The sequence below is a fragment of the Macrosteles quadrilineatus genome, unplaced genomic scaffold (assembly GCF_028750875.1).
Source record: "Macrosteles quadrilineatus isolate MER2022 unplaced genomic scaffold, UCM_ALF_1.0 Scaffold_4__1_contigs__length_99947679, whole genome shotgun sequence".
Taxonomy (NCBI): Eukaryota; Metazoa; Arthropoda; class Insecta; order Hemiptera; family Cicadellidae; genus Macrosteles; species Macrosteles quadrilineatus.
Window position 1 is genome coordinate 30,542,347 of NW_026542597.1, and position 59,685 is coordinate 30,602,031.

The window sequence follows — 59,685 nt, forward strand, 5'->3', positions numbered from 1 at the left end:
ATGACCAGTCAAAGCAATGTCTGTTTGATAGGTAATAAAGGGGATCCTCTTATTAGAGGGAGGTTATTGTATCTGATTATGTTTTAAAACACTATTAATTGTTTTAAAACACTATTAATTTTTTTTTTATTTAATAACCTAGGGATTATTTAGTGAACCTAATAAATAATTTGGTCAACATACCTTTTATATTAATATTTATTGAAAGGGTACAGAAACTAAATTAATTTAATGCAACAAGAAAATAACACTATGAACATGACACTAAAGATATCTATCTATGATAATAAACTGAAAAAAGCATGAATAAGTTAACCTAAAGGTTTTCAATCCTGTACAATGCATTAAACTACTGAACTAACCTCTTGTTTAAGTCAATTACTAGAAATCAAATTAATTATTTCTTTTAAATAAAAATTAATGTTTACAAAACGTTAAACTCTTTTGACACTATTACCAAGACTAAATTTTAAGTTTAACAAAAACAGTTAGCTATTTAATCCCCTGGTCACCATAATGCCTAATTGTAATTACCTAAAAGAAAATATCACTTAGAAAGAAGAGTAATTATCTAAAAGAAAATATCACTAAGAAAGAAGAGTAATTACCTAAAAGAAAATATCACTAAGAAAGAAGAGTAATTACCTAAAAGAAAATATCACTTAGGAAGAAGAGTAATTACCTAAAAGAAAATATCACTTAGGAAGAAGAGTAATTACCTAAAAGAAAATATCACTTAGGAAGAAAAGTAATAACATAAAAGAAAATATCACTTAGAAGTTAGAAAAACTAAACGAACAACAAAAAACCTAACTAAAAGGCTCTAGTTGCACCACTTCTTTTAATGTTGGTTTCTTGAACTTGTTTCCCTGAAAAAAATAACATTTTAATTAGAGCAGCTTTAAAAAGTTTTAAATTTGTTTCACTTTTGTAGTATGCACTGAACTTTAAATATTTAATCTTAATTATATTGACTGATTGACTCCTCAACTTAACCCTCAAGGAGGTGCTTCACCAGTAAAACAGAAGGGGGCGCATGCAGAGTTTTATTCCGCAACACTAAATAGCATAAGTTTTACCAATTTTACTTGTTGTTATAACGAAATATTATATGTAAATGTTGAATAACCTAATCAGACACATAATTTCTTTGTTAATAAGATTTTTTCTTTAACATTATATGAATAATGTTTCACAAATAGTCATATTGAGCAATTTTCTAGTATAAAGGTATGTTAAGAGAGAGAGCACGTGCGGAGTTTTGTCCCGCAATAATGCAATTATACAAATACATACAAACAAAATATATTTGATAGTAATTATAAATGAAATAATACTTTTAAACATGTTTATAATTTTGTATATATAAAATATACACACAGTTTGACAATAGGGCACGAGGAAATAAACTCTGCGCTAAGGACTTACGTGATAGGGCGCAAGCGGAGTAAACCTCCGCAAACTGACACCGCGTCACTGAATTGCAACTGACAACAAAATGAGGAGGAATTCGGGGGTAAAAATAGCTTAGGGGCATTCCCAGGATGATGTGCATGAAGTGTGGACACGACTGCCGACACCCATTATGCATATTTATATTAACAAAAACTACAAGTGCGGAGGAAAACTCCGCAAGCGCCCGCTCGAGGCTTAAGAACACAAAATACCTGGTTCGCTGTGCGCTGACAGACAGTAAGCTGAGTCTATTGAATGGAGGAGTGAGTCCCGGCCGATACATTTTCTGACTGCTTCTGCCACTGACACAGCTACTGTAACAAAACTTTGTACATTTAACACACAAATTCTGATAAAAGTTGTCCAGATAAGTGGGAAATCTTCCATAACTGCATTCTGATAAAATAGAATTAAGAGCCTACATCCTAGAATGTGAAGGTTGGACATAAATAAAAACATACCGGTAACTTTGATTGGAAGTCACAGAGATTGGTGAAGTACTTCCATCTGACATTGGTGTTGATGGGGTGTTGACATTTCTGTAACATAAATATTAGAAATAAAACTCCTCATATTGAACACTATTTTTATAAAACTTTCTGACTTAAAAAAAAAATTAAAAAGACAAATCTATATTTATGATAAATTGAAGGCATTCTTACTTGATTATAACAGGTTACGTACCTTGACGTCCACAATTCCTTAGTCGGTATCCGTTGACTATAGTTTCGACTACTACGTAGTCATTATCAAAAACGGAACGTTAAAATATTACATTCGTTGAATGTCGTCAAAACTTAAATATATCGAACACACAAACAAACATAACACGAACACGGTAGACATTTAACATAATTGGCCGGCCGGCACACGTCACTGAACTGGTCGACGACGATGACTGACTATTTACCCCACTCCATTTCGTTTATCAGCTGTGCCTCCAGGACTCGTGTTGCCAACATAATTGTTACCAAAGTGATCTAAGACTGTGTTGAATAGTTTGTTTGAACCATAATTAAGTTTTTCATTGAGCATGTTGTACGGGTAGGATTTAGTGGCTTTGTATATTTCGAATTCTTCGAGGGTGTCTAGCATGAAGCCTTTCTTACAAACATGTAAAATTTCTGCATTATCATTAAAACTACTAACAGTATGGTTTGAATTTAATAAATGTTCAGCGAACTTGGATTTTTGTTCTGTTTGTTTTGGTTTAGGTAAATGTTCAGAAAAACGTTTCTTAACACGTTCGCTACTGCAATAGTATGAAATTTTCCATTCACATGGACCAGCGACGCACATATGCGACGGCCGGTTTCCACCCATAGACTGCCGTCGCATATGTGCGACGGCTAGTCACATTAAAATAGACTGCCGACGCATATTTGCGTCGGGGTTCTAATGTTATTAAAATGCTTATATCTTTGTAACGGTCTATTTGAAGGCACTGAATTCCCTGCAGTGGTCTACAGAGATGTCTGACGCACAACTGCGTCGCTTGGTCTGTGGATATGATGATTGGTGACGTCATATAATAGTTGGAAAAACTGGTCTTTACTTTTCTGCATCACTGTATTATGTATGCAGTATGTATGCTGCATTGTCCTATGTAGCTTTTATATTTGTTCAGTTATAAACTGTTCTTGAATAATCTGTTTATTTCTTTACTTACTTTCACCTTAAAACACAAAAAAATGAACTGTCGCATATATGCGACGTTTAGTCTATTTCAAGAAAACGAAGAAAACTATGATAATTTTCACTATTATCTTCGCTGTAGACCGGGCGTCGCAAATATGCGACATTACAAAAGGTTATAAAAAATACAAATAAACAAGAATAATTTATTTACAAACACGATTGTAACGTATTACAATGTAAATGATCACTGTTTTACAGGTTTTCGCCCGTGGTCTGTGTGTACTGTTATCCAAGTGACAGTCGGTCTATGTGTAAGATTCAAATGTATACCTCGGTCTGTGGCAAAGACCGCGGCGTCGCATATATGCGACGCTCAGTAGCGAACGTGTTAAATGATCTGCCGGTCTGACCTATGTAATAGTTTGGACAGTCAGAACATTTAATTTTATAAGTTATAAGTTTTATTCTTACAAATAAATAAATTCTGAACAATATTGTACAAATCCCATTTGCGTATATTTACACTCACCACTTACACATGATAAAGGTTGTTGACAAACTTATGGGAGAAAGTATGTGTCAGAATGCTGATACCGTTTATTTAGGGAGAGAATTGAAACGTCTAAGAAATAAATTTCATACATTCAAACGCAGATTATTATTTTGTTTAACTTTTATATTAAATTATACTTAATCCATACTGTTATAAGTTTGATGACAAATGCAGAGATCTTTCCTTAAACACCTGGTACAGTTTTTTCTTCTCAAAAATTGTTTTTCAGTGTCTGTACTTTACCGCATTATCAAATAAAACGTCTAATGATTGGATTTAGTTCCGTTGAATATTTTTATTTGGTAAAAGAAAACTAGCTAATTTAACTATTTACCTGTATATCTGACTAGAAGATAAAGGTCTCGGCGGGGTGACAAAAAAAGGCGAACTTGGCGCTCGATTTTCTTTCTCCGATGTCCGAATGAACTAAAAACATGCAAACAATATGTTGTTATTTAATGTTATAAAATTCCTAAAAAGTGAAATTATATTATCACATTCATTGCTTTTTACTTTGACTAGTTTGAATTTGTTTGACTGCATGTCAGTTAGATAAGTTTTGCACATCTGTAAAATGAATTGTGAGCAAAAAAAATATTTAAATTTTAAATATTATCCAAAAAGCAGAGTTTTTACTTCAGGAAATAGTATATTACATAGTAGTCCGGAAAATAGCTGTTTACCTGACAAGTATAGTTGTTTCCGAGCGAACTGAAGTCTAGTGCAAGATAACCATACAAGTACGGTATTTTGGAAAAATATGATCAATATTTTTTGCCATACTACCCTAAACTAATCTAACAAATAAAAATCTGTCAAAATCTCTTAAATGTTCCCACTGGCCTAAGGACTTAACAACCACTTCTCCTAGCTTCTCTGAGAGGTTATGTTGTAGTTTATATCAAACTTATATGATGTAGGTTTAGTAACAAGCTTGTATTTTAATTTTATCTTCAGAATAAAGTTAAGTGTAAGTTTTATCACTTAATGATTGGTTATGCTTAAAAATATACAAGGTTTTCAATACCACTAAAACTAATTGTAATCAGTTGGTGTCCGGCAAAATTTATTGCCGCACAGTAGTGGCGGATCTAGAACAGCCACAAGGGGGGGGGGGGGGGCAAACCAGGGGGTCTGGGGGGTTCGAGTAAAAATTTGTGTAAAGTAAGTCTCCAAAATGGCAGTTTTTTTTAGTTCAAAATGGATTTCTTTGTCCAAAGTTAGTGTGACAAATTATTTTACACAATTTGTATACACTACTGTATCACATGTAGTAAAAGATATATGTATATGTATGTCCGAGGGGGGGGGGGGCGGTCGCCCCCCCTCTGGATCCGCCACTGAGGCACAGTAGTACATAAAGAAATTCCATACAATTTAACATACGGCAAACAGCAACTGACTAAATCCATCCACTAAAAGTCCACTAAAACAGAGTGTTATGGCGAACAATATTTGAAAAGAGAATATTTTTTTATGTTTTTACTGTAATTGTAAATCATTCTGGTCCAATTATTTACTGACGTATTTTGAATATAGGATGAGTCTGGATTTTGGTTTGTGCTTGGTTTAAATATTCCTGTAAATAAAAAATTACAAACATTTCTAAAAAACACAGGTAAATTCAAGACTACTTACCGGAGATTCTTGACTGTTTTGTCTGAACAGAGAGGAACCAGATGGAGGTGCATTTAGTCTTCTTCTGTACATCATATTCTCCCTGGAAAATAACAATAACTTTTAGCAGTTTGCAAATTATTTTATCTTTAAGCTTTTTATCAAACTCTCTTATGACTAATTTAGTCAGATTTCATGTTAATTACAACAGTACACTAAACCAGCCTCGATACTCCTCAAGGGTGCCCATCCCCCCTCCAAGGCTTACACCACCAAATCGGTCGTGCAGAGTTCTGCGTCCATTCTCCATTCTACTGTCCATCCCCGTAAATTTTGATGGTATACAAATGACGATGTTTGTTATGCATATTTTTATATTTGGTACTTATTTTACCATCAATATTAAAAGGCTACTCAACATCTTTGTCGCAAGAGTAGTATAAACTGTAAACCTTCTGCAGTTTTTACATTTGTTATTACACTTAGAAAATTATGATAGCTAATTTTGTCAACAGAAATTGTAATTCAACTATTAGCTGTACGGGGGCCTTGCAATGGGAGTGATCTTTCAATCTAGTATGAAATAGTTACACTTCCACCATTGATTTAAGAGATATAACTCAACTATACTGCATACAGTATTTATTATTTTGATGATATTATATCTCTTTCTTTTAATTCAGATAAGTGGTAAGAAAATATCAAGCTACATAGACCGGTGTAAGTGGCACTGATTTGTAATTCAATAATATAATTTAGTTTTTTTTTTAATATACAATACATTTGTATCCCTATAACTATAGTAAAAATCAATAGGCTAAAGAAGAATACAGCATGTAAAATGGTACCGGTACGGTAGCAAAGCCAATAAAATGTTATTGATGTTCAATTCACATAAAATATATATTTGTACAAAAATGCTTAGATTTTGGTCAGACCTCTTTACCTAAAGCTCATTAAAAAATACACAGTTAGGAAATACGAAAAACAAAATACTAAACTTCTACAACCTTTCATTAATAAAACACATTACCTAAATTCACCAAGTGAGTAAAACAACAAACACAAAGATATAAAGAACAGTTGGTTCCTTAGTAATACAGGAACATTAACATAGTGTCACTCTACCCGTTTTGTAGTTAATACATTCACAACGGAGAAATATTTCATGGCAATTGCAAAATTTGTTGATTTAAAATGAAGACATGTTGCTTACATCATTGCACCTTATAGATGGCCAATAGTTATCTTAAAATTGTAATTATATAGACTAACTTACCACTTCCTGAATGATAACCAAACGTATTTGCTTTTAGTGAAGTGTTCACAATGAATATTTGTTTAGTGTCCAAATGGCACACATGACTTAGGAACACAGTCATCATCTAATTACTGTAACTAGAAAAAATACACAACTTGAAATCTTACTCTTTCATCTGTCTGTGCTCTGCCTCCATCTTTTGATATAAACTCTTCAGCTTTTGGTATTCACCCTTTAGCTTTTGGTATTTTTCCACCTGTAAAAAAGATTGTGTACATCTTAATTATTTATTTAAAATAATTTACTCCAAAGTTTCCAAGTTTCATATAGCCTACATTGATGGTACTGTAGGCCTACTTGAATTGAAAAATACTTTGATAAAATTTATTAATTTGCCCTGGAAAACCTATGAAAACTAAATGGCGTTGTTGTGCTGTGTGTGTATATAGTGTATGTATAATATGTAAATAGAACTTCTCTACTTTCTGAAGATACCATAATTGTGGCTGTGGCCAAATATATTGGAGGAACCATCTGAAACCTGCAAGAACAAAGGCAAGGTAACGAATAATTCAATAAGTACTCGTAAAACCTAATGTTAAAATAGGGAATAAATCTCATATCTTTAAGGAAATATTTATGTGAAAATCCATTCAGGCAAACGGAAATTCCCTTAGTCTACAGGTTTGCTAGGGCAGTATTTTCTTATGTAGCCTACTGTATCTTATAGTTTTATAATAAGATACAGTAGGCTACATACCTTCAATTTATCGTTTTCAATTCAAGTTTTGAACTCACCACTGTTTTATGATACTGGTCCAGCCTCAATCTGTGGGACTTTTGAAACTCCATCACCTTCAATTTGAGTGCAAGCCCTGTCTCTGGCTCCTCGAAGTAGGCTTTGACTTGTTCAATCATCTGGTGATATATGAGTTACTATCAAGATTAGAAATTCAATCGGTCTGTTTAAATGTACCTAATTAGATCAATATAATCTACAACTGGGTACAAAGCAAGTTACAGAAATGTAAAATATGACCCACAACATTAATTAATACATCAAGTAAATCCTATATTCTAATACAAACTTTGTCCGATTGTCTGTCTGTCTGTCTGTAATATAAGATACCGAATTCCAGCAGAAGGATTTTGACTAAATTTTGGAATTAGGGACTTATAGGCCTTAAAACTTGATTGGTGACAGCCACTACCTCAGGAAAAATTGTATTTCGTTACACAACTCATTTGAAAATGTAAAAATTTAACATTGGCCTTATGGGCTGCCAAGTAACTATGTTGGTTGAACCAAATAACTTAGTAAAAAGTAAACAAGACTTGAAACATGTGTTTATAACAAGCCATCAACGGTATACCAGAAAATTATAAAATACAGTAGGTACAAAGTGATAATTATCATTGAGAAAATATTTCATTGAATATTACTCGATATAGGGTAAAAAAGAGCAAGTCAGTGTTGATAAGTAATGAGTGTTTCGTGTCTTATTTTAAAGGTGATTTTAAATATTTATGCACTCTTTTAGCGAATTTCCCATAGGAAATAAGCTATTACCGTAGGTCTCATGGTAAGACCTGGACCCGGGACCGATTTACTTTTTTGTTTTGAGGTCCCCAGAAGTCAAAAACACCATCCGTTCAAATTCATATATATATATATATGTTCGTGTGTCCATTAGCGCGATAACTCAAGCAAAAATTATCCGATTTCGATGTCATTTGGTACAAATGTGTAAACCTATGTTTATTCGAACGAGTTCGCGAACTAGCATAATCGGACCATGGGAACAGGGGGTTTTTAGGGGTTTTATGGGGTAATTGACCCAAAAAACAAATAATTCTGCAATTTCTTCCTAAAACATTTTGTAGAGCTTAAAAAAAAGAAATAATTTAGTATATTGAAGCACCATTGTATGTCTAACGGTCGCGGAGAAAATTCAAAAAAAGTGTAATTTTAAATTCCCATGTTATTCTTATGGAGAAAATGAAAACTGTTGTAGTTTACTTGTTTATGGATATATGTTGATAAAATTTGGTAAATTTATTTATTTCATCCTATACTATTGACGTATCGTCAAAAAACACGTTTTACCTTCCCCGTAGCAGCAAACCAAAGCACTCGTTAAATCTAATGTTATTTAAATTGGGAATAAATATGTCTTATTTATGGAAATATTTTAATACAAATTTAATCAGACAAGTTGAAATTAGCTTAGTCTGCTGGTTTGCGGCGGGGGTATTTTATATTTTACATAATTTGGACAGCTGTATTCATAATAAATTGAAACTCCACTGTAACTTAAATTTAAAAAACCAAAATTAGTTGTAAAAATGTGAATTTACTTTATATTGCTTTTACAACCAAAATAAAACTATTATCGAGCCATGGCACGGTCCCCCGGGACTAACTTCTTAATTTTAAATTAGCATGTTTTATTAATTTTAAATGTTTAAATAATTGTTGTAATGTTGTTATGTTTAAATAGTTTTTTTTGTTTTATTAACAAATACGTCTATAATAACACTTGAAACTTATTTACACTTATACTAAGTATACTGTTTTAACGAGTCGGTAAATATAGGTATCTATATAAAAGATAGTAGTGGACAGTGGTGATCGATTTTGGTTGGACACTCCAATCATCAGGAAAAAATGGCCACTCATTAGGAAAAATGGAGGATAATCTATGTATTTGGTTGTTGTTATGCAAGGAGGGTGATATTTCCCGCCCCGAGCCAGTGGTGCCGGTACAGCTGGACGAGAATTCCCCCCCCCCCGCACTCAACATGTTAAGCCTTAGATGCATGAGAGTCATTCTTAAAACAAATTTAACTCAATCCCTGAAGCTATTCCTAAGAGTCATCTAAATATAAATGGGTTGTTATTGTCTGTCTTGGAAATGATCTTAATAAAACAGAGCAGATAAAAATTACCAATTGCAAACTAATTTTTGGCAGTCAATGTTAGCATGTTTTGACAAAAGCATTTACACATTTTTAAATAAACTTTGTAAATGTAAATGTATGTAATGCAAATGTACAAACTAAACATAAAAGTTTATAAATTATTTTTGTTAAATTACAATGTTTACCTGCGATGATAATGCTGTTGTGTTGGCTCTTTCACCACAAATTTTACAATGCTCTATTTGTGCTGGAAATAAAAATATTTATGTAATTAACCTACTGTATAAGGTAAACTGTTTGTACCCCTACCAAATAACCAAAAATCTTCACTTTTATTCAAGTAAAGTTGATTCGCTACGTATGACTTACATAATAAATAAGCCAAGACCTATTTAATTTTAAGTAAATAGGTAGGTAGTGTTTTAGCGACATCTAAATAAAAGTAGCAAAGGATGATTTTACTGAATAAACATTTTACTGTTATGTGTCTACATAAAGTATTTTTTGTTTTCGGTGAATCCAAAAATACAATCCTTAGTCCTAAGTGTTTGAAAATAGTCAAAGTTTATGACTCTATGCACAATGGAATTGTTCCAAGACTGTAGATTTGGACGAGAAAATAGGATAGGCTTTGTGAGAGGCTAGGGGTAGAAAGGACAAAATACTCAAAAACCGATCATAGAATTCAGCGTAAAAAGAAAAACTGGGAAAGTAGACTTTAAAAAATAACATGGTCCTAGTAGACCTAGACGTCTTACCAAGCCATCCAAGTAACTCAGCTTCTTCCATTTAGGAAAAATCACAAAATATAATGAAATAGATGTCTAGGTGTACTTTGGGTTATTTTCAAACAATACGTACCAATCACAATATTAATTAATAGACCATTAACACAAACAAAATAATGTAATGAAATGAAAAATCCTTCATTTCAACAGGCAAAGTTAGGGCCACATGGCCCTTTCTTACACTTAACCTGCATCCATTATTATAAATAAATATAAAATAGAATACACAATTTAACACATTATTTAGACAAAGTCAATACTTTTTTGATAAAACTAAAACAAAATGTCTAACAAAAAGGTCTCACACACTCAGTCAGCAATTACGCAAATGCCAAAACAGTCCTAGGCACTAATGTAGGTATAAGCCAAAATTTATAATTAGGCCTAATTAACATTTGGTTGAATTTACCTGAACGTTCACAGCACTTGCAAAATATGTGACCACATGACGTTAAGATCATTTCTTTCTTTGGCTGATGACCTGGTCGGTAATAACAATTGTTGCAGTGAACCCAATCCATCTGTTAACAAAAAGGCATTTGAATACTAACTCCAAAGAGCAAATGGAAAAACTGGAATGTTGTAAAATTTATTAAAATTCTATAATCACGGATAATAAAAATTTTACGTAGGACTACAAGTATTCATTCGGAATTTAAAAAAAAAAATTAAAACACTGTTTCTTGGACTAATGTAAGTAACTTAGGCCTATCTTATGAGTTTACTTACTTAGATTACTTGTTGGTAGGCCTACAAATATTAATTTTTTGATAGCCTATTATTTCAAAACTCAGGATAAGCTCTAGCATGACCTCCTCTAAGTTAATTCAATACTGCAGGCCCGCAGTTTTTCATATAATGCCAAGAGATAATTGCGCCCCTTTCCCAAAGCATATTTTAAGGGATTTCCACTGGGCGACAGTGGCGTCGGGCTTACCGGGTATTCTACCGCCCAGCAAAAAGGGAGGTCTGGGCGTTTTTGTTGCAAATAAATAGAAGTGAAAATCACACATTTCTTTTAATGCATCTTTTAATGCATCTTTTAATGCATACCGCATAACATAACAGAGAATATTTTAAGGGATTCCTACTGGGCGACAGTGGCGTTGGGCTTACCGGGGTATTCTACCGCCCAGCAAAAAGGGGGATCCGAGTTTTTTTTTTGTTGCATGAATTTAAGTGACAATTGCACATTTCTACGTAAATTTTAATGCATATACCGCATCCTCTCCACCTACATTGTAGGAGAATTTTCCTCTTTCTTGCACCCAAGCCCATAAAAGTAGGCCTAGTCCTTCAAGGCCGTGGCAAAATCAAATTGACAACGCCAAAGTCCTGGCCTGGAATGAAACAGCTGTTACACTAATTCCTAATGGAGCGTCTGCACAATGTTTTTAATGTTGACACATTTTTTATTACTGTTAAATGGCAATTAATGGGCTGGTCGTGTGGTGTGAAACTTTGCCACACACTAACGCCATAATATGCCTGGATGATAAGTTTCAAGACCAAAATTGGTAGAGCCTATTATGGTATAAATGTTTGACGCTGTCTATCCGGCCCTGGCTGGTCAAAGAGGAAGAGGAAGTAATCATCAGGTAATTACTTGTCAAAGGAGTACTTTGAGGACAACTTTGGCGACAATATCTAGCCAACAAATCATTGACGCAATCAATCCAGCTATGCTGGTCAAAGATGAAGACTTCAAGTATCAAGTATCATAGCCTCGTTTTAGAGGAGGTTATGGCTCCAGTTGGGAAGTTAGTTGGGTCTAAATTTTTAACATGCCTTAAAATAACGTAGGCTACATGCACCAAATCTAGTTTTTAAATTATGCAATAAACCTAACTTAGAACCTGAGTACGGTAACTTAAAAAAATGTTTAACTTAATGGTGTTCAATGACAGAACAAAGACTCGTATTTATATGGTTGCGTATATGTTTGTACTTAGCCTGACAATTAACTTAGCCTATCTTCAGTTATTTTTTAGGTAGAATGCATAAAAATCATAGGCTACTCCACCAAAAGAGATGTAAATTTGCTAGCCTAAGTTATAAGTTTTTTTTTTTTATTCAGGTTTAGGCAGCAAATTAGTTCTACGTGATAGGCCCTAATCAGTGCTGAAATGTAATTTCATAAAAAAACTCCTAAAAAATCACGATATGCTAGGCTTACTCTAAATTACTTAACTTACACAATTCGAGTGCTTCAAAGTTTGTAACTTACAAATGAACTAATTATAAAAGAATTTAAATGCCCTAGACACTAAGTATAATATGAAACGTTAGGGTATACAGGATTTTTACCTGGTTCAATTGAAAAAAGTAAATTAAATGCTCCAAAATCTCAAATGAAAGTATATTTTTCAACTTCTACTCACTGACTACTGACTACTAGCCTACGACAACAATAATTGCTGTAATTTTCAAATAACTCTGTTGAGACAAGCTTGAGATGATAAGGGAAAGAAGAAAACCCATGCAATGTCGTTGCTACTTCCGGTGCAGTTGTTACTGTTCTTTTTTGTATTGTAAGGTACAATTTCAATTAATTTATCCCTTGTATAAAACCATAAAACGCAACAGATTTATGGTAAGACTAGCTGTACCCGCGGGCTTTGCCCCGTTTAACTTCACAAGTGAGCTCTTTCGCATGGCTCAATCACGTTCTGGTTGAAGTTCGTTCGCTACGCTCACTCATCTTTAGGTTGGAGCTCACTTGCCTTCAGGTTAGCTCGTTCGCTACGCTAACTCGCTTCCAGGTTGAAGTTCGTTCGCTACGCTCTCTCACCTTTTGGTTGCAAATTGGCTGTAGTCATAAATTAAAAAAAATAATAGTGCTTCACCCTGTTGGTAATCCTTGTAACTTTAATGCTATTGAACATCATAGAACAGAACCAACTTGTTTAATTGAAACAGCTGTTAATAAATTCCTTTTAAATATGAAAAATCGTAAGGTTAACATGGGAAACTCCAGAGCCACTGGGGCGGAGCCCGAAAGCCCGATTAGAATAAAAACTACTTAGTTTTCCTATTTAATGCCCAAAGAATCGGTGTACCGAATTTCAGCCTCCTAGGTAAAAGGGAAGAGGGAGAATTAGTGATGAGTGAGTGAGTGAGTCAGTCAGTGAGGGCTTTGCCTTTTACATTTAGATGCTTTTTCGAATATGACTAAACTATTATTCTGTCTTGTTTTTTTTTTTTTTTGCAATGCTGTTTTGTTCAATGGTTAGGCTATGTAACTTCTCTTGTTATTTCCAATGCAATTGTTATATTTTCATTCTGCTCACGTGTTAAAAACACATATTATTTTGTAAATGGTGTATCCGTTGAAATGAATTATTATATAAATAAATTTTTTTGAGGACAAATTTTCTGGATGAATTTTTACATCTTGAATATTGTACATAACTTTGACACAATTTATATTTTATGTAAATGGGCAATTTGTTAAAAAAATAAAGCTGTAACATTTCAAAGTGTTTAATCCATGGTCCTACCATATCTATGGTCCTATTTAATAGACCTATTACTCGAGTTTTACTCTATGGCGTATCCCGCCATAGAGTTATTTTTAGATCAAGAAAGAAGTGTTTAACCGTGATGCAGGTTTGAGGGTTTGAGGTTCAGGGTTCAGGGGCCCTATTTTTGAAATGGTTGACAGTTGAGTCAATCGTCAGCACTCAACTCAACCAACAACATGATATGGTATTTTTGAAACCCAACAGTTGGGAAGCGAGTTGGGAATCACTAGTTGAGAGACTCGTGGTGGAAATGTAGAGCATACGACCGTCAAAAATTCAGATGACGTCATTTTGATTTTGAACCAATCACAATGCAGAGTTCTTGCGGACTTCGATTTAACCTCTTCTTACTCTAAAATCTGGCAGCTAATCTCAATCTGCCATATTTCGAGACACTGAGGTAAACTGTCAACTCCGTTCTTGAGAGATTGAGGTTATAATGGGTTATGTCTTGCTTAATTTAATCTTAGTGATTGCAAAGTACCTTAACTTATATAGGCTAAACTTAAGTATTAAAAATAAAATTTACTATGGATGTTTGTTTTAGGGTGTAGCTAATTATAAGTTTAGGCATAGGCTGCACTTTACTTTAGGTCCTACACTAATCCTAAATACATTATTAATTAATTGCTTTCTTCGTCTCTATTTCGGAACACATCACCTTATTTTAGTTTCCTTCATCGGTTTGTTTTATGTTATTTTTAATTGTTTTTTATTTAGGTTAAAGCGGCTATTTGCCATTGCACTGGAAGCATATATCGTAACTTAAATTAATTTGATCCATTTATTAGGTGAATGGTATTGAAACAAACTATGATATTGTTTCTCTCTACCACAATCTTTAATACCTTAAATCATAGGTCTAATAACAATAATTATCTTATAATAAGTTCAATTAGTATGCCTAGTCTATTTCAAACATTCCAACAAGATTAAAACCCTTGATTAAATAGTCTAGTATTGACACAGTAAATAAAATTGAAATGCGATTATTCTACAGAAAACAATCGCATAATTGGGTGCTATTACATTGACAACAAATACATAACCTCTAAATCGCAATTAGTAAATTAAAGCAATAACAAAACAATATGGCGTCGTCTCAAAAAGAGTAATTTTTTGCCGAAAGAGAGGAAGAAGAAAGTGCAGTCAACCTCCACTCAACAGCTCGATAGGTGTTGAGTAGTTTTGGTTGTATAAGTCCACCGTCAACCGTTTCAAAAATACGAAACGATTGGAAATAGAATGACTCGACACTCAACTCAACAGTCAACCATTTCAAAAATAGGGCCCCAGGTTCAACTTTCAACTCCAATCTAACTGAACTGAACAACTGAACTGTAAAATTTACAACTGAACAAGTTACAAGTACAAGATGTCTGAACATTCCTCGGATGTGGATAAATGGATTGAAATTGCTAAACAGTGTAAATACTTGCCAGAAAACGACCTAAAAGTATGTCATTTAATATTTCTATTAATTTTTTCCACCAGCCTCTCAAGAATGTTCTTTTTAAGCTATAAGTGGTTATTGTTTGAGTGGTATAACCTAACTTTACTCATAGGTTTACTTGAAGGTAGGGTTATGGGGAAGCTAGATTTTTCTGTCCTATGGGGCTCAAAATTCAATGATTGTAGTCTCCTGCATTTAGGTTAAATAAATTACACACGATTAAATTTGGATTTTTAGTCTAGAGGCCTCCCTACAAGGGCTTTGTATAGCCCTTGTAAGGTAGGCCAGAGTGAAAACAAGTTACTTTGGGTACTAGGCCTAGGCTAGTTGTGTTAAGGGTGTGCTGGTGCTCAGCTTGGGCTTCAGTACAGTAGAACCTCTTTAATCCGAACCCCTATAATCCGAACGTCCACTAATCCGAATGCCTCGTTGCTGTACTCTATACACAGTACAGTAGGTAGTTCTATATTGTATGTATACTGCATTTATTGATATAAGCACCGTAGTTATTTCAATTGTAATGTATAGTAGGCCTTCTGATTCCTTATGTCTACTACTGTATTAAATAAACACTGTATTTTACTTAAAAAAGCATTTTTCACTTTTCCAGCTAACTTTGTTATGTAAAAACAACAATATGTTCTGTAATCCAGACTATTCAATAATCCTAACTACCCTCGGTTCCAATTAGTTCGGATTAAAGAGGTTCTACTATGTGACAAGCCCTTGCCTCAGATGTTTTATGTCCTCTCAAATTACTCAGTTAACTTTTAAAATTTGTTTCATCTGAAGGATATTCCTTACTCTTTAGATTGAAATTTATGACTAGGTTGATCGTTTTTATTCTCTTCTAAATATTAATATAGGTAATTATTTGATAGTCTATGTCTACAACGCGATATCATGTAATTTCTAGATATCTACTTAGAGTATTTTTTACGCTGAATCCAAAAATGCAATCAGTTTTTGTCAGAGACATTCCTAAGTGGCTGTATGTTTAAATAATTTATATTAAGCTTCAGTTTTGTTGAGTTGTTCACATATTTGTGGTTTGGACAAGTCCACGACGACATGAGAGCAAAATCATAATTACAATATGCAATAACTTAATTCGAATTGGAAAAGCAAATGGACTTTGGTGCCGTTTACAAAATACAATAAATCAACTGCGATACATAATTTACTAATCACTTCAACATAAATTATTTAAACAAATTGAATTTACTCTCGTAAAATACCAGTAATAGAAGCTAGGTCACTGCCGACATGATCGTCCTCATTCCAACCCTCAACGTCGTCTGTTAATAGACTTAGCATAGGCCTAGTGCATAATCCCATAATCCCATTGTGCGTAAATGTGGAAACATGCCACAGTGCATAAGTAATTTAATGTATTCAGCAACTAATTTGAATAATATTACACGTGTAATAAGGAAACCCCAACAATGAGAGATTCCATGCTTGGTAACAATGTTTTCTTTAGCCCTAAGACATACTGCAGTTAAAAAGTTATTATTGAAACCCATTTATTACAAAGCTCAGCTAATCTAATCTAATCTAACCTAACCCAACCCAATCCAACCTTAATATTAATTTTTAAATCACATTTTATGTCAGAAAAGGCATGTGAGGAAGATAGGTCGGACTTTGTGCGGATTCGTGACTGCATTAAGTCCTTTTAAGAGAGGTTAGATTAGGTAAGTTAAAGGTTAGGTTATAATAAACCGACTATTTAATTTATGCTACTTCCAGACTGTTTTTGCACAGTTTAATAGTGGGTGAAACGCAATGAAACAACGATATAAAAAATGCGTAAGCATTTTTGATCGTGTTATTTCATTGTGTTTCACTCACTATTTCAATTGTGCAAAAACAGTCTGGAGGTAGCCTAAATTAATGAGTCGGTTCATTATAACCTAACCATTACCTTCCTAATCTAACCTCACTTTAAAACACTTAATACAGTCACGAATCCGCTTAAAACCCGACCTACCTTCCTCACATGCCTAAATAAGAACTGATTATTTGGTTTCAAAACGAATTGATTTCATTCCGCAATAAGTTGAGTATAGACAGCTGTTTGCTCTCCTCCTCACTCAGTCCTCAGTCCACATACGGACCCGTCCAGACCACGCCATATTACCTTCAATTCCGCTCAATGAACCTTAGATTTGTAATTTTAACCTTCGTTTTAAGGCCACTTAGGAATCTCTCCGACAAAAACTGATCGCATTTTCGGATTCAGCGAGATAAAAACTGTAAGTAGACATCTAAAAATTAGAGGATATCGCGTTGATATATAAAATATTTGCCTTAATTTGTATGTGTAAAATGCTAGGGTTAGAAAAAAACTTAGCCTATTTAGAAGTATTTACCAGTCATTTCCCACTTAAAAGTTACTATTAGGCCTACAAAAAAATGACGATACAAGCCTACAAAAATAAGAAATGAATAAATTAACATTGACATTTTCAATTGGCTAAGTTAAGAACTTAGACAACATTGACGGAGATCCTAAACCCTTGCATTTGCATTGATTTTTAGAGGATATGAGAAGACAGGTGAACATGTGATTTTGTGCTCCCTTGAATTTCGTATATTTCAGTGGTAAATCCCAGTTTTTAAACCATCATTTTGGTATGTAAAGGTAGAGATAAACTTTTTCTTGAGTAATCTATAAACACCTTTGGGTGAAGAAGAATATTTTTATCTACAAATTGACATTTTAACGTTAAAATAATTAGGATTTTCATGAAAATTCTTCAACAGTGATAAGGTTGAGAGATAAGGAGGGACCAGGTCGAGGTACAGGTGAACTGAACTTTGTACTCACCTGTGATAAGCACATCTGTATCGGAGTGAAGCTCAATGTTTACAAACACTGCTATCGAGGAAGTTACCTATTAATATTCCTTCTCACAAATGTGTATATAATTATATATATATATAAAAAAAAAATTTATATAAACATCGAAATAAATTTTAACAAGTATTTTGTGAACTTGCATAGCTCTTGGGACTTAGATGTAGATATTCTACCTCCAACATCTATTCATGAGATCAGTTTTGGCTAATATTAGATTATATTTTTGTCTAAGATATTTTAATCAAATATAATTAATGAAATCGGCCAAGAACAATAACTATCCATGTGGTGTTTGTACAAAAGAAGTTAAAACTTCAGCTATACTATGTAGGGGTGATTGTGGTCTATGGTATCATCAAAAATGCACTACCCTTACTAAAATGGAGTTCAAACATATTTGTGATAGCAAAATAGTTGACTGGAAATGCCAAACGTGTATTTCTAATGAAAATGTATTGAATATTGAATCTGTAAAAGAACAAATTGCAAATTTGAGTTTACAAGAGGGAGACCTTGAAAAATCACTGACCATTGCAGCTGAAGCTGGTAACTTTCTCTTGGAGGAAAATGAAAAACTCAAACAAAATATACATGTTTTAAAAATGTCAAAAAGTAAAGAGCAGATAGAATTAGAATATAAAATCAAAGATCTTGAGGAAAAAATCAACAACCTAACCGAAGAGTTTGTTTTTAAGGAGAAAGCTGTATTACATCAGCTAGAAACTGTAACTACAAAAATGAAACAAGAAAGACAAACTTATGAAGAGTTTATTTTACAACTGGAAAATGAAAGGAGTAAGATAGTATCGGAAAAAGAACAACTAATAAAAGAAATGGGCCACCGTGATAAACTCAACAGCAAAAAAATCCCTAATTTAGAGATGGAACTGAAGAGCTACAATAAGCATGATGATAATTTTGAACATGAAACACACAAGTCTTCTGTGAATGACAGGACCAACTCAAAGCAAGATGCAATAACACAAACTGAATCAAGACTACACTTCATAGTTTCTTTATTGAATAATGAATGGGTTACTGATGATACGATTCAAAAATACTTTCAGATAATTACCAACACAGTCATACAACACCAAGATAATTGCTTTCTTCTTAGTCCAGTTGCCTCACAGGCCATAAAAGCTTTAGATGATTATAAGTGTATTGTAGAGCCACTCAAACTTCACGAGAAATCACACATTGTCATTCCAGTAAATGATGCTGGAGTTTCTGTCACCGTGTCAGGGTCGCACTGGAGTCTTTTGTATTATAATAAAGCAGCTAATACTTTTTATTACATCGATTCTATAAATCAACAGAATGTAGATTCAGCCAGGTTGATATTTACTAAACTATCACAAAGTTTGAGCCTAAACAATCCTATGTTTAAAGTGTTAAACTCTCCCCAGCAAAAGAACTCTTATGACTGTGGAATTTATATGCTCCTGATGGTAGATTGGATTATTACTTCTGTTCTTCTGGATAACAACTTCAAAGAAGACACAATGCCCAACATAGTCACTAAGGATGTAATACACAAAAGATCAGTACTGTCATACTTATGGCTAAGCTCTGATACAAATGATCTAGATTCAGCGCTCATAAAGGAACTAATGTTCAAGAACTACAATGAAGATAGTAGATGTAATGGACACCTATATGGCAAAAAAGAGGAAAGAATTAAAGGGAAAATAAATCTGAACTCCTGGCAAGCTGTTCACTCTGCTTCCAGAAAACACAGATGTTGCAAGCCAAAACGAAAAACAAGAGATAGTTCTATCACTTTATCCAATAGATATGGAATTCTCGAAGGCAAATCAGAAACAGATATAGCTAAAACAAACCACCCGGATAAAGGATTGAATAAACTAACAGGAGAAATTTCAAATAATACAAAGGAGACTGTTCTTAAGCAACAAACTCCACATCGACAAAAGATCCATAAAAAATGTTCCAAAAAAAATACATTTAAAGTTACAGCGTCTCAGAAATCTACCATTGAGCACAAGAAAACTATTCCAGTGGATCCAGCAAACTTAAAAGATAAAAATAAAAGTAAACTTACAAACAAACAATCAACCAAAAAGCCCACGCTGTATGTAACAGGTGACAGCCACGCTAGAGACTTTGTACAGCTCCTAACTCCACTGTTTCCACAACATAACGTCACATCAACTTATTATCCTGGAGCATCTTTTGATTATGTATTAACCCAATTAGAGAGACTCATAAACAAGTTTGATAAAAATGACCGAATAATACTTATAGGCGGAACTAATAAAACAGACTCTCAACATCAACATAATATTCTTATAAAACTAGATAAGATGATAAAAGCATTCAAGGCTGAGATTGTATTGACTGAACTGCCATATTTATATCATCAACCGTACGATGGCAGAAAGTTCTTTGAAATAGAAAAATGCAACTCAGAACTATTAGCGCTATCAATACACAGTAATGCTAAATTTCTCATTTTCAACCACCTACTAAATGAGAAGTATCATTATACAAAAAATGGACTACATCTAAACCTGAAAGGGAAAACTACAGTCTGCAACTCCATATTCTCTTGGCTAAGTAAAGGTACAAGAACAGAAAATGATAGTCAAGCTACAATTCAAAACTTAGTTAAAACTATATATACTTCACCTACGCAAGATGCCTTAAAGACCAAATGCAATCCACACAACATCCACGTTATTGAAGCAGACATGGCAGCTATGATAAACAAATACTGCAAGGATACATCAACGGCTTTTGCACACTGCATATCAGCTGACACTGATGATGTAAAAAATATGTCAAAGGGTGTTGCACTGGTATTTAAGAGCCACTTTGGAAAGCCAACACCATCAGACAGAATACACTCGTGCTTGGCTTACCAAAGAAGACAAGGGGAATCTGGGGTATATAGTCTAATCACAAAGAGCCAGTTTTTCAGAAAACCATCACAAGCTAACTATGATCGAGCATTTCATGCACTGACCCAGGATTTCAAGAAGAGGGGTCTCAAGCACCTCATATGTTCCCCTATGGGTTGCATAAGAGACCAAATAAAATTGGAGCATTTTGCTGAAAATATAATTAAATTCCAAGAATCAACTGGTGCCTGCATTGACATAGTACTACTACAAGAGGAGAATCCAACGAGAAATCTCTGGAGAGGCCAGCCCTACAGTCAATTTTTACAAAAATTAAAACTTTTAACTACAAAGCACACGTCAGGAAACTCTATGATGCTACTTCCCACCAACCAACATCAGATGGATGACGACTCATTAGACAAACCACAGCACGAGACTTCCCAGCCGACCCTCCACAACATCATGTGTGTGTCAAGTGAAGTGCAGGCTGTTATGCCCAGTCCAAGTGCAAGTCCCTCCCCACACCTTGCTCCTGGCCCACATTCCTATGTGGAAGCAGTGATACAGGGCAGTGCAAATGTCAGTGTAGTCAGTAATGTTAGTCAAGTTTACAATGGAGGTTCTGGTGATGGTGTTGCTTCATCAAATATTCCTTTTTTAGAAATTTGCCCAGAAAAAAAACAGAAACTGCAGATATAGCAAATAATTTGATTAACCAGCAAACACTATTAACAAAAGTAACATTGCCTCAAAAATACAACTGTTATAAGAAATTAGATGCAATTCTACATTGGAACCTCCAAGGAGTAAATAAAAAAGTTGAAGAACTAGAATTGTTTATTTTAAATTTAAAAGATTGTAATGTTAAAATTATATGTATGAATGAGCACTGTGTAAAAAAAGATAGTAGCTACTTGCTTAACAGAATGTTAAACTTTAGCTTGGCAGATGGTTATTTTAGGGAAAAATCGGAGGGAGGTTCTTGTATATTAGTCCACGACTCTTTGACTTATGTTGTAAGAAATGATTTAAAGATATTTAATGATGAATATGTATTTGAAGGATCATTTATTCAGATTAATTCACTAGCATTAATAATAGTGTCAATTTATAGAATACCTGGCAATAAAGTTACAAAGGAATTTCTAAGGAAGCTTAATAATTTGTTCAAACTACTATCAAAAGAAAAGAAATGTTTTAAAATTTTAATTGCTTCAGATATCAATATAAATTTATTGGTTAGGAATACAAATTCAGACCGATTTCAGAATATTGCTAGTAGATATGGTTATAATATACATTGTTTTGAAGCTACCAGAACAACAGTTAATACTACTTCCTGTATTGACAACTTTATATCAAGTCAGAATTATAATGGCTCTCTACTGTATAATATTAAGCACTGTCTTTCAGATCATAATGCCTTGGTTTTATCATTACCTGAGACTAAACAGTGTACTCCTAGCATTCCTAGAAGATTTTTTACTGATAGTGGTTGTGAGCAATTTTTATTTCTACTTAATAATAGGCTGCAAAACTTTTTTATTTTTGATTCATGTAATAGTAGCTATAACTGGTTCTTAAATGTATTTATTACTACCATGTATGAATGTTTTCCACTTAAAATATCAAGAAAAACCAAGAAAAACTCAAAATCAACTTGGGTGTCTAATGAAATAAAATTATTAGCTGACAAGAAAAAAGAATTGTATCAATTAGCTAAGCAAACAAATAATGTACAATGTAAATTAGACTATAAAAATTGTAAAAAAGATCTTAGAAACGCGATTCATAAAAGTAAACAGGTAGCTAATAATAAATTTATTCTAGACTCAAATAACAAAATGAAAGCTACCTGGACCATAGTCAGAGAGGAAATAGGACAAACTAGAGAAATGCCTACAGAAGAAATTCAATTAGAGATGGACGGCAATCTGATTAAAGATCCACAAAGCGTAGCTACCTGTTTTAATCATCATTATGTCAACACAGTTAATTATCTCAAAATCCCTAAAGTTCCGGTGACAGACACTAATGTAGCTTGTAATACATCTCTTAAAACATTAACTGAATTCAAACCCACAGACACATTAGAAATCATTAAAATAATACGAGGTCTAAACAATTCCCTTGCTGTTGGATGGGATGAAATTCCAATCAAACTCATTAAATTGTCAGAACACATCATAGCTCCAGTTTTAAGCAAAATAGTTAATCAAAGTTTTTTAAATGAAGAATTTCCCGATAAGCTCAAATTTTCAGAAGTGAAACCTATTTTCAAAAAAGGATCAAAAACAAATATACAAAACTATAGGCCTATTTCTCTACTTAGTAATCTTTCTAAAATATTTGAAAAATTGATTCACCATCGCATAACTGATTTTTTAGAAAATAATAATTTACTGTCGCCATCTCAATTTGGCTTTAGAAGAAATCATTCAACAACCTTGGCTCTCACTAAATTTATCAACTCAGTTTCGGAGGCTCTGGATGGATCACAGAGTGTTGCGGGGGTTTTCTGTGATCTGTCCAGGGCTTTTGATTGTGTGGACCATCAACTTTTAATCTACAAACTAAAAAACATTGGTATAAGAGAAAAGGTCTTAGGTCTTCTCTCAAACTACTTACTAAATAGAAAACAGCGCACAGTAGTTTACAAACAAAACAAACGGTTTCCGTCTAGATGGGATAGTGTCCATTATGGTGTACCTCAAGGTTCTATTCTGGGACCATTGCTATTTCTGATTTTCATTAATGACCTTGATTCAAATATAAGTGGTAGTTTATTTTTGTATGCTGATGATACTAATGTCGTGGTAAAAAACAATGATTTTCAGCAATTAGAAAAATCAATTAAAACAACTGTGGATGAACTAAAAAAATGGTTTTTCAAAAATGGTCTTTTAATGAATGATTCTAAAACCCACTTAATGCACTTTAAAATTAGAAATGGTGAGAAAAACAAGTTGGAGAATTTATCTTGTGGAGAGCTAAAATCAGTCAATACCCACAAGGTTCTAGGAATACACTTTGATTATAAACTAAAATGGGAAAATCATATTCAATATCTGTCCAAAAAGTTGAATTCGTTTAGGTTTGCACTCAGTGTAATTAGTAATACAACATCAATGGATGTATGTAAAATGGTATACCACGCCTACATCGAATCAATAATTAGGTATGGAATAGTACTTTGGGGATGTCAGCCCCAAACTAAAATCCTTTTTAACGCTCAAAAATCAATAGTGAGGACTATGGCCCGAGTTAAAAGAAGAAAAAGCTGCAGATCTTTATTTAAAGATATTGGTATCTTAACACTTACAAATCTTTACATAGTTGAAATTGTTAAACTAATGTTTAATGATATTAAAATTTTTGATGACTGTAAATTCAACCATACCTATCCAACACGACATCAGAACAAATTGAAATTTCCTCGGCATAGGCTTTCATTCTATGAAAACTCTCCAAAATACATGGCAGTAAAAGTTTATAATAAATTGTACAGCATTTTACAAAAAAATAATTCCAAAAACTTAGCCCTTACATCTGTACATAAACTTCTCTTACAAAAACCATACTACACTGTAGAAGAGTTTTTTAAGGATACTTTTTAAACTGATACGCTGAATGATAAGGTCTTTTCTAGTTATATGAGATATTTTACTTATGTTAACTTTATTATTTTTAGTTTAGTTTTAGTTTTAGTTTATATTCTGACGACACTCCAATCTTTTGTACCTTGTGCATTATAAGATGTGATGAGTAAATAAAGAATTTGAATTTGAATTTGAATTTGAATTTGCGCGGGGCGGACAGGTAAGTTTAGAGCTCACCCTTAAGCATAACTTATACGTTAGTTTTTGTTTATATCCTCAAGCAACCTATTTATTAATGCTAAAATTGTTTTGTTGTTTCAGCAACTTTGTGATATTGTTTGTGATTTGCTTCTGGAAGAATCCAACATCCAACCAGTATCAACCCCTGTTACAGTTTGTGGAGATATTCATGGTCAGGTTAGTTGACTATCTTTTGTATTAATCTATTTATACGTAAATATAATTTTTGTATTGTAGGCCTACATATTGGCCTAAATACTTAAGATGGTTGATAATGCGTGGTATGCACTTGGTAAATCAGACCTGTAAGTTATCCCCAGTAGTCGTAGTGCAGTTAGGTTGCTCCTCATAGACTACTATTTTTTTGAATGGTCTTCTTTTGCCTACTGTATTTTGTAGGCCTACGCTTGATCCAAAAAATGCCAACCAATTGTTTAATCCACAGGCTTTGAGCCCTTATTACTTGGCATTGCACTGTAGGCCTACAGACGAAAAGACATTGTAAAAGTCACTGGCTCACCGGATAAATCAAGTAGCCAGTAGCTTGGTAACACAATCTAACTTAACGGTTGTGTATTCAAAAACTTGTATAGCATATCACCTTTACAAAACTACCTATTTGGTAAACTTTGTATTTGGCCAACTTTCCTTAATAGCTTAGCTGTAAGGTAAACACTGTTTTGATCGTGCATCACTAAAATTATCAGGATTAAACTTCTCCACTTTTGAGGGATTTGATAATTTTGGCATCTAAGTTATGACAAGTGCCGCTGTAGCTGGTCACTGGGTACAAAAGCTCCCATAACAATGCAGAGCACATTGAGGACGCTTGTATTTGTGGTTTGTAGGGGCGCTGCGTGCTATTTAGCCTTGTTTTAAAAACTCAAATTTAACCCAACTTACTAAGCCGCCGGTCGCGTCTGGCTAGTGCCCCACTGTCAATCATAAAAAGCGACTTTAACTTAGTTTAAATATAAACTGAAATCAACGTTTTGAAATTAAATGAAAAATCATTTATTTACAGGCAAATTACTTTTATTAAAGTTTATGCGCCCTTGACTAATGGAATAGTTGTGATAACGGTTTGGACAAGACTAAGCTGTGCAAGGGAAAACGTGTGAAGAGGGCAAAATGCCGCTGATGAAAACTAAACTTTTTAACAACATAAAAACAATGATGCTGGATGATTGACATGACGTTAGAGATTTAGCAGCGAGTTTTAAGACATGCACAAGGAAACTAGAGCATGAGTAGTTTAAAAAATTCAGAATCAGTATTAAGCTATGAGCTAAGTCAGGCTAGAAAGGAAAATTTTAGATGAGAGCCAATTTATTCTTTAATTTTTATTTTCTCTAGCCTTATTATAACATGTTTACTCTACATTAAACACTAGTACCTAAACATTTTTGCATAACATCTAAAAATGATCATGATCTATTAGCTAGGTTTTGAAAGTGAAGTTAGGTACTGTTCCTTAGGGTCTAAAAAAATAAAAATAGCCTTATTATTAATTCTAAAACCAAAACATCTATTTATTTTAATGCCTAGTAGTAATTCACTGTATTTGTAATATTTTTCTTATTTATACTACTTTAAAGTTGCTTGGTCATAAAACTTTTCCTTATACACTAACGAAATGCTGTGATATGTTTTACAGTTTTATGATCTAGAAGAGTTATTTAGAAATGGAGGCCAAGTTCCTGATACAAATTACATATTCATGGGCGACTTTGTGGATCGTGGCTACTACAGCTTGGAAACCCTCACTAGGCTGCTTACTTTAAAAGCTCGGTGGCCGGACAGAATTACTTTACTGAGAGGAAATCATGAGTCGAGGCAGATCACCCAGGTTTACGGATTTTATGGTAAGCCCATTGCATTTCTGAGCTAAACGTTTTTGTAGTAAGTTAAAGTATTAACCCTTCCCGAACTATAGGCTGATATATCCGCTAGTATTTTGTGCATTGTTTTTGAGCTCCGTGTATGGCAGATATATCTTAAAAACGTCCTTTTATTCAATTATATCTTTAATCGATGTACTAATAATGTTTTTCTAGGAGAATAAGAAAATTAATTTAAAAAATGTAGGGTAGGCCTAATAAAAAATAATAAAATGAAAAAAAAATTAGAGACTAAAGCGCTGCATGGGTCAACTTTTTACAACATTCTATCAATTAATTATACTTCATTTTGTACTTTCACCAGTACACGTATAAATTATGGATATAAAAATATATTTTTTTGTTTCTATTTAAATACAATCATTTTGCAATCTCTATGTACATCCTAAAACCTATAGGCCGTCTGGGAAGGGATAACAATGACTTGTCATTGGAGTTAGTAAAATAAACACGTTTGATTTTGCACTGGTGTGGGTATATTGAAGACAGTAGGGTAATAAAGATTGATAATCTATCCTAATTGTATATTTTATACATACAATCCTACCGTATATGATATGAAGAATACTTTTTACTATTTATGAATCGAATAGGCCTAGTCTAAAGATTGTAAGAAGCTAAAATTAGTGTGAAGTACCGGTTCAGTAAAGCAGGAAACCCACTAGTTCGACGCTCTCCGATCTGACAAGTCTCCGACACCTTCCGCATTTTTTAAGGCGTTATCAGAATATGTTCAGAAAGGGATGCTCCCAAACTGCTTCGTTCAAAACGCTCGTTAATACTCATGTCACACACGAAGTTAGACAGTGACTAATCTAGGCCTGTTGCACGCAGACTGGAGAAAAATCAGATCTGACGTCCGACAAGGTATCGGATTGGAGAGCATCGGACTAGTGGGTTTCCTGCTCAAGCCCTTTAAGTCACATGGGCAAACCTGGGATGATAAGGTGATTGGATAGCCTAGTGCGGGCAGTTGGTAACCAAAACCAGCGGTGCCATTGAGTTAGGCCTATATTTATTTATTTACAGAATGCCATTACATCATAAAATGACAGGACAAATGTCAATGCATTATAAAACTTAAATCTAAATATTAAAAAATCTAAATAAAATAATTTCAAAACTTAACCATATAAGTATGGTGTTTGTTAACTTTATTTTTATTTTTCAGACGAGTGTCAAACCAAGTATGGAAATGCAAACGCATGGAGGTATTGCTGTAGAGTTTTCGATCTCCTCACCATAGCTGCAGTAAGATTTCATGGATATTTGTTCGTGTTTTTGTTAAAAGTGATTTTCTACAGGGTGTCCATGGACCTGGAAAATCGGGAATTGTGTGTGATTTTTTTTTTTACCGGGGAAAACCAAAGATTTTGTATTTTAACCAGAAATATTTCAATTTATCGTGGTCACGCATCACTGATGACGTTTCCGTGACCGCAGGAGACGATATGATGTCCAAATGGCCGCAGGATATGGATATTTCTGTTATTGAGGAGGATAAACCTCAACCAAGATTCTGCAGTGATCGTTGAAAATTATGATTTTGTCTCTCGACAAGTCTCGACAGTGGTAGATGATCACGATATTACCTCGAGTTTGGCTTGGCCAAAAAATTCAGGATGGCGCACCTTTAGTTATAACAAAGTTTTATTTAAATATTTTCATTATGTAATATCTACATTTACCTTTATAATGGTATTTATTGTGTTTGGAAGGGTTTAAAACTTAAATTTGCTATATAAAGACAGAGGTTGGTGTAGTAATCCTTACAAAACATTTGGTAAAATTAAAATTATCGGAATTGAAACCTATTTTTTAGGTATTAGTACTGGGAATTGATTAATTTTGGTATTTACATCACTATTTTTTAAGGAGTTATTAATAAATTGCAGGTTTAAGAATTAGTTTTGAATTTTCTGATTATTTAATCAGAGTAATATTTAAAAATTGCATACTTTTGTCAGACAATATCAGTAATCATAAATTTTGTTCCTTCAATTGAGAATACATTTCTTGACAACTAAAATAGCGAACTACGTTATCGTAAAACAGCATTGCGGGAGTTGATGCAATAACATGTTGGAAAGTTTGGTATGAAAAGTATGACCTAAACGACCAGGAATTACTCATATATTTTTTTTTTTTTTTTAGCCTGGTGGACACTCTGTTTTAGGATTTTTAGCTTGCACTGTTTTAATGTTAAATTATAATACTGGCACTAACAGTCTTAAATTTTGAAATTTTGTAAAAAACTTAATGATTTATTTTCTATATTGCAACAATTATGAGTTACATCCTTCTTTGCCTGTCCATACTGAGGGTACCTAGATTTCTAATGCATTGAACCAAGAGTCAAGATTGTTGTTATGATTTTAAGGTTTATAAAAAACATGTAATTGACAAGTTTATCACAATGTACATTTTAGGCACAACCTCTGTTTTAGTAAAAAAATAAATAGAAGACTTGTTCTTCAAAATTAATTATTTTTGGTTAAAAAAAGAAATTTAAAATTAATTTGGAGGCTAGAAGGTATTGAAGAAGCCAAGAAAGTGCATTGACAAGTTTAAGTTAAGTTTAAGTTTGTCTAATTTTAATTTATATTGTTAATTTTAGCTTGTAGATGAACAAGTCCTTTGCGTCCACGGCGGATTGTCTCCTGACATAAAAACTTTGGATGAGATAAGAACAATTGATAGGAATCAGGAAATACCATACAAAGGTGAGTAAGTTAATCACACGTTAATTCGGCGAGTCTTATATTTGTTGTTGTAATTGTTCATAAATGTTGGTCATTGGGTTGTTTATTTAGAGGTTTTTATAGTTTAGTTGTTCCAAAGCCTAATACTGCATGCAACATGACCTAGGGAAAATCATTGCCTTCTTCTCCATCTCATTTCTTGTCACACTCTTCACATAACAGCTGATCACATAATGCCTCTGCTATGCCATTAGTCGGTTGTCTCGGAGCTTGCACACTTGCCTCCCCCCCCCTTGCGCACCCTTGTTGAATACTGTTGACTAAATATTATTATTTGATATTATTATTGTGGGTTTTTGTGTGTCTGTGTAGCCATTGTTCAGACTTTTAAAATCAAATAGACTAAATAAATTATAAAATACTAGTGGCTTGTAGGGACATAAGTCCCTAAAAATCTCAAATTTAAAACAAATTATTGTAATATTTAAACTAACCCAGAATTGATTCATCTATGTGTAAGAATAGTTATCCCTATACACAATATCGTTTGTGTAAAAAAGTTTGTTGTTTGTCTGTCTTTACTTTTGTTGATGTTATTTTTAATAAATAATTTGTATCATTCCAGAGGTTTAACTCTCCTAAAGGCAGTAAACATATGATTGTTTGTGAATAAATACTGCTTTACCAAGGTAGCTGTGGTCGTGTGGTTAATGATGTTAAAAAAAGGCTTAGAAATGATTTAGAATAAAATTGTTCAGTCCTAAACCCGTTACTAATGAACTCATCTAACTTTTGTGTAATGGTTCCTCTGTTTAAGTTATCCAAGTTCTAATGAGTATAACTTTTTGGAGCTATTGTTTAGCGTATGGAACCAGTTATTGGCCATTTGTAATTAAAAATATATGTTTCCAATTCTTTGTATTGTAGTAAATTTAATGAAACTAAAAAATAGTTAAGCATTCATGAATGTTACACACTTTTTGGGAGCACAAGGACCTAAGATTGAATGTCTTTGTGATAATAGAACCTGTCTACCTGGATGGAAGTCTCTCCAACACTTCATGGAGGGTTTTCACAACAGAGTGATTAGTTGTGTTCCCTATGTTGTACAGGTGCGTTCTGTGACCTGGTCTGGTCGGACCCTGAGGATGTGGAGACTTGGAACATCTCACCTCGAGGCGCAGGCTGGCTGTTTGGATCTCGAGTCACCCACGAGTTCATGGATATCAACAAGCTCAAACTCATCTGTCGAGCTCACCAACTCGTCCATGAAGGTGTGTTACAGTGACACCTCTGCAAACTTTTACTACCTAATGTATATTTAGCTGAGTGGTTACAACTAAATTTTGCTCACCTAACAATTGGTCGCCAATTCAAACCTGAGAAGAGTCTTGCCATTTTTAGATCGTTCCAAACTGGACCATTATGTCCTTGAACATTGGGCTAAAACAAGTCAGCGAGCTTTATCAGTCACATAACTGTATAACTATCCCATTCGTCTTTAATTCATGTTTGGGTTTGAATACAACTTAGCTGCATCCTCATCTAGTAATGAAACATCTATCATGACTGGGACGGTGGCGTTGTCCTGTAATCCAGCTGCTAGGAGGTCACGAATTGTGGATATTTATCGGCATGCACTGTGGATCCGCAGTACTATCCTGATAATTAAACCAATTTGTTAATTACAAGGCAAAAATGTGGTTCGAATTCCATTATAAACTGTAGGTCCCTTAATTGCCATTGGCTGTATGGGCTATTAACTAACCGCTGTGTCAAAGGAACATTTCGGCCTTAGTCACTCACAACAGTATAAGATCTTGCCACTCATCCTATACTCATTTCCATTCATACTTGGCTTAATATACCTACATTCGTATGGTCGCCATTTCAAACTAAAGTATTAAAGTATCTTTTACAGCTTACATAATAAGTCATTCCGATCTTTTTTACAGGCTACAAATACATGTTTGACGACAAGCTGGTGACAGTGTGGTCGGCCCCCAACTATTGCTATCGTTGTGGCAACATCGCCTCCATCCTGGAGTTAAAGGACGTTGACAACAAGGAGTCCAAACTGTTCTACGCTGTGCCGGACTCAGATAGAGTTATACCCTCCAGGGTCACCACTCCATACTTCCTGTGATCCTACATATACATTACCAAATAATGGATATCGCTATCCAAGCTATTTTAATATTTTAGTGCCTAGGATAACAACTCGATGGATAATGAGGGATGCTCGACAGCGTTGTGTATTTTTGCAAGGTAAATTTTGGTAAAGTCAAGAGGCTAATGTCAAACGGGTTTAATTTTATCTCTGATTAGCTTGAGAAAATATTTTGCCTGGTTACCAGATTTTTACTTCGCTAATTTTAAAGTTTGTCGTTTTCACAACAAAATGTGTCAAAAGTCATGATGTCATTTATATAAAAATTTGAATTGGTTTGAGCGAATAATAAAATATATTATACTTAATGTTTTTTTAATAACAATTAATTTATACATATCTTCTCTATTTGCCTGTTTAATATACTCAGTTTTTACAAAATCCAGAGTTCAAAGATTTTTGTCAGAACTAGTTTTTGTTATGGTTTAATTAATTATTGTAATGATTTAGTTTTAGTCCCTACATGTAATGCTATATGGTAAACGTTACACTATTTCATTAAGTTGTAAATATTTAATCATTGATTAAAACATAATAAAACTGCTGCAATTCCTGGCAATGGGATGATTTTCAATCAGCAGTGCTCGATTTGGGGGAACGTGGCGGAACGGAGTTCTGGTCAAGATAAAAACATTGGCATAAATAGGTATTAATCACATTTAATAGGTTACAGTTCCGGCACCTCCTTTTTCACAAATCGAGCACTGTCAATCAGTATCCCATAAAATTATACTTGGAAAAGAAGAGGTGTTTCCAAAATCCATGCTGCAACACAGTACTGTAGTATCTTAACATTTTGCCTATATCATGCGGGAAATTAATTAATTTGGAATTTTGAATAATATTGAGTGTCTAGAAAAAATGTACTAACCTACAATTTCCTGTAGGTCTAATTTACTTATTTCGAGGAATTAATTAAATTTTGTATGCCACCCTCATGTTATTAACCTTTTTAGGCTGCATTAACATGTTAACTGCCATACCGGTTTGATTGGGTCAGGAAAGCCAGGACTGGTCCAATCATGCTGTTACCTTGGGGAAAAAAGTGTCACCATGTTTCCATCAGCTGATTCCCTCTAAAATTTAGTAGCCACCTAGAAAAACTGTACATAGGCCTACCTCAGATCCATCACTGTGCTTACTAGATGGCGTTATGTAATTTTGATTGATGAGTAGTTTTCAAAAGAAGCCTGTCAGAATTGTAAACTTATAACGACCCGATTGGATGGTGGATTGAATACCAATGCTGGAATAAATAAAACAGCTGGAGGGGAAACATGATCACGCAGCTAAAAATGGTACTGCCAACTACTCAAAGCAAAATCATTAGTACCCCTCCCTCCAATCAATTATATTTCTTGTACAAATCACATATAAAATTCCTAAATTAAAATAGAAAGTTGCACACCGAATCTTAATTAAGATTATCATTATTGTGACAAAGGAAAATATCCGTGTGGCAGTTAACGTGTTAAGCTTAGAATGTAGAGTCTTGTGATTCATAAACGAGTCCTTATGTCAAGTGAACTTCCTGTGGAATGTTTGTATGTTGTAAGTGATATAATAAAGTAAGTGTTCACATTTAGGGACATGTGTTAACAGCCGTGCCTATCTTACATCAGCTGATCTTTATTAAGGATAGATTTTATCAACAGTTAAAGGGTGTTCTTATCCATCCATCGTACATTTTATACATATCTTAATTTACAGTATTGTTTTGTTACATCGTATACTTGTATTATTGTAGATTTGGTAATGTTTATACTTACTGTAGTCAACACTGCAATAGGGTTGTCTTAAATGTTTAAAATCTGAGCTTTAAAATGTTTAATTTATAAAATGTTATGAAAAGAAATATTTGTAAAGAGTTCTTACACTCTTGTGGTTCAACTTGTATGTATTTTTTTGTTGGAAAATATATAAAAATGTTATATTATTTTTCTAATGAGATTATATTCAAATTTCCATTCATTTTGAATTTCCATTCTAAATAAAAATTTTAAGGTTTCGTACTCAAGTAAAAATCCCACCTCAATGGACCAGCTGTAGCTGATATTAGTATACAATACCCCTGCCCCAGCAAACCTGCAGACTTAGCTAATTTCTGTTTGCCTGATTGGATTTTCTTAAAAAATTGATCCTATTTAAATAACATTAAGGTTAACGAGCCTATTTAGGTTTGCTGCTACAAGGAGGGTAATAAAGTGTTTTTTAGTAAAATGTTCACAGCTTGGTAAAATAAATAAATTTTCCAAGTTTGGTCAGAATATATTCATAAACAAAAGCAACAACTACAACAGATTAGAAATTTTATGTTTTGAGGGTCAAAATTTAGAAAAACTAATTTCTACCCCATTAACCCGTTTCCATAGTCTAATCAATCATGCTGGTTCGTGAACTCGTTTAAAAAAAACATAGGATTACACATTCGTACCAAGTTTATTTGAAATTTGATAATTTTTATTTGAGTTATCGTACTTAATGGACACAAATATAATATAGGCCTATTTAAAATATATTAATTTCAAGAAAATCAATTTTGGGTCCAAGTCTCACCATGAGACCCAATGTATTAGCTCATACCCTACCTGGGTAATTATCTTCAAGAACATATTTGTATGAGCCACTCAAAGTGTTCTGCAGTCTAAAATTATATTTTGCTCTGTAGTTTTGTTCATTCTGATAGTTTATACCATGTAAAAGATACTAGAGTTTACATGAAGTGGGAGGTACCTTAAGTTTGGCTCGGTTTTAAAATTTGTGTATTTGACATTAATCAGCAATTAACATAAAAAATTCTGTCCGTGGCTTAATTACACTATGTCCATTTTTATTAAAAAAACAGTTAATTCTTAAATTAAATTCTCTATGTATAAGTATAGAGAGGTTTGTTAAAAATGTGTATTACAAATTATTTTTGTTACTGTTGATTGATTTCACATTACTGTATTTGTTTAAACGTATAAATCACATTCTATCAAGCAAAACATATATGATTTATCGCTACAAAATAAAACCACAACATTTCCAAAAAGAATAATCATGTCATTGTAAATAAAAAGGTAATTTATTGAGTAATTATTCACCTAAAATCTTATCTAACTTTTTAATTGTTAGGCTTTAACTTTGATCAGATTTGTGTCGTGCTCAAAGTTTGATTCCATCTTGTGCATTTTACTATAATTTTAACTAACCTAAATATTAGTTTGTTTCATGATGACAAAAATGTATATTTCTGGATCCAAGATAACACAAGTATACCAGAATCACCTCTACTAAAATTTAATTTTGTAGTTTTTTTTTTAATGAACAACCATGGTACACACTGTTAGAGGTAACTACTATTTATAGGATGTTAAAATTGATTGATAATTATTGTTTTATCTATCTTCGCAAGAAGAAACTGTTTACTATAGAAATGCTAACAATACCTTTTATTATCTTTAAATGCATACATTTATTTAATCTACCTTTTGTCTTGTTTAAGTAAAAGTTTAATAACAATCAACCGTCTTGATATTTCTCGTATATTCTAATTTTGAAGAAAATAATGTGTTTCTTTTTAAGCCCCGTTCACACGGGGCGAGTTTACAAGCTACACGCCGGCTTTTTTACACGCAGCTAGAAAAATAGCTCAGTGTGAACGACGTACTCGCTCAAAAGCTGCTTGTAAAAAAGCTCTGGAAAAAGTTGACGCTGCCGCTACTTTACACACCAACTCGCTAGCTTTTGAGCGAGTAGGCATGTAAAGTAGCCCAGAGTGAACAAGTTGCTTGTGCTTGTGCGCGTGTTATTCAAAGATGTTGGAGGATTCGGTTCAAGCTAGCTACTGAGCGAGTGGACAAGCTCCGTGTAAACAAATACATCAAGCACACTCGCCAACTCGCCGGCTTCTTACACGCCGGCGAGTAGCTTGTAAACTCGCACCGTGTGAACGAGCCTTTAGAAAACAGGGGTTGTTATAGTACCAGTGAAAGTTATGAAATAGATTGTAATCTGTGATATATAAGTGTGATGATAAACAGGTGTATGGATTGATTTTTGTATTTTGTTACGTACATGTTAAATTTTATAAAATTAGTGTTTCATAAAATACGTAAGGTGTTATGACAAAATAAAAACATATTGAGTTTAAATTTTTTACTGACTGATGTTCTCAAGTCCATTTTAGTTGATAGTATTGTTGAAAATATTAATAAATGTAAAGTTATTGACTGATTACTTATATCATCCACATACTATATTCAAATTGGCTTCTCGCAAACTGGGTTTAAATACACGATTCACATTGGTTAAAATTATTGTTTAAAGTGGAAATTTGTGCAAAAAACTTGAATGAAGTGTATTTTTGACTTTGTCATAAGATTTCTTTGGGAACTTTTAATTGATTTTATATATTGTCCTTAATGAAGTTGTTGGTGAAATACAAAAATCAAGCCGCAAATTCAATAGTAGATAGGCTGCACTACATGCATTGTCATACTTTATCAGGGCTGAAATATAATTCTTATTTCAAACAATTTTGTTCTGTGTACATTCCTTAACCATGTGAAACTCCCACTATTTCTATTGAAATAATTATGGGTCAAAGATTATCACCTCTTCTCCAACAACACTGGTACACATCAAGATCTCATAGTAAAGAAACTGATACAACTCAACTATTGTTACCTTATTTTGGTTTGACAATACACCAAATAAAATTTACTAGGGCAACCAGTGCAATTTGGCGCAAAAATAAAATCATCATCTCTTCTTTTTGTAATGATTCTTTTAGTTTATTTGAAACACTATTCATTTAGTGGACACAAAATAGCATTTTTCTGTGTCACTGATCTGATTGTTTTAGAGCTTGTGGACTGCAGATTTTTTAGTTGGCTTTGTCAATTGGACATAGTTTAGTTTGTGTAATGTGACTATTGTGTGTTATTTCACCAATTTCAGTGACTTTTTGTGACTAACTTTAGTCAGTGACAGTGATAAGACAGAGCTGGCCAGCCTTTACAGTTTTAACCAATTTTATCACTTTGTTTATTCAGTTTTAATAATTTGATCAACATGACTAGTTTTTACTATTGTGAATCTGACAGTGTTTTAAAGAATCTTTTGACATACCACAATGTATTAATACATTGATGATGTGGTTGCATACAATGACCTGACGATGTTCTAAGGAACGAAACTAGTCATACCAGCAACTGTGGTTGGATAAGGTAATTCTTCTATTTTATCAATCAAATATCCTAATTGAATCAAACCAGTGCAGTATTATGTTGTTTCTTGGATACCTCCCATGAAGACCATTTCTTGTACAAATCTTTTTGGCTTTATAATGTCAGGATTGGATCAATATTTCTGCAAATCTTGTTTACTATAATCTAAAATCAATTAAATAGGTAACTTTGTAGCAGAAATTTCAAATTATAAATCGTTGGTAACAGGTACCATATGCTTCACAATACAGTATCTTGAAAACTGTGAATGATAAAAGTATTAAATAAGAGTAAAGGTCATGAAATATTTCCACTTTAAAAACATGTTAAACTAGTTTATAAACATTTTAATGCCGTATTATGACTAAACTCACACATAGTAAACAATATCTTTATTAATCACCAACTAAAAACATTACACAAAAATAAAAATCATTCAAACGACAAACAATAAAACATCTATTATTTACAAATGAACACATAAAATAAGACATGAATTTACTTAACTAACACAATCATACTCAATCTTATCAAATGAGATTACATACAAAACCTTAGAAAACCCACAACCTTTGTATCTATCACATTTTACATGGGAAACTTTAACATTAAAAAAAATAACTTGATTCAATATTCAGAGATTATTTTATAGAAGCTCTTTGGTTTGAATACAAATTAATTCATCAAAATAAAAATAAACACAGTTAGATTGTGGTAGAAAAAATTATTATTAGACTTACTTGGAAATACTGTAATATATATTGGCAAATAGATCAAAAACACTTTAAACACAGTTTCAAAAAATAAAAATTGGTAACCTAAGTGTAATTTTATTTCAAAATGTCCATGATTTTAGTAGTAATCAGCAAATTAACTACCAAAATTCTCACTTAGCTTCAAATCATAATTCTTTTATTTTAAATTTATAATTGGGTTGGTCCATAGCAGCTTCAGAGTCTCTCGTAAAAAATAGCAATATAAAAATATATATCTCTTATACAGAAAATAAAACTATCGAATACAACAATTAACTAACATAAATAGTTAAAACTTCCATGATCGTTTATCAAAGCTGAAGTAATAAAACGGTTTTAGTACACCAAAATAGCTACAGTAAAGTCCCATACACTTGGCATAGTAAACTAAAACTAGCATTTCAGAACAGTTAACGATTTGAAGAAAAAAGTTAAGAAAATCAAGAGTGGTGAAAGTTGTAAAGACACTTTACAGAATTTTATGATTTATAGTGTCACTAACTTAATTATCATTATTACACACCATTTTAATTAAGTTAAATACAAAAAATAAATAGTGGTAAAAAATAAGTAGGAGTAAAATAAATTTGGATTTAAATAGTTTTATTTTTAGCACTTAACAGTAACCAGTTTTTTTACATTCTGAACTATTTCAAGTCAGAAGTTTTACTTTACAAATTTCTGTTGGAACACAAATTAATAATCCTTTATCAATGTTACTTGTTTTTAGTGATGAACACAAAGAGATACCAAAGTCCAAAATGAGACCAAAAGATTATAATAAATTAACATTGATCTAATTGAGTTTAGGAATTCATTATTCATTTCAATCAGAGAAGTTTTTTTAAGATCCATACTATCATGGTCAACAAATCTAAAATAAATCTACTACGTAGCAGTGCCGTCGTTAGTGTTTTGATGCAGTCTTTAAGTTGAGCAATACAAACAATTTTACAATTAATTGGCATACCTCCTAGGATATTTCATTTTTTAATTTCTCAACTTCCTAATTTGGAGTAACCAAACTACTCACACACAAAGTCACGTATAAAATGCATATGGCCACCCGCGAAACACCAAACGTTAAGAACCAAGTCACAGCCTGCTCTACATGTTTGCTGGTTTCATTTATTGTTTATAGTTTAGTAGTTTCTACCCACATATAAAGTATGGGTTGAAAATGTATTCATTAAGTTTTGTATTGAACTTCAGATAGTAAAACAAATTTGTCACATTTTAAATTTTAACAAGAGTCTAGGCCCAAGGTCTCCAAATAAGAGGGGTCCACGATGCACACAAAAAACTTCAAAATACCTAAATAAGGAATGCTTCCTTCTTATTTCTAAGTCTAACAGGGGATGAGTTAAGTTTGAATTTATAAAAATGCCGCAATTATTATATCGCTATTAGCGTGTCAATGGGCCTTTATTTCCCATATACATTTGGTAACACAGGAGCAAATGAAAATAACTTGAGAAAGATTGATAGGCTAATTACGAAGAAAATTGTTAACGTAAACTTTTTTTCATGACTGAATCTCCTTTTGCTGTAGTACCTCACGATTTCATATTTTAAACTTGTGTTTGCTTGCATGGCGTAGGTCCCCATGTACCATCTATGTGGTCTCGACTAATTAAAATTTTAATATGACCAGCCACACAGGTTTCAAATTCTAAGAAATAAGTCAACTAAAATTTATTTGTATCAGCTTAAAAATTCTTCACATGAAAATATCTCAAATGAAGTTAAGAATGTACAAGATTTTACTTCAGCATAAAATTAAAAATTGTTCAAAACTTGTTAAAACTACTTAGAGACTAATACAAGGAAAATAGATTTTAATCTTGTGAATTATTCAACTGGAACTCAACCCAATCAATGTACCCGTCAAAATTGGAATCCATCAGTTGCAGTAATTTGTCAACTTTTTGTGCAATTTCTTCATCGGTCAGAACTGGAATTTCTTCATTCTCCTGTCCTTGGTCATCTAGAATAAAATAAATACAGGTATCAGTGCTATACAAATAGTAGAATAAAATCGCTATAGAAGAAATAGTACTCTAGACCAGCGGTTCCCAACCTCTTGGTCTGGTGACCCACCACTACCTTGGCAGATATAGGACTGTGATACTGACGGATTACTGGAATGTTATCAATAAAAAAACACTTAAAATTCATTTAAAACTCATCTCCAAAGTTTGCGTGACCGCGGGAGTCGTTGATAAAGTCTAAACGTTCGCAGGAGATGTTCATGATTTTGCCGCCATTGCGCATGACGACGATGACATTTCCGTGACTGCCTTGTGCGATGATAACGTCTACACAATTTAAAACTAAACCCAGCTGTTCTTGATCGTTGGCTTTTAATAACGGTTTTGTTTTGTTCTAAAGAAACGGCTGATAATAGTCACTAAAGCTACATGAGGCATCTCATTCCATTCTACACTCACCCTTCACTCATATTCATATGCTCAGTTGCCTCCCCATCTCAATTGGTAATGTAATGTAATGTAATGAAAATTAATCCATTGTGAACACAAATGAAAATGGAAAGTCACAAGTTTGGCAGTTTTGACAATTGAAAAGCTACCACTGCTAGCTGAGGCTCCTTTTGAGGTCATCTTTCTTAGCCAAAAAAGAAAAATTGAGATACAGAAGAGAGAGTGTTGCTTTTGTAAGTGAATTTACAGTTTAGCGATGTAACATCTATTGAAAATTTTAAATACACATCAGTGTTTATAAGTTATTCATATAAATGGTATTACAGTATTTGAGTTGACTGAAATCTTTCAACTCAGTTCTAAACTTATTTTGCATCAATTTTCAACTTAAGATACTCTCCTACGTGCGTTGTCTTAATAGTGATTGTGAGATCAATAGTAATCATTGTAACACACAATCTAGGTTCCGAGGTTAGTACTGACATAGACAAATAGAATAAATATAGACCGACAGCAGTGCTGCGTTAAGCATATGTTCCGGCGTCTACCGTTAGGAGTGCCGTGTAGTTATGGCATACACCGCTGCATCGTCTGCTGGTGGCATACGGCTCCTCACCCAAAGCAGTGTGCGCCGTAACTACACTGCACTCCTGGCGGCACATCACAGAACATTCTTTGACAGTCTATATTTATTCTATTTGTCTATGTATTTAGCTACAATAAAAATAATGCAAATTCAACAACATAATATTGTGCATGACTGTGCGCAGTGCATTAGTAAAGGAAGTAGTGCAAACGTTTTATTAGGGTTCAGTATTGTGAACTATTGTTACATTTAAAGAACAACATGTTTCAAATTTTACAGCAGAGAAATAGTGTATAAACTGTTCTAGGAAGTTTTAAATCTTACATCAGAACACTGAAATTTTTCAACTTTTTCCTTCTCAAAACTGATTTTACTTTCACTTCGCGCGGCAATTATATCGCTGCGGGATATAGGCTTTACGATTTAATGAAAATAGAAATTTGTCTAGCTAACACCACGAATGGAATTGATTTGCACGACCCGATCTAAGCTCACCTACTACCTTGGAGAGGACAGGAAACACAACTGGACTAGGAGTAACTAGACTAGTGAACGCCTGGCTAGAGGCTCACCCCCTACCACTCCTAGTGTGTGATGCATTGTGGGTATTTTCGGTCTTCGCGTCTACTCATATTTGTTGTAGGGATGGTCAAGTCTCGAAATTTCGGGAAATTTTCGGGAAATTTTAAATCTTATTACACGAGACGAGATTTCTTTTTGGCCGAGATTTTTATCGAGACAAGAATAAAAAAAAAAAATAAAAAAAAAAAAAAAATGCCTGCAGAAAGTCAATGCAATACCCGCAATACAGGAGCGTGTTGTAGTTGCGTTTCCTTTGCGAAGGCGTTCTTATTTAATTAATTCTTTAAATGTAAATATTACTTTAATTATTTTAATAATATTACTTTAATAACATTTGAGAAGTTTTGTTAAGTGTAAGCAGTGTGAGGAATGTTTTATTACAATAAAAAGTCAAAACAAGTAACTATTTTATAAAAATTAATATTGCTTTTATTTTATGATTTATTTTATTTTAGGATAAGTTGAACTCTATCCTAACTGATATCACTATGTTTCCTAATCGTAAGCATTTTTAATAAGTTAGGCGTGATTAATAAAAAAATGTTATGCTGATGTTTTTTAATAAAAGATTGTAAATGTTCTTGCCTATTATCATTATTTTTCTATTTAAACAGTCATCTAACAATGTTACAAATTCAGGTAAAAATTTTGAACGTGCATTTCCCGTTGTGTATGAGAAGGGAAATCCCGTCTCGATCTCGTCTCAAAATTTTATGAGAAATAAAAAATCTTGTCTCGTCTCGTCTCAAACTAAAAATCCAATCTCGTCCATCCCTAATTTGTTGTATATCACAACAAATTCAATACAAATTTGTGATATTGATTTGGTTTCAGATTCCTATCAATGGATTTTCTTGATTTTAGTTACACATTTATATCAACAGGTAATTTTGATTTTAGCTCCTGATTTTATATCAACATGTAGTCTTGATTTTAGCTCTAAATCCTTATTATTGAATCGTCTAGATTTTTATCAACAGGTTATCTTTATTTTGGTTCCTGAATTTCTACAAAAGATACTAGATTGATTGAAATGAAATACCAAATTGAGATACTATAGGCTAAAACACAAACAACAAATACTGGTGCCAGGAGGCATATTAAGTTGTACTTTGGATTGTTAGTGCTAAGTTAACCATTAACCTAGGGTTTGCACATCTTTAAGTTACACATTCACTAAATGTTATTTGTATATTGTGCTCTTGAGTGTCCCAACAGTGAGTATACCACATAGTGTTGGAGATAAAAATATTTACAGCTTTATGCTTCCATCAGACCAATTGTACATCAATATTCTCCTTGCCCTCATGATTTTCTACTTTCCCTTCTGATTCCTCAACAGCGTTTTCCACAATGTGATTAGTATTATCCCCATGGAACATTTTGTCCCCAGAACCCTCTGTTATTTCCTCAGAAATGTTTTCATCGTTTTCTAAATCATAATCTTTTGTACTGTTGGAGTTTAAGTTGTTAAACTCAATCCAATCAATATAACCATCAAAGTTTAGATCAGCTTCTGTCATAATCTGATCTATAAGTTCCATTATTTCTTCATCATTATTACTAAATGGCTCTTCAGGCGAGTGTTCCTCTGAAAAACCACAAATGATAAAACAAAGTCCCTTTGATTATATTTAAGATTTACTTTCCTTAAAAAATGTAAAACATAAACAACAAAATTAATGACAAACGGTTTTAATTCGTGCAACATTCACAAATCATGCACCATGATATGAAAGTATCTATATATCGAATGTATGTGATTATTATCGATCAACTATTAAATTATTGATGTCAGGCACACGTGTTACTTACCTACTACAATGAACACCAAAAACCACTTTTAGGAATAGGAGAAATACGCAACCTATCCTATTCAGCCTTAAAGATTTCCTCTGATCACATTCTATCTTGTACAGACTGTATTTTATTTAAAGGAACAAATTTTCTCACAATGAACATATGAAATAAATTTAACACGAAAAACCAACAAAAAATTATTGTAAAAGATACAATAAAATAACACCATTTAAATACAACAGAGTCCTCAAAACATTGCTTATCTATTACTGAATGCTTAATTTTTTTGTTTTAAGGTTAAATAAAGAATGTTTGGAGGAGCACAGATTGTCTGATTGACGCCAATTTAATGTATATCTAATTATTACTGGTAGCTGACGAGAAAAAACTATAAAACCTACATGTATAAAGTACTCACAGCATTCATTACAACAGTAAAGTCGTTAACCATCACAGTAAATATCCTCCACCTGGTTGAAACTCACTTAACCTAACTCACCGTCGCCTTGCTCACGTGGGTCGAGCCCCCTGCGCCTGTGCCGCCGCTGCCGCCTTCTGCTGTGCTCTGACAAACTCTGGATAGTCAATGTACCCGTCTCCGTTGCCGTCGTCCATGTTGAGTATCGGGTCTATCAGGTTTGTCAGCTCCTCGTCTGTAAAGATCTTTTCCCGCGGAGGCGTCTGGTGGCCAGACGACGGATCCTGGTGACCTTGCTCTACGAGCGGCAACACAAACAGACATACAAGCCCCACCCGGAGACAAACGTGATGCAGCATTCAAACCGATTACGTTTAACAAAATGGTTACAAACGTATTTTTGTTTCAGCTTCCTATTAATTTGTCTTAATAGTTTTTAAAGGAAAGAAGACCTGGCTTATGTATACATAATGAATGACTGAATGAATAAAGATATAACTTACCGAAGAAAAGAACATTACATTTGACAGCAGAAAAAAAGTTATAGCATTGTGAACTTTTTTGTGCTATCAATGGCGCAAAACTCTTTTCTTGGGTAAGTCCATTGTGTATTCTTTCCTTCTTCAATGCATTCTTCACAACCTTAGTGTTATAGGGGAATTCTGGATACTATAAGTTTCGTTAATATGGTTTTTTTTCCTATGACGCTACTTTTTTTATAAGTAGCGGTTTTTTACTCTCAGAACACATGACACATAATTAAATTAACACCCTCAATTGAGATGTAAAAAATAAATGAAAACACAATGAAAATAGAAAAGTACAATAGAAAGGATAAGAAAATTAAAAAAATTTTTTCCTACAGTCACCCGACAAAGTTGGCTTCCTTGTACTGTTTATAGTACAGAAAGCTGCTAATTGCTGCATATTTATACTTTGCCGTACCGTTTATTCTTTGCCGTACGGTTTATACTTTGCCGCACATCAGGATTCCAACGAAACAACACAAAACAGCGTGGTTCTATTATGAACGTAATCTGTGTACGCTTGAAAATAGGTTGGCAACACTTAATGATAATAATATAAATATAATACTATGAGCAGCTGATTGACTATTATAACTACGATTTAACCTGTCATTTCGTGTTTATAGTTTCGGTATTTCTGAACTAACTGGACTTTTCTTTTAAACGTTTTTAAAACATTCCTACGATCTTAATAAACGAGAAAATACCTTTAAAGCATTTTTTTTAGGCGCGGAAACCACTTCAAATTACAAAAACATACGGAAATATTCTCAAAACGCGGAGCACATTTCTTGCCGAGGAAAAATAGCGGAGTGATACGGACCGCGGGTACTACTTTCTCTAGGACACCATTTGTGTTGCCAGCTGAACCTAAAAACGTGTTGTATAGTGTTTGAAAGACTAATTATTTATATGCTTTATAGTGACTGTAGGAAAAATATAATGTGTAACACGAGTGAAAAAGGCCTTTGCTGCACTCGAGATCATTCCGCACTCGCCTGCGGCTCGTGCGTAAACATTGCTCTCGTGTGCAGCAAAGTGCCACTTTCACCACTAGTTACACAAATAACTATTGTTTGTAAAACCTGCAATTTCTAAAAAAAATCACAAACAAAATTTCACCAAGGAGCTAGCAATTCACAATATTGACTACTTACCTTTCATTTTAATTCATTTTTTATTGCTGAGGGCCAGAAAAGAAACCAGTTTGAAATAGTTTGTTGGATGACATATAAAAATTGTTGTTATTTAAAGTGTATAAATTAATTACTTGATTTATTCATAGAATTGAAACAAAAATATATGTAACCATTGTGTGAGTACGTCAATACGTGCATGAAACTCAATCTTATTGTGAGGGTTTGAGACCGTTAGTCTTTTAAGGAAATGTTCAAAACAAACAAAGTATTAGATGGTCAAAACAAAAGTGTTAGTAGGTTATTGCTTCCCACTATTAAATAATCAATGATTAAATGAAAAAATAAAGTCTGCAGTGATAGCAGAATGAACAAATTTTGAAAGACCAGAATAAACCAATCAATAAAATTGTCTTCAGTTTTATCAAATGAAAACTACAAGTTTAAAAAGGTATATAGCTCCATATTATCTATTTTTATACAGGGTGTTTGTGAACTCTCTCGAAAAAATTCACAGGATTATTCCTTGGGTTAATACATGAATATTTTACATTATAAACATGGGTCGCAGGAGCCTCGTTTTCCGTCTGTCTGTCTGTATGTGTTTTTTATAAATAACCTTATAACTCGAGTTTGAATCAAGGTACAAACTTTAAATTTGACATACTTGTGTATTTTAACGTGGTACACAAACATGCAAAATTTCATTTTGTTGACTATAGCCGTTTCATAATGGCGGCCATCTAAAATCTTTGACCTCAAATTACATGAAAACCATTAGTGTTACAAAAAAAACACAAGAATAACAAAATGTAGGAAATTTTATGCCAAATCAAATTACACATAGATCTTAAAGATCGGACAACAAACAGCTGAGTTATTATTTTTTTAAATAATTAATAATTTCTTTACTGGCTTCTAATTGTTATTGTTTATTCATTAAAATCATCTGATACAGAGTACATTACATAACCTTAAACAGATCTCAATAGTTAAGGTAAATATAGGACACTTAATAGATTTACCATATAGTAAAAAAACTAAATGTTGTTGTTAGGGCAAACCACCTGTCTTACATTGTTGTAACAATTTAGAAAGGATCAGATGATTTTAAAGAATAAACAATAACAATTAAAAGCCAGTAAAGAAATGATAAATTATTTAAAAAAACTAATAACTCAAAAAATCATCTGATCATCATCTCAAAATCATCCGTCCAACCAGCTGTCATACATTGTTGTAACAATTTAGAAAGGATCAGATGATTTTAAAGAATAAACAATAACAATTAAAAGCCAGTAAAGAAATTATTAATTATTTAAAAAATTAATAACTCAGCTGTTTGTTGTCTGATCTTTAAGATCTATGTGTCATTTGATTTGGCATAAAATTTCCTACATTTTGTTATTCTTGTGTTTTTTTGTTTTTTTTTTGTAACTCTAGTGGTTTTCATGTAATTTGAGGTCAAAGATTTTAGATGGCTGCCATTTTGAAACGGCTATAGTCAACGAAATGAAATTTTGTATGTTTGTGTACCACGTTAAAATACACAAGTGTGTCAAATTTAAAGTGTGTACCTCGATTCAAACTCGAGTTATAAGGTTATTTATAAAAAAACACATACAGACAGACAGACGGAAAACGAGGCTCCGGCGACCCATGTTTATAATGTAAAATATTCATGTATTAACCCAAAGGAATAATCCTGTGAATTTTTTTGAGAGAGTTCACAAACACCCTGTATATATTATATATTTTTTCATTCTTTAACAATTTGGGGCGAGACAAAAGACAAAAGCATTCCTCTTCTTTGCCATGGATTGATTTTTACACCAATGACATGATAAATTTTATTCTAGTAAGAAGCGATGAAATAAGTTAACTAGGCTATTACAAATTTAGTTTTGCCATTAATTACCTTACCTACTATAAATTAACTTACATCATACAACTTAGTTCATGCCACTGTTTACAGAAGATGCTTAAAACTAAATACTTTAAAAATCAGCTTGAATTTGTTTGCAATTGATGTATTATTATCGTTTACAAAATTGATTTATTAAGAAAATAATTGATCCACTTCCTGCAGTGTTTTTTACAAACCATTGTTTATGAGTTTTGTTTGGTCTAATATGCTTTGTACTATACAAAAATTGTTTTGAAAATAAAACACTTTTTGTACTTTCTGCACCCGAGACGTACTGATGGAAAAGGCTACAATTTACTATTGTTACTGATAAAATTACTATTATTGTTCTTTTTTTAAGAGAGAGGGATTAACTTAACTGCAACAACCGTTGCGACTTTTATTCACCCAGCTGTCTCCTTTTCTTGGCAAAATTATACCCTTTCAAATGATCCCTTAAGTTACTCAACCACATTACAAAGTGAAAAAATGTATCCCTATTATTTTTGGTCACAATACCCAAAATAGTTTATCAATGGAGTTAGTGAAAAACCGTTGAAACAAACAATGCAGATGGTAAAACAACTCCAAACGTATTCTGAGTTTGAGGAATTTTACAATTCGTAAGAAACTTACCGTGCCAATGGATTAGAGACTTGATCAACTCACAACCGTCGAGTTTGTTGTTGTTGTCGGCGTCGTGCATCTTGAAATAGTGAAACTGCAATTCCTGCTCTGACATCTTACTGGTGTCAATGTTCACATTCAAATGTTCTTGCATGTGCCTGAACACGAATACACTCATCTTAACCTCAGTTTGTATAAAACGTACTACAGTAACAGGAAAATATAGATTACCGGTATTGATTAGATGGTCACTGAGGCCAAAGTTGAAATGACAAATTCTCTATCTGCCCTTTCAGTGCTATGCGACGATATATCATTGTGAAACTTTTACCAAAAAGTGCTATGGTACGATATATCGTAGTTCGTGTTTCATTCAAATTGTGCTAAGCAACGATATATCATGCCGGCGCAACATTCAATGGTTTCTTTTGGTTCCTCATACAATCGAGGCCCGATATATCGTTCCTTAGCACTTTTGAGATGAACATTTTTATTTTTACAGATTTTTTTCTTGCACACTAGACCTCGCCCCCGTGGCAAGCCTAGCACTTTTCAGACAAAATAAATAAATAACTCTACCATTTTTTTTAAAAATTACAAAAAAATTCTAGCATCGAAAGGGTTAGACATTGAAAAATAAGAGGCACAATATCCATGCATCAGTCTGAGCGTTATGTTTCAGGTAACTGAGGGAATACTATGTTTACTTTCACATCTTTAGCCTACTTCAAACTCAAATTCTTTATTGGTCACAAAACATTATCCAGTAACAGAGGTTGATCTATTTTTATTATTATTTACTGTTATTAGGTTATTAAAATTGCATTTAACGAATAACAAAATAAATAACAAAAAATATAACAAAATATAAAATGATGGCAAAGTCAAAACATTAAGTTTTTTAATAATACCTTTACAAGAAGTTATTGATTTTGCATTTTAAGTTATAATTCTCAAATCTTTTTTATTTTTAAGACAACCAATCATCTAATCCTCAATAGAGGATTATGTTGAGCCATTATAGCTCTTCTAATAAATAAAATGAACTTAAGAATAGGGAACAAAACATTACGGAAGATAGGGAAAGTAAAAACCCTTTCTTTATTTGCGGATTACAATGGGCAGAAAAAGCAAGACCGAAATGGTTGGAACATTAGAGAAGTTCCCAAAAAGACTAATCCTAGGAAAATACTTTTGATGGAGATGGAGGGAAGGGGAGTGTTGCACGACGTCCAAGTGCCACGACGTCCAATAATATTTTTCCAGTGCCACGACGTCCAAAACATAATTTTTGAGTAGTTGCACGACGTCCAAGTGCCACGACGTCCAAAAGTACAGTAACTGCCAAAAATATAGTCTTTCTACAAGCTTTGGACGTCGTGGCACTTGGACGTCGTGAAACAGCGCACCGTAGGATTGTAAAGAAGTATCATTTGCACCACGTCCAAAGCCTCTGCCAGTTGCACGACGTCCAAGTGCCACGACGTCCAATCAATATTTGACTGTTGCACGACGTCCAAGTGCCACGACGTCCAAAGTGCCTGCACACTGTGAACACTGTTTGCCGACCTCAGTGCATACAGTTCGCATTACAATTATTGAAGGCAACTAGGCCTAGTCAAGTGTTTGAAAGTTGTCAACCGCTTCGTCTTCGATTAATGTGTAAATTATTCAATATTCAATGGTTCTAATTGAGCTAATTATTGCATTAGCTTAAATTTTTTATATGTAAAATAAATACTATGTCACCGTAAAATGTAATGATGCAGTATTTCTGTTGTTATGATTGCATAATGGATTTCTACAAAATAGAGCTATGTCATAGAAACGAAATAAATAAATGACCACACTATTCACTATATTGTATGATTAATACAATAAATTAATCACTAGCCCAAAAGTAAATATGGTAGGTTTAATGTGAGTAGTGGTAGAATTCTAAGTACTGCAGTAGAATAGAATTGTCATACTATATCAATTGGTAGCAAATTTAATCGTAAGATAAAATGTATGCACAGTTTTATAACAGCTGTAAGACTTCCCATTTAAGTACCGGTATCATTGAAATTGTATAACTTCCATTGAACAGAAATGAGATAAGTAGATATTGATACACAGATATATGAATTTTCATACACTTATTATAATATGACGAATTCAAAAAAGGTTTATCCGTCAAATGTGCTAAATATTATGTAAACTATCACTTATCAACTTTTTAAGCTATAATGATGTTACTACAATGGTTAAAAATGTTTCCTGTGAAACATGTATTTTTTAAACTAAAAGAAGGTTTGTTTTCTTTTAGTACAAACCTTGCTCTATTAGTGCATACGAAAAATAATTTCACTATTTTACGAGATCAATGTTTGACAACAAATGGTTGAAGCAGATATTCAGAGAGTGTCTCCAGCTGATGCAGTAATAAAAACGTATTTTAGCCATAGCACAGACAATATGTAATACTATAATAGTAATCTATCTATCTATCTATCTATACTATTATAAAGAAGAGGTGGTGTCTGTGTGTGTGTGTGTGTCTGTGTGTTTGTATGAGATAATCTCAAAAATTACTGAACCGACTGGGCTCAAATTGCACGCAAATGAAGCTACAGCTCCGAGGATACATAATATACAACTATTCCCTCTTAGTTATTGTCCTAGGGCTCTGCCCCGTGGGCTTTCAAAAATTTGAGGTGAAAGATTTTAAAATATTGATTGATGGTATCCATGGTAACAAGAGCAAACCTAAATAATTTAAAAATGTAAACAACCAGAACTTACTGTCAAATGAATTTTGATTTCACAATTCCACACAGCTGGTTCAAACATCCTTATATATAATACGTGAAGGCGGTTTCTACAAAACACTACTCCTCCGTTAATAATGGACGGATTTTTACAAACGAAGTGTCAAAATAAAGTATTTTTTGTGTAGATGCCCCCTTTCACCAATTCATGTAATAAAAACTCTCAGGCTTTGCCCCACAGGCCATCAAAGTTGGAGTTTCTCCCATAAGATTAACATGGGGGAATCTAAATATTTAATTGGAATCTTTATCCCCACTAATTTGAGAGAATAGCTGGGCGTAGAAACTTGATAGATGTGTCCAAAGAAAGGTCTTGGTCTGTAGATGAGTTATCAAAAGAAAAACTAAGCAATATCCCGTAGGACTCTGTCCCAGAAGCCTATAAAGATCCCTCCCCAGAGTTGTTTACATTTTGGCCATGTGAAAAATACTTTTTAATGAAACAGCTGTTCATTTTAAATTTACTGAATTCAACCAAATAACTATTTGCAATGTTATTTTGGATTTTAAAATTAGTTTTCTTCTTTATAATGTCATGTTTTTCAATATAACGTTCCATTACGAAATCAATGGAAAATCCTTTCATCACAGCAATTCTTAAATTATTTCTTAATGAATTATCTTATATCTATTGTAAGGGTTGGTGTCTGCCTTTTTCACCACTTTTGCCTACATTTAAGTATTATTCTACACATATCAAATATTTATGTAGAAATATCTGCTCTTATCGTGTCTAATAAAATCCAAACATAGAAACCTAGCCTAAAATGGTACCCATATTGAGAAATTATTTGCACCTGCCTATATTACGGACTTTGGTGCACTGGTTTGGTAACATTATTGAAAATAACACGACATTTTGGCTGTAAAATATGGTACAAAGAGAAAATACTATTTAAGCAGCTACTGTCATGCCAGAAAGGTCATATTCCTTTTAAACTAGATCACATATCCCTTTATAAGATAGGTTGATGAACAATATGTAAACGTCAATATATACATAACAACCAATTTACAGTATTTTTGCTTTTTGGAAATGTGCCATTGCTATGTCATCTGCATTATTTGTTGCCAATGAAGCCGCAGGACCATATAAACGAGGAGGTCCCCAACCGTTAAAGAATAAAAGCCACCTTCACTTCAAGTATATTCCAATACACCTAACATTCCGTAGAAAGATTATATTGACAACTTTTTGTAATTGATAAGGCTAAGACAACTAACTGACATCCCCCCTGCGTTAAGGAATTCTAGCTTTAACAGTAGCCCCAAAACCAATTTCTCAAAACTGTGCTAGAGGGTTATTCATTGGCACAGAAGTACGATATGAACTGACGCGACTTGACGAAGGAAAAATCAAACTTACACTGTACGTTTATACCTCCCTTTGAAGTTAGAACGTGTCTTCCCAACAAACAGATATTTTTTTTCAAATAAAATGATAGATTAATCTGCATTACACTGATTAAATCACGGAAGTGTTTAGCTACAAAAGATCCACCAATACGATTTTAATACTAACTATTTAAAGATTCTTCCAAAGGAAGAGATACCAGATAACATACTAATAATAACTCCGATGACGTACAGTATGAGAAATATTTTATTCATTGAATGATCAACCATATTTGGTAACTAACGTAATTAATATCATTATTTTTTTACACTTATTACTCTTTAAACAATGGTATAAATGCTCAAAATATGTATATTTTTACTTAATTTATTGCAGTAAGGCTAATGAATTGGCGTAAGGCTTGAAAGTAACCGTCGATCTCGACGGGTTTCACCTAGTATTAAATAATGCACGAGTATTAGAACAGAGAGGGTAAGGATTATAAATTTTAAATAATGATGTTACTAGCCCGAATGTAAACATTATTTTACATTACTTAAATGTAGCTGTCAAACCATATGTTAATGTAATTTCATTAGTATATGATTCTTTCAGTTACTTCATTTGTTTATGTTTATGATCTACTAGCTGTACCCGCGGGCTTTGCCCCGTTTAACTTCACAAGTGAGCTCGTTCGCATGGCTCAATCACGTCCTGGTTGAAGTACGTTCGCTACGCTCACTCACCTTTAGGTTGGAGCTCGATCGCTCCGCTCACTTGCCTTCAGGTTAGCTCGTTCGCTGCGCTAACTCGCTTCCAGGTTGAAGTTCGTTCACTACGCTCACTCACCTTTTAGTTGCAAATTAAATGAATGACTAAATGAATTTATTTATTTCCATTGAGAACAAACTTATTACATGCATTTTGGCTGTAGTCATAAATTTAAAAAAATAATAGTGCTGCACCCTGTTGGTAATCCTTGTAACTTTAATGCTATTGTAACATCATAGAACAGAACCAACTTGTTTAATTGAAACAGCTGTTAAGAAATTCCCTTTGAATATGAAAAATCATAAGGTTATCATGGGAAACTCTAGAGCCACTGGGGCGGAGCCCGAAAGCCCGATCAGAATAAAAACTACTATACTGTTTTCCTATTTAATGCCCAAAGAATCGGTGTACCAAATTTCAGCCTCCTAGGTAAATGGGAAGTGGAAAAATTAGTGATGAGTGAGTGAGTGAGTGAGTGAGTGAGTGAGTGAGTGAGTGAGTGAGTGAGTGAGTGAGTGAGTGAGTCAGTCAGTCAGTGAGGACTTATATATATATATTTAGATTATACTGAGTCTGTTCTATTTTTGTGAAATGCTGTAATAATATTTTACTGGGAATAATTCGTTTTAAAAGAAATCATTCATCATGGATATAGGAAATAATTAAGATTCTATAATCATTGCCCTATCAACCTAGGCCCTTTTCCTGAGTGTTATGAGGTTTATGTTTTGATTTATTTTTGTGTAAACCGTAATATAATCCCCCTGCCACAGCAAATCTGTAGACTGAATTTCCATTTGCCTGATTATATAATTTCACTAAAATATGTTAGAAAATTACCCTATTTTCCATATTTATTTATATTTTCCTATTTTTCTATTTGTCGGTTTGGAACTATTGTGATAGCTTTTTGTTTACAGTGCAAACCATGGATTTATGGATGTATGGATGGATGGATGGATGTTTGTGACGAGCAAACGCGAAAAATACTAAACCGATAAGGTTGAAATTTGGTATGATGATAGATGACATCCCCGATTAACATATTCTTACCTCAAAAATTCTTTCAGTCTCCGCCCCGGTGGCTCTGGCTCTGGACTTTCTCATGTTAACCTTATGAGTATTCATATTTAAAGAAATTAAAGAATTTTGTCAGCCGTTTCAACTGTACAAGTTGGTTCTATGGTATTAAACAGCAAAAACAGCATTAAAAAGTTATAAGGCTTGCCAAACAGGGTGCAGCACTAGTATGTTGTTTGTTTGCATTAATTACCACAGCTAATTTGAACCAACTAGCAAAAAAAGTTGTGGTACACAATGAGAACTTTACTTTTTTTCCATGGTTTAGGTGCAGTGGTAGAACATCAGGACTATGGTAGATGTGTGCTACACAATAGGATAAATTAAAAGACCAGTTTTCTTTTTTTTATCGTGTCCTCTCCCATAACTGCAATAAGCATTCATACTTATATGCCAACCCCGTACGAAGGACGGGTACTCTGCTAGTAACACAATAATACAAATACAGTATACTAATACAATAATACTGTAGGTTTCCGTAGTCTGTGGCCATAGGTTCGTCTGAACTGTCAATCAATTCTGAGAAATTCACAGTTGTAAATTCTTACTAGTCTTTTTCTAAGTTCACGTCGCACTCGCAATTAGTTCGCATGTTTTATCTAGGAAAGCAGGTATGCCCTAAGTAATAGCATTTGTAGGTTAAGTATAATAATAACAAACATGCTTATCGTAGGTTTGTAGGCATACTTGTTCATAAATATGCCGTATTAGGTTTTGTTTATAAATTTTATTTTTTAATTCTTGTCTAATGACGATATTGATTTGTATTTGTGCGAAAATGTTAATTTATTTGTCAAGGGCATTACATGAGCGGCCCTCTAGTCTATGTATGTTACACAACATGAAAAAGAATAAGTTAAAGGAAGGTAAAAAACGGATCAGTTGCTGAAGGTCTAAATCTCGGAAGGTCTAATCAAACCTTCCACACACCTTTTGCAGTTTGTACTTGATGCTGAGGATCCCATGAATCCTGTACAAAATTAAAAAAATGTTTTAATCAAATTACAAGTTTATTACTTTTCCGAGAACCAGCCTTTTTTAGGACTTCCGCTCCCACGCTAGTTGGCAACATCAACTGTGCTATATGAAAACAATAAATCTTGAGTAAATATACTGTAATGTTGAATTTTGAGGTTGTGGTGTTCCTTCGTAAACACATTCAATTATAATCTAGGGATATGTAATATGTAAATTTATTGTTAACTTTATTGATATTCGATTCGCTACAGTAGGCCTACTATTAAACCTATAACATTTTCAATTCATGTGCGTTGTATTTTAGAGTTGGGGAAACAAAAGAACCCTGTGTACAACTTATTTATATGATATTCTCATTGGTTGCAATTTAATAAGTGGTGTAACAAAACACAAACACAAAATTTATTGAAATAAAACTAAGCCAATGTTAAGTAAATACTATTAATAAACATATTTGCGACATAAGAACATTTAATTGAAGCCTAAAAAACAGTTCGAAAAAGGTATTCTATTCTTTATACTAGTAAAAATTAAAATGAGGGTATAAAAAATAGTTTTCAAAGATCATGTTGATCAATGTACATTCATCTAGTCTTGAAAAAATAAGTATTTAAAAGCTTACTCCAAACATAATGAAGTTTATAGGTTGTTAACAAAATGTCATCATTTTTCAAACCATGTAAACCTTATAGTTTTCCAGCTGTTGCCTTGTTTATTTTTTCTTTTTATGTTTTTTTTTTACTTTATGATGTTTTAATTAATGGTTCAAATATGCATAGTTATTTAAATTTCTGAACAAGAACATATACCCATACCCATGTATATATAACTAATAAACGTTCCATAAGCATTTCACACGAGAGAACACTGTTCGGCAAGTAGCCGGTCATCGTAACCGGTCATCATGAAGGAGCTTGGACGTCGTGCAACAGCGCTGAGCTATATTGGACGTCGTGCAACAGTCAAATATTTATTGGACGTCATGGCACTTGGACGTCGTGCAACTGGCAGCGACTTTGGATGTCGTGCAAATGTTACTTTTTTACAATTCTATAGTGCGCTGTTTCACGACGTCCAAGTGCCACGACGTCCAAAGCTTGCAGAAAGGCTATATTTTTGGCAGTTACTGTACCTTTGGACGTCGTGGCACTTGGACGTCGTGCAACAACTCTAAAACTATGTTTTAGACGTCGTGGCACTGGAAAAATATTATTGGACGTCGTGGCACTTGGACGTCGTGCAATGCATCCGGAGGGAAGAAGGTAGAGAAGAATATTTTAAAGAGGGTGGATGAATGAGGTGAGGTGTGGTGAAGAAATTGGTGATATGGCAGTTAGGAGAAATACCCCGCCGCAGCAAACCTGCAGACTAAGCGAATTTCCATTTGCCTGATTGGATCTACACTAAAATGTCTCCTTAAAAATATCACATTTATTCCCTATTTAAATAGAATCAGTTTAACACATACTTAGGTTTGCTGCAACAGGGAGGGTAAAAGTGTTTTTTTATGTAAAATGTTAATAGTTAGTAAAAAATAAAAACATTTTCCAAATTTGGGCAAAAAATGTTAATAAACAAGCAAACTACAACAGTTTACTTATTCTCCATAAGAATAACATGGGAATTTTAAATTTACAATTTTTTTGGAATTTACTCCATAACCATTAGGTGCATTATAACGCTTCAATATACTAAATTATTTGTTTTTTTAAGCTCTACAAAATAGTTTGGAAAGAAATTGCAAAATTTCATGTTTTTTGAGTCAAAAGTGGGAAAACCCCATTTTTACCCCATAAAACCCCCCATAAACCCCCGTTCCCATGGTCCGATCATGCTGGTTTGCGAACTCGTTCGAATAAACGTAGGTTTACACGTTTGTACCAAATTACATCAAAATCGGATCGTTTTTGCTCGAGTTATCGCGCTAACGGACACATATATAAATATATATATAGCCTATATATGAATTTGGACGTGGTGATTTTGGCCTCTAAGGACCTCAAAACGAAAAAATAATCGGTCCCGGGTCCAGGTCTTACCATGAGTACTACGGTAATAGCTTATTCCCTATATGGGAAATTCGCTAAAAGAAGAACAGTAAAGTGATGGAAGATCTTACTCTCTCTCCTCTGCAAGGTTGGCAGTATTGAGTAGCTGAGGCTGGCCGTGGCTGGAGTGATGGTCGTGATGGTGGCGCTCCTGATGATGCTCCAGAGGTACTGCACTCTGTATTGGCTGTTGCTGGTACGATGGCGGCGGCGGAGGTGGCGGTTGGTACTGCAAATGGAGATTTATATTTAACGAAAACATATAAGTTTAGAAGGTTGACGTTTAGATAGATTGATTGCTCAGATGGTAGTGTGACAGACTATGAAACCATCACAGTGAAACAGAGAGCAAACGTCCAAAGACTACAAAGTTTCATGGTTTGGGATAGGCCATAGGCCTGCTGAGAATCCACTGTAAGTTACCTTTTCATAGCCCCCAGGGATGAAGACATTTTTAACTAGATAATGTTTATGGAACAGTAATTTAACCCTCAAACTGACAGTACAATGATATTGTGGCAGTAGTTGTAGTCCGTAGTGGCAGAGACTATAGGCCCTATAATAACAAGCTGTTACCCACGGGCATCACCCCGTTTGACTTCATAAGTATTAATAAAACTATTAATTGGTTAAGTCAAGCTGGGGTATTTAAATGTTCAAGAATAAGTCTGTAACATAAAAAAAAATGCATTGCCACTACAACTTTAAAATGCATCAGCTGGATGAATGAAAACAGTTCCTTAGGCTTAATACTCAATATTTACTTAAGTTACAGAATAATTAAATAGACTAACCTGTTGTTGTTGTTGAGGTGGAGGGGGAGGTGGCTGTTGGTAAGTTGTTGGGTTGACTCCTGGAGGAACTTTTTGAGGATTAATCACAACAAGTAATGCAGCAAACACAAGAAACGTGCTTTGTACGAGTTCCATTGTATTCTAAAAACATACATGAAAAACCTTAGAGACCTTCTAACATCAAGATCAATCTTAGGTTAATTGCTGGGACAGAGCCCATAGGCCTAATATTTTACTCCTATAAACTGATTTCATAAAAGCAGTTTTAGTTCAAAAGAAAAACATTTCGTACTCGTACTATCACGTAAACTTAACAGGTAAGTTAGGCATAGGCCAAAAACCGAGTTAAAAGCTGTATCATAACCTAAAAGTTAGAACAAGGCTAAACCAAATTTATCCTAGGCATTGAAAGTATTATAGGTTAGGTCTAATTAATTCAAAGCTATGTTTTAAAATAGTTTATGAATAATTAACTATTGATACGAGTTTCTTACTTGAAGCATATTTCAGATATTTTTTTAAAGGTGGTATAGATAGAATGTAGAACTAGAAACGCCAACAAGACATAAACAAAATTCCTTTAGGGAAAAAAACCGAAAGCTAGTATCAGAATCAGACTCAGAGTAGGTAAGCCTGGTGGTATGGTGACGTAAGGTTCAGTTTAGTTTCGCCAACGCCAGACCCACGTTCTATTCTGGGATGTGGCAAAGGTGGCCGTGGCTGTGGAAACACAAATTATTGTATGTGTTGTATGGCAACACTGGCAAAAATTAGTCTGTCGTAGCATAATTTCGAAAACGTGGAAAACATTACAAACATAATCAAATTTCTCTATTTAGTATGCCTACCACGTGTACCTTTATTTTATATCTGCTATCTATCTATATATATATATAAAATCCAATGTATGTATGTTTGTTTGTCCTTTATGGACTCTGAAACCGCCCGACAGGTTGTAATTAAATTTTCAGGCATTATTAAGCATTATTCAAGGATGGTTTGTGTGAAGTTTGGTGCATATCCGTCAAAAGGGCTCCGCTCCAGTGGCTCTGGAGTTTCCCATGCTAACCTTATGAGTACTAGAGTACTCATATTTAAATGGAACTAGCTGTAACCCGCGGGCTTTGCCCCGTTTAACTTCTTAATTTTCAAGATTATCGCATGGCTCAATCACGTCCTGGAGCCCATTTCATAATAAAGTACAAACTAATATTATTAGTAAATCAGCTGATCGCCCAATGCAAATCTTATGGAAATTACAAGTTACAAGTTGTAACTTGTAACTTATATTTTATTATGAAATGGGCCCCAGGTTGAAGTTTGTTCGCTACGCTCACTCACCTTTAGGTTGGAGCTCGTTCGCTACGCTCACTCACCTTTAGGTTGGAGCTCGTTCGCTACGCTCACTCACCTTTAGGTTGGAGCTCGTTCGCTACGCTCACTCACCTTTAGGTTGGAGCTCGTTCGCTGCGCTCACTTGCCTTCAGGTTAGCTCGTTCGCTACGCTAACTCGCCTCCAGGTTGAAGTTCGTTCGCTACGCTCACTCACCTTTTGGTTGCAAATTAGCTGTTGTCATAAATGTAAAAGAAATAATAGTGCTGCACCCTGTTGGTAATCCTTGTAACTTTAATGCTATTGAACATCATAGAACAGAACCAACTTGTTTAATTGAAACAGCTGTTAAGATTCAATAATTCCATTTCTCATAAGGTTAACATGGGAAACTCCAGAGCCACTGGGGCGGAGCCCGAAAGGATTTTTGAAATAAGAATATGCCTATATGTTAATTGGGAATGTGAGCTATCATCATGCCAAATTTCAGCCCAATCCGACCAGTATTTTTCGAGTTTACTTTTCCCATACACACATACACACATACAGCAACCACCTCTTTTTTATCTCTAATATATAAAATTCTCGTGTCACAGTGTTTGTCTGCAAACTCCTCCGGAACGACTTCACCGATCGTTATGAAATTTGGTGTGTAAATTCTGTAGGTATGCGAATCGGACGTAAACTATTTCCCGTTTCGAAATTCTTAAAAGGGCTCCGCCCCAGTGGCTCTGGAGTTTCCCATGTTAACCTTATGAGAAATGGAATTAATGAATCTTAACAGCTGTTTCAATTAAACAAGTTTGTTCTGTTCTATGATGTTCAATAGCATTAAAGTTACAAGGATTACCAACAGGGTGCAGCACTATTATTTCTTTTACATTTATGACAACAGCTAATTTGCAACCAAAAGGTGATTGAGCGTAGCGAACGAACTTCAACCCGGAGGCGAGTTAGCGTAGCGAACGAGCTAACCTGAAGGCAAGTG

General features: G+C 33.6%; 3 protein-coding genes across 8 annotated transcripts; 1 reads left to right on the top strand and 2 right to left on the bottom strand.

Annotated features, from left to right (window-relative positions):
* Positions 1–217: 217 nt before the first annotated feature.
* LOC128991460 (RING finger protein 212B-like) lies at positions 218–23,646 on the bottom strand. 4 transcript variants are annotated; one of them, XM_054414361.1, is made up of 10 exons: positions 23,573–23,646; positions 10,644–10,755; positions 9,632–9,693; positions 7,323–7,442; positions 6,692–6,780; positions 5,285–5,366; positions 3,981–4,072; positions 1,917–1,994; positions 1,668–1,769; positions 218–869 (listed from the first exon to the last, which is right to left on the bottom strand). In XM_054414361.1, exons 2-10 carry the CDS (start codon positions 10,753–10,755, stop codon positions 842–844), a joined length of 765 nt encoding a protein of 254 aa, XP_054270336.1. In that variant the 5' UTR covers positions 23,573–23,646; the 3' UTR covers positions 218–841. The 4 variants fall into 4 exon arrangements, with proteins under 4 accessions (XP_054270336.1, XP_054270334.1, XP_054270333.1 ...); XM_054414359.1 differs by lacking the exon at positions 23,573–23,646 and adding an exon at positions 12,542–12,619; XM_054414358.1 differs by lacking the exon at positions 23,573–23,646 and adding an exon at positions 12,430–12,516.
* LOC128991459 (serine/threonine-protein phosphatase 6 catalytic subunit) lies at positions 15,093–36,070 on the top strand. The gene is made up of 7 exons (XM_054414357.1): positions 15,093–15,214; positions 24,865–24,960; positions 26,441–26,648; positions 27,856–27,935; positions 29,302–29,407; positions 30,499–30,660; positions 31,342–36,070. Exons 1-7 carry the CDS (start codon positions 15,134–15,136, stop codon positions 31,530–31,532), a joined length of 924 nt encoding a protein of 307 aa, XP_054270332.1. The 5' UTR covers positions 15,093–15,133; the 3' UTR covers positions 31,533–36,070.
* A 1,019-nt stretch (positions 36,071–37,089) lies between these two features.
* Positions 37,090–57,978, bottom strand: LOC128992192 (multiple coagulation factor deficiency protein 2 homolog). 3 transcript variants are annotated; one of them, XM_054415655.1, is made up of 6 exons: positions 57,859–57,978; positions 57,365–57,505; positions 56,642–56,799; positions 47,557–47,705; positions 43,433–43,649; positions 39,371–39,511 (listed from the first exon to the last, which is right to left on the bottom strand). In XM_054415655.1, exons 1-5 carry the CDS (start codon positions 57,865–57,867, stop codon positions 43,444–43,446), a joined length of 663 nt encoding a protein of 220 aa, XP_054271630.1. In that variant the 5' UTR covers positions 57,868–57,978; the 3' UTR covers positions 39,371–39,511; positions 43,433–43,443. The 3 variants fall into 3 exon arrangements, with proteins under 3 accessions (XP_054271631.1, XP_054271630.1, XP_054271629.1); XM_054415654.1 differs by lacking the exon at positions 43,433–43,649 and adding an exon at positions 42,390–42,724 and having other exon boundaries at positions 39,401–39,511; XM_054415656.1 differs by lacking the exon at positions 43,433–43,649 and having other exon boundaries at positions 37,090–39,511.
* Positions 57,979–59,685: the final 1,707 nt, after the last annotated feature.

Coding starts and splice junctions, on each gene's coding strand:
- LOC128992192 (XM_054415654.1), bottom strand. Junction 47,706..56,641: donor AACCTTGCAGAGGAGAGAGA/GTAAGATCTTCC, acceptor ATTCGTGTTCAG/GCACATGCAAGAACATTTGA. Junction 42,725..47,556: donor GTCTCTAATCCATTGGCACG/GTAAGTTTCTTA, acceptor GTGGTTTTTCAG/AGGAACACTCGCCTGAAGAG.
- LOC128991460 (XM_054414361.1), bottom strand. CDS start 10,755: ATGGATTGGGTTCACTGCAACAATTGTTATTACCGACCAGGTCATCAG. Junction 7,443..9,631: donor CAACAGCATTATCATCGCAG/GTAAACATTGTA, acceptor ATATATCACCAG/ATGATTGAACAAGTCAAAGC. Junction 5,367..6,691: donor GAGCACAGACAGATGAAAGA/GTAAGATTTCAA, acceptor GTTATTTTCCAG/GGAGAATATGATGTACAGAA.
- LOC128991459 (XM_054414357.1), top strand. CDS start 15,134: ATGTCTGAACATTCCTCGGATGTGGATAAATGGATTGAAATTGCTAAA. Junction 26,649..27,855: donor CCAGGTTTACGGATTTTATG/GTAAGCCCATTG, acceptor TTTATTTTTCAG/ACGAGTGTCAAACCAAGTAT. Junction 27,936..29,301: donor ATCTCCTCACCATAGCTGCA/GTAAGATTTCAT, acceptor TGTTAATTTTAG/CTTGTAGATGAACAAGTCCT.